Source organism: Puccinia triticina, chromosome 11A, assembly GCF_026914185.1.
Source record: "Puccinia triticina chromosome 11A, complete sequence".
NCBI lineage: Eukaryota > Fungi > Basidiomycota > Pucciniomycetes > Pucciniales > Pucciniaceae > Puccinia > Puccinia triticina.
In genome coordinates, this window is record NC_070568.1 from 6,657,423 (window position 1) to 6,729,196 (window position 71,774).

The following is a 71,774-nucleotide window of genomic DNA, read 5'->3' on the forward strand; positions in this document are numbered from 1 at the left end:
ATGGACTCAGACTGGCCCCTTTGATAATTCCAGGCCCCAATGCCACCTTTGCTGGACGAAGACTGACGCTCAGGACTGATGCTTCCCGTCTTTCCAAAGTAACACTGTTAACAGCCGCGCGTTTTCCGTGCACATGTACCTTGATACACCCTTCTTTGTATCTAGTAGCTCAAAGGGAGTGGACCTTTGGTTTCTTCCAAGTATTTCGTTTGTTGTGGACTACGCTGGTTTCTCTCTTTGGTAGATTGAAGTAATAGCAGTACAACTGCTTCCTCTCTTGGTGCAGAGACTGATAGAATGCATACTGCAACTGACATAACTGTTTCTCTCAACTCGAGTTAGTCCTCAATACATCTCAATTCGAGAATACTTTTGTTTGTCAAAGAAAATTACCAACCACTGATCGGAATTCACAGGTCATGAGAGGACCCAGGAAAGCCCCTATGGAACACAGTAACCTAAATTCCCATATTCTTGAAAAATTCATACATTTTTGGAGCTCATTCATACACGTTTTGTGTGTAGGTTCAGAGCTTAGTCTAAAAATTCATACAAATTGTGTGCCTACATTTATTTTTGCCAGCATTGATGCTGCTGTTGAGGGGGGGGGGGGGGGGGGGGTGGGAATGGGGTCACTTGGGAAGGGAAAACATAAAGGAAAGAAAGTGGGATGCAACCTGTGGATGGATTATTTAGGGTGTTCAAAGTTGACTTTCATAAAATCATTAAAAATCAATAATTACGTCAGCATCTCATTTTTCCGCGCAGCATTTCCCCATGTAAGGGTTGCGGAATAATAATGAGGTGCCATTGTAACTAATGATTTTTGATAAAGTAAAAATCAATAATTACGTCAGCATCTCATTTTTCCGCGCAGCATTCCCCATGTAAGGGTTGCGGAATAATAATGAGGTGCCGTTGTAACTACTGATTTTTGATAAAGGATGCTTCTGGGAGGACAAAAATAACGGCAAAGCCAATCAATACCTCCCAAGCTCCGTGGTCCAACAACCCGGGTGTGGTCCTGCCCCATATTTATATCGAACACGTCTTTGGTTCCCACCTCCCGTCACCAAACTGCAATTCTTAACCAACAACAATACTATCCAATTCCAAACCCGGTCTGTTTTTCCGATAGCTCATGGGTGCATTTCCACTTGCAAACTTGCAATTGCTCAAGACAAAGTAAATTGCACATCGGAAGCATAGTCAAATACCCAATTCCCAATAGCACATAGGTGCATTTCCACATGACATTGCCCAAGACAAAGTAAATTCCACATTGGGATATACGAACACTCAAGATGTAAATTCCACATCAGGAATATAGTCCGTCCTTAACATGCCTCAGACATAACTAACAATGCATATGCCCTATTTTAATTGCCAATAACGGATGTCGCTTGCTCCATTCCCTTCAGCGGGCAACCGTATTGGAGTTCCCGTTCAACTTGGACATCCTATCAGAAGGAAGGTATATCCTTTTCTGCATATTTGCCGTACACCGGGCGCCAATCTGATGTACCATGACGTCTCCTATTCCATAAACAACCACAACATAATCCCGGTACGTCATATTACCTGTAACTTCCGTTTCCGGCTCAGCCATCCGGTCTGCTGGCTCTCAGTTTACATTTGCGTAGTCACTGCACACCCGGACTTGAAGACAGTCAATCATCTCCGATTCGCGACACTGGTTCTGGCTCCGCGCACCTTGAATCCTTTGCTATTTAAGTACACCGTTGCCAAGCCACAAAACCCGTTTGTCAATTCCTCTTCATCTCTATGCTCCCCATTCAAAAAAAATTGTCTCACTCCCCTTTCATGGCACCAGTTGCATTGTCCTTACGTCGCCAAAGCCATCCCTTCTTTGCCGTGCCCCATTTGACATCTCCAAAGCCGTGAGTTTCACACAGTTAATTATTGTCTAATGTTACATTCATTTTATTAACTTATTTCAATGCTCTCACCTCCAAAAACTATACATTCAGCTTCCGCCCTCCATCACTCCTGGTTCTGCTTATGAGGAGCTCTTGTTTGAATCCACATTAGCATTTGTCGACTCTAATACCGGTGACAATGTTAACATGAAAATAAACCTTCAACTCCAAGGCTATGGCTCAGTTGCCACCTCCCTCATTCAAGATAAAATATATTTCCTTTCAGGAAGATTAATAGCGCTCAACGCGAAAATTCCTCCTGTGTTTTACTTTGAACAGGACTTGACGTTCCCAATTGCCGACTCCGAAGGTTTCCCGGTATCATTAGCCAACAAGGCTGGATGCTACGGATTTTCTCTCAAGTAGAGGAGAAAGATGACTCTTCAGCTACATCAAAATTCAATAACCTGCTGGTTAAGATTCATCACACGGACTACGATGTCCAAGTATGTCGCGTCATTGCGTACACATTTCTCCCATGTGCTCATTTTTTCACCTTTGTCCTCATCCTCCGGCCCACGTAGACCCAGAATTCTGTCAGCTTTACTGTAAAATATAAAGTCGCTGGAAACCGCAACCTCGGAAAAACATTTGGTCGGTTCCAAGTTGGGCGTGAAGTCCTCATTTCCGGTTATATCGCCAGGTACAGTGTCGAAGAACGCATGTTACAAGTCAATGTATGTACTGTCTGTTCGTCAACCCAACACATCTCCTCCTGACTCTTGGCCTGCAGGCGTGATCTATGTCCATTTCCACCGGGACTGTCGCCTCTTCCGGTATTAACACCGCCAACACTGCGACATTGCCACACAAGAGTCGTCGGCCCGTGCAGTAAGTCTCCACACTTAACTTGGACTTACCGCACAACTGTGGACACTTTTTTTCAAAAGAAACCCTTGATAACTTCACACAGGATTGATTTTGAGAGCGACACAGAGCCTGATCCACCTCTCAAGTCACCACCCCCCAAAGCAATCCTCAAAAATCAACAAGCTAAATCCTCAGAAGATTGGGTACCACGGAAATCACTGCTTCCTGCCAACTCCAATCTCCTGGAGACACCCCGCAAGAAGCGCAAATATACAAAACGCGCCCAACATGCAACCCAAGACAAAGAATCCGATGTTTTAGAAGACATGGTTGTAGAGCATTAGAATTTGGCCATGATGCAGTTGTAGGGTGTAGATCTGCACCGAGTGCCACATCGCCATTTTCTCATTGTATTTCACAGCTTCCTTTATTTTTTTTCTATGTAAACACTTCTTGTTTTATACATATCCGTTCACACAATAGATTCCGCCTCAGTACCTAAAATAAATCATTCGGAGCACCCGGCCACTTCACGTAACCATGTTCCTGTTAGTGTGGCAAGTACCATAATAAGTCCAGAGTGCATTGATGTTCACGGGGCTTAAATTAAGCCCTCAGTTCCGCTGCTTCACTGTGCGCCCGATCCACCAGCCAGCCGCCTCTAGATCATTTAAGCAGCCAACCCCTGGGGTTGCGGTCCCGCGGCGCAGCCGCCATTTCCCTAGTAACACCATAAACTCATAAAATTCTAAGCTGAAAAAAATATGTACACCCAAACACTCAAATTAGAGCAACATTTCTAAAATGGTATGCATAAAATCATCATTTGAAAGTTTTATGATTTTATGATTTTATTACAAGAAAATTTTATGATTTCAACTTTGAGAGGTGGATTGATGTACCTTGTATATCCTTGCGCCAGTGGTACTGGAGCCACAACCGGAGGGTAGGTGGGTGAGGCACTGCTCCAGCCTAGAATTGTAGACTTGATTCAGACTGAAAAATCATTACAGACAAGGCTTTCAAACTTACCTTGAGCCCCTGATTCTCATACATCTTTGGTTACTACCCCCCTTGCCCTCAGAAAAAATTCATACAATTGAGGTGAGTACCTTTACCCGCCAAAATGACCATTCATACATCTGGGGTGCGTAGGTTTTTTGGTTTTTGACAAAAAATTCATACATTTTGGTTACTGTGTTTCATAGGGGCTTTCCTGGGTCCTGTCATGAGCTGAAGTTGTGTAAAGAAACAAAGTTTTGGTGGAAGTTCACACAACGGTGGGCCGCTACGCTACACTACGCTACAGGGCCACTTAGCGTTAGCGTAGCGGCAAAAAGCGCCCGCCCATTTTGAGTAGCGTTAGCGCGCTGTTAGCGCCGCTACGCTGCGCTACGTTTCAGCGGCGCTAACAGCGCGCCAATTGTTTGTTAGTGTTAGCGCGCCGCTACAGTCACTACGCTACGCTACGCTACGCTGCGCTACAGCGCTTTTAGCGGAAAAAGAGGCCTTTTTTTCAGCTAAAAGCACTGTGGCGCACCGTAGCGCGCGCTCTTTTGCGCCCTGCGTGTGTAGCGTTAGCGCAATTGCGCGCATCTGCGCTAACGCTACGCTAACAGCTAAATTAGCTGCGCACCCTTTGCGCGTAGCGTTAGCGCAGAAAGGCGCAATTCCGCTAACGCTACGCAAAAATTGAGCGGAATTCCGCTACGCTACGCCACGCTAACGCTACGGTTAGCGTAGCTGGCCCACCGTTGGTTCACAAGATTGAGACGCCTCTTGACAAGTGTTGATTCAAACGAGCCGGCATGCAGTAATGTGCAACCCTGGCCAGGATGCCGGTTTGAAAGTTTGAGCAAGCACCGAGCACAGAAGGGGTTGCCTGCACACTAATCAACCAGGAAATGATTTAAACCTGGCACTTGCTCGACGAACGTCATGCACAATTTGTAATCGTGAAGCAATTGGAGGTGCTTCGTTAACCCAAGTTTGAAGCAATAAGCGAGGTAAAGGGAGAAGTGCTGTAGCAGGTGAGCTTGAGCTCGATGCACACAAACAGATGAGACATCATCTGGGTAAAGTGAGAAATATGGGGTTAAGTAGCATTCAAGGCATACGTGGCGTAAGTGCAAGTATTGATTGGTCAAAATCAGACAGATAACTACAACGTTTCATAGTTGAAGAATAACAGTACACTAGGGGGTTACTAATTTCAAGAGTGTGTACAGATCAGATAAGTTAGGGGTGCAAATGCTACCGGTAGCTGGGGGCGAAGCTGCAAGGAAAAATAGGCAAATCGGTAAGCGAAGATGTTAGGCAAGGGATGGGAGACAGCCAACATACCCAAGAAGGCTCAAAACAGACCACCGAGGCTGCTCATGCCGGGAAGACCGCCCATGCCGGGGAGGGAAGGCATCGAAGGGAGGCTGGGGATGCTCGAGGACGCCATCTTCGGAAGGGAGGTCAGGCTGCTCATGCCGGGGATCGAGGGCATGCTACCCATGCCGGGGATTGAGGGCAAGCTGGGGATGCTGGGGATTGAAGACGAACTTCCCATACCGGGAAGTGAGGGCAAGCTTGCCATGCCGGGAATGGACGGCAGGCTTCCCATCGCGGGGATGGAAGGCAAGCTTCCCATGCCGGGGATGGAAGGCAAACTTCCCATGCCGGGGATCGATGGGATCGAGGGCAGGCTGCTCAAGCCGGGGAGGGAAGGAAGGCTGCTGGCTCCGGGAAGACTACCGATCAAAGGAAGCGACCCGAGCTCGGTGTCTCGCTTGAAGATGTTGGGGATCGGTAAGCCGGAAGTGATAGATTTAACGCCACTGACGCCCGGGATGCCATTTTGGAACGGGATGGCGTTCAGGCCAGGGATACTGTCGAATGTTGGAAGGGCGCCAAGGCCCGGGATGGATCCGATGCCGGGGACGCTGGAGAGACCAGGCATGGAGGAGAGAACGGGGATGGAGCCGAGGCCGGGGATACCTCCGGCGCGCTTGGTGAAACCTGACTCAGGTACAGCGTCCGCGATAGACTCAAGGGTGGCGAAACCAGGAATGGCGTTGAGGGCTTCGAGGCCAGTGTACCCTGGGACTGCGTCGAGAGAGGGAAGTTTGGCGAGAACGGGGACGGCGCCAAGCTCCTTAACACCAGGAATACTACCAACCAATGGAAGGTTGCCAACGACAGGGACGGCGTTCGCACGCTTGATGATGGAAGGGAATTTGCCCTTGAAAGGTGAGGCTGGCAGCATGTTGCCGGTCTGGCTGGCGACCTTCTTGACATCGGGGAGAGCATTCTTCAAACTTCCGACTTTGGAAGTGAGGCCTTGAGGGACAGGGAGCATGGAGCCGACACTACCGAGCACAGGAAGGTGCTGAACGCCGTTGGTGAGCGAGCCCAGGAGGGGCAACCCTTGGCGGCGCTCGAGCGAGCGGGTGATCTCACCCACGGTACCTTCAGAATCAATTGAAACATCCTCAGCTCGGTGTCCTGCAGGAGTCGGCGCTCAAGGGAGCGAGTAATCTCAGCCAACGTACCCTCAAGATCGATCAATCCACCCTCGCCGATGAGTGTGGTGTCCGAGAGGACTCGGCGTTGGAGAGAGCGGGTAAGGTCACCCAAGACACCGTCATCGTGAATCAAGCCCTCCTCGCCAGCCAGCTTGGTGCTGGAAAGCAAGTCGCCGGAGCTCTGGTCTTGGAGAACATTGTGGGTAAGGTCTCCAACAAGCGGGACCGGCTCCAAAGTGTTGGCAACACTGCTGACAAGGCGTCCTTCGTTACCGAGGACAGGGAGCTTGGGAAGACCCCCGATCGGGACAGCACTGGTTTGCTCAGCAGCTATTTACCGGCAAGAAAATTTGCACTGGTTAGCTTGGCATGCTTCGAACTGCAAGACTTCAATGGGATCATCTCACCGAGCATGATAGCAACAGACACGAAAAAGCAGGTGACACGCATCTTGGTGATGATAGCAGCTGGTGGCTGTGAAGAAATTCGAAGGTGGTGTGATTAATTAAAAGGAGTGAGTGAATATCGATGTCCAAAGGAATGGATTTGTCGGGTTTGGAAGTTGGAAGAGGTGAGGGGGTGGATGGTGGTGGGATGGGGGATGTGCTCGATTGCTCGAGAATGGCTATTTTAATAGAACCAGCTTCCGATGGCACCTTCGCTGAGCGAGTAGCTGGCCGAATCCCTCGACCAGGATCGCTTGCTGATTCGTGAACCCGGCGGTTCTGGTCTTTCATCAGACGGGCTATCCAAGCGGAGTTACTTCCTCCTAGCATCTTCTCGATGGCATGGGGGAAGCTATGCCGGCAGCAGAGAAGGCTGGCCTGCTCCACTTTCTGATTAATCCTCATCTGGCCAGCTCTTGCCGGCCAAACCAGACGAGGAGACACAGCTCACCATGGTAGCCCACATGACCCTTTCACGGAAGCTCGCCCCGAGCAAGCACTTTTACAGTTAGCCATCCACGTATCCCCTTGGCTTTCACTGGAAAACGCGGCTGGCTGGGTTGTCTGGGCTCAATCTGTCGCTTCGATTTGATGATCATCGACAGTTGTCCCGTCTGCTTTTTTTTGCAAAGCATCACAGCTGTCATCTTCTTCATCGGGGAAAACATCCCTGATAGGCTGGCTAACTCTTATCATCGGCTGGACTTGGAATACTCAAGCACCAGCGATGAGATGCGTTCGCCACTATCAATACAGCTGCTGGTTTTGCACCTTTCTTCGAGGAAAACCCACGCCAACAAATGGGGGTATTACGCAGCATTTGTGGAACAGTCATAGTCAAACTCAAACGCAGCTGTGTGGGTGGAGCTCTCAAGGCTTTGAGGCGTTGGTGTTCCACATCACCATAGAATCGCGTAGTTACTGCTCACAGATGAAGTCCGAGTGTGCAAACCTGAAGTAGGCAATTTCACTTTTGTGACAGCCCCGGATGTCATATTTCAACAAAACTCAACTTGCCGTTTGAAGCTCGCGAAGTCGTCGTATCAACGGAAATAGGCATGCCTTCTACAAAACCTATTGGTATTCCGTGCAGAATGGGCTGTTGAAGCCGCGAAGAGCTCAAAAAGATTGTGAGACTGTTCCACATTTCCCGCTTTGATGAGCTTCAAAGCTAAGATGATTTGCTTCGCACAATTCTCCTGGGTGCCAACAGCAATCCCATGTGGTATCCATCAAATATTTAACTTTGAGCCTGCTCGTTGTAATACTAACAGTTGGATACTAAACTGTAGCCAAGCCACCGCTACTTTCATGGTTGACAATGTTGTTGCTGCTCAAGGCCAATAAATTATTGTGTGAGTTAAAAAAATGTTGACATTACAAGATCTTACACAAGCTGTTTGATAATATGAAGAGAAATGCTACCAATAAGTGATGTGGGTCGTAAGGGAACCTGACGGAGGTGAAGCTTCTCAGCAAGTGCATCTTGTGCGGGGATATTATTAGCTAGACATACTGATAAATCAATCCTCAGAGAAGGCCACCGAGGCTGCTCATGCTGGGGAGCCCGCCAGAGGCCAAACTTCCAATACCCGGGACGGACGAGAGGCCAGGGACGGATGGCATGGATGGAAGACTGGGGAGGCTCGAGACGAGTGGCAAGCTTCCCATTTGCGGGAGGGAAACCAAGTTGCTCATGCCAGGGAGGGAAGGCATTGATGGCAGGCTTCCCATGCCAGGAAGGGAAGGCATCGATGATAAACTACCCAGGCCGGGGAGGGACGGAATACTACTGGCTCCGGGAAGAGAGTCGATCAGTGGAAGAGATCCGAGGTTGTTGTCCCGTTTGATCATCTTGGGGATCGATAAGCCAGAGGTGAAGGGCTTGAGTCCAGAAATAACATTACGGAGAGGAATCGGATCGAAGTTCGACATCAAGCCGGTATCTGAAGAAGAATCAATCACCGGATTCCCGCCGCGCCGCTTGAGGATAGAAAGAAGTCCACGGCCATCGTCACTAGCCAAGTCGTTGCTCGAAAGCAAAGCACCGTTGTTCGAATCTGCAAGTAGCCTATCGGTCAGACCTCCGACAACCGGAAGCGGGTGGAGGGTGGTTGCAAGGCTGTGAGCGAATTTGAGCTCGCTCCCAAGTGTAGGTAGGTCGCCCATTGGAAGGGCAATGATTTGCTCAGCTAGAATATCGAAATTACAATTACGAATGATAAGTCTGATATCCATGTACAAACTCAACACCAAAGTACGCTGGAGGACTCACCAAGCATGATGACAACAGACACGAAAAAACAGGAGACACGCATGTTGATTGAAGTGGATTTTTGTTGTGGAGTTGTTGGATTTGAAGAAAAACGAAAGTTGCCTAATAAAACGAATGGATTTGGGCTGTTGTGCAAAGAGAGTTTCTTGTGGTCGATAACAAAAAGCTGAGCAATGAGATATGGAGTGGACTATGAACGAAGTCCTTTTATTACTTCCTCCCCTTGCAACAGCACATCCGCTTGGCAAACAGGTTAGGATCGTTGGACATCCACTGAACGAGTGAATCTACCAGGGGCCCCGGCAAGCAGCTCCACGCAAGCACGGGAATCCAGTGCTTTTGGTCAGCTATAATGACTAACTGCGTATCAACGCGAGCTCACTTCTGTTTTCATCTCCGCTACGAAGCATGCTTCATAGCTTGGTGGGAGCCACACATACCCATCGCGTCGTTTTTCTCTCCAGCTCAGGCTGGTCAGACGAAATGGTTAGCCATGCCATGATTTGGCCAATGTCACCGCCGAAACCCAATCAGTCCAGGTAACACCCAAGCCGGGGTTCAAGGCGACTGGAATAAGCATTAATTTCACGCAAAATATGAGTGCACCTTGATGGTGGCCAGCCAGGGGTGGTGAGCGCAATGAACATCAACGATACAGAAATTCCGGAAAGCAGGTCGCCAGGAGAAAAATAAAATGAAGCAACATCTCATCCCGCACAATTATTCAATTTATTTATAAGCAAGTCGATAAAAAAGCTAGTTTTCAGGTTATTATAGATTTGTTTTGAGATCGTACCAGACTTTCTATTTTTTACATTCTTCCTGACTTTGTGTCAAATCGCTTAGATGGAGCTGTACATCAAGGTGACCTGAATACCCCGCCTCTCCGGAAGTACGTCGCTGAGCGCCGCTTGGGCGATAGGTCTTTCCTAGTGCCGAGGAATATCTGCTGGAGCCTTCATCGGCTGCGCCAGTTTGATCGACGTGTAGCCTCCACTGTTTCGCGGACAGAATCAGCAGCTGGTCAAGGACCAGAGCAGGCTGGAGACGTTTTTGCGAATAGTAAAACTGGAACGCACGCATTGCCATGCTGTTGGGATCCCAGAAAGTATGCTCCCTAGCGTTGGGAGAAGTGTTGCGACTGATCGCCAGTACGGCCTAAAGAAAATGCAACACATAATGCTGTTCTTAGCCAATCGCATACCTAAAAGTAATACATAATTACCTGGATCATGCTTACCTTGTCAGGACATCAGTTGTCCTGGAGATATTCATGATGTGCAAAACAATATTAAGTAGCATTGAGATGAATGTGCCCAACGCCCTGATATTCAAATGTACTAACAGCCATCAAGAAAGACAATCTATAACATCAGTCAATTTATTTAACTCGAGCTGGAGTCCCATGAAAGGTACCACCAAGCCGACCCACAGAATTGACGATCTGTCTTGATTGTATCAAGATAACTCCGTCTTGCTACTGGGGTGCTGATCTGCGTACCGTTGTCTCTATCAATGTTTAAACGTGACATTGAGCCTCTACTAGTGCACGACTTCATCGATGAACCGCGCGATTGGCTGAGGTAGTTGTTGAGGAGGAGCCAAAATGAACCGACGAAGATCTGAAGAAAGGGTTACATAACAGTTTCTCCCGGGGTCAGTTTTTAATTGGGCGAGTGATGCCCGCAAGGGGCGATCTTCCGGAAGAACGTAATCCTGATGAAAATAAACCTACTTACTGGACAGCTCACGGAGTCGAACAACAAGAAAAAACATTCACCAACTCGAAAACGATGAAAAGCAGCTTCCAGAAGAGGCACTGCCTTATGAAACAGCTTCGCCAACCGCAAATTTGTTTCACGAAGTCCGGTCTGGGCCTCAAGAGATTGCGGTGCGACTTGAAGTTGGTTCCACAATGAAGACCCTTGATCCAATGCAATCATCCCCAGGTCGGTGTAAATTTGGACCTTGTTGGTGATTAAACACACCCACACAATGACAACGATGGTCATGACTGTCGCAGCGATTGGGAACATTATGAAAATGATGTTCATCAACAGCGAAGGAATGTGCTTGATAGCAGCTATTGATTTCTGTTGCTGGTGTGCGTTGCCATAGCAGCTTTATCAGGCGAAAAGTTGGCTTCAACCTAATTGAAGGGGTTGAATCGAAAAGCGGAACAATCGGACTCACATCGTAATGACCATAAAACAATGCGACAGACTCCAGTAGGCGAGAATTTCGGCCAGATTCATTAGACCAACACTGCCAATTTAATTCCAGAAGGCGTCAGTGACGCGCCTTTGTACTTTAGCAGAATAACGCAATCAACGGAAGAACTCCGCCAAGTACGCACGTTGGTATGGCGCGACCGCGGAAGAGGTGTTGGCCTGGCGAAGCGATCCCGATGTCAAAATAAATGAAAGCTGACGTACTAACAGAGCTCAACATTTGGGAAAAGGTTAATAGGACTCCAGCATTGGCGAAGTACAATGGCACTTTCTGAGCTGGAGCGGAAAAGACAAAACAATCACATCAGCACACCGCCCCATCAGCACCCAGAACAAACTTCCACGAACCCCTTCCACTGGAATTAGGCATGGCTATTGGGCGGGCCGGCCGACAGGCCGCCCGAACCCGCCCGGGTTTGGGCCGGGCGCGGGCCGGCATTTGGGGGATTTTTTTAAAGTCGGCCCGGCCCGCCAGACCCGCGAGAGATTTCGGGCGGGTCCGGGCAGCCCGTCGGGCGCCCGTCGGGCTTCCCCCGGTGGGACCCAATCGTGACCATATCGTGGATATCATATGGGCCGGTTGGTAGTTAGTTGCAGTCTTGTTCAACTACCGACCGGCCCACCAGACCACGACTCCACCAGCGTTCAACCCGATCCTCCACCAACATCCTATCCAATTATCGATCACTCCGATACGGTTGTCATGCCAGGTTCGAACGGCGAGGAACCCGATATCGTTGTTTCCGACACTCCTGGTAGTCAGACTCCAGCAGTCACCACCGATGGCGTCGGCGATTCAGCAGATGAATCACAATTGAAGAAGAGAAAATTAACGAGTGGGGTTTGGGACCACTTCGCAAAGATCATTGGTTAGCTTATCCCTACTTCAGCCATTCATTCACTCACGGCTATCAGCTAACTTTTCGTCTTATTAACATATTTATTATTCATGAATCTTACCAGAAACGGATGGTAAGGAGAAGGCGCAGTGCAATTATTGCAATGCAAAACTCACAGGAGGCTTGTCCGCTGGAACTAACCACCTCCGAAGACACTCAACGAAATGCATCTCCGAGAAAGTCGGCGTTGTAGGGACCCGACAAGGCCTGCTCAATTTCAACTCGTCAACTGGAGCTGCTAGCGGGGGTGGCGTATGGATTTTCAATCAAGGAAAGATCCGTGAACGTTTGGCCGAAATGATAATCGAACACGAGTATCCTTTCGCAATGGCTGAACACCAGGGGTTCATCAGATTGATGAAGGAAGCTCAGCCCCAGTTTGTGATGCCGGGACGAAAGACACTCCGAAGTGACTGTATCAAAATTTTCCATGAGCGCAAGGCAGCTCTTATTCGCCAGATCGACCAGCAAGCCAATCATATCGCCTTGACAACCAACATGTGGACAGCGTCTGATCTTACTGGCTACATGGTGGTCACGGGCCACTATGTTGACAAGAACTGGCACCTTGTTAAGGTGATACTCAGTTTCCGACCACTTCCACCTCCACACTCCGGCCCAGCAATCTCCGACCGCCTCAGCCAGATCATCCGAGATTGGAATGTAGTGGGCAAGCTGGAATTTATCACTGTCGACAATGCAACACAAAACACAGCGGCGATGGTTCGACTTAAGCGATTTGTGGACGATCGCAGAGCAACTGCAGGCTCTGCTACCTCGGCTTTCTTTCATTTGCACTGCTTAGCGCACATAATCAACTTGGTCGTCAAGGACGGGATCAAGTTTGCTGGGACGGCCGTCGAACAACTTCGTTCTAGCGTCCACTGGATCCGTGCATCTCCTTCTTGCATGGACGCCTTTGAAAAGGCCCTAACGGCAGTTGAAATTGACCTCAAGATGAAACGTCCAGCAAAAGATGTTCCCACCCGGTGGAACTCGACTTATATTATGATCGAGTCCTCCTTGCCTTGTAAGTTGGCCTTTCAGGAGCTTGCGATTCAAGACGACAAGTTCGAAGAATGCCCATCGGAGCTTCAGTGGGAGGAACTCCGTGTCATGGAGAAATTCCTTGAACCTTTTTCCCAAGGTCAGTTGATGTTTCTGCTTATCCATGGCTTATTTTTCATTACACTGACTTTCTGAGTGTTTCTTGTAGCCACTGTTCTATTGAGTGGTACTCAATACCCAACTATCAACCAAGCTTACCGTTCGATGGTGGCGATTCAAAAGCAAATCAACGAGAGTGCAGAGGTGCCCCTCCTAGCCGACATGATTAAACCCATGAAGAGCAAATTCGAAAAATACTGGGAGCCTGCGAAAGAACTCCTTGCCATTGCCCTTGTCCTTGACCCCCGTTACAAGATGCGGTTCCTCCGCTACAGCCTTGAGCAGAACTCTGCAGCTGGTGAAGATCTCAGCGAGTTCTTAGGAAAGGTTCGCGTGACATTGTTGGATCTGTGGAACCAGTATGTTCCAGCGCCGGTGGCCAATCCAAATACCACCAGCAGCCAACCCGAGCTCATCTCTAAGAAGAAGTCGGTCAATCGCGACCTTTCGGCCTTCCATGAGTACATGGCTGGGAGTATGGACTCCTCACAACCCAACGCGCCGGCAGCTGAATTGGATCTTTACCTTGAGGAGCGCAACCTCATCCTCCCTGAAGATTCCGACTTCGATCTACTCGGCTGGTGGAAACTCAACGCTTCCCAATTTCCTTCGTTATCCAAGCTCGCCAGGACACTACTAATGATTCCCATCACCTCAGTGGCATCTGAGTCTGCCTTCTCTACCGGTGGTCGGGTTCTTGACGATTATCGGATGCGCCTCAGCGAAGAAGCGGTTGAGGCCTTGATTTGCACCCAAGACTGGATGAAAGCCGGCAACCTAGCCGCCAAGTGAATATTTTTTCTTATCATTTCCTTTTATTTTGTCTATCATGCAGGGGCTACTCCCCTGAAAAAAATTCAAAGATGTTTGATAGGCTCACAAGAGCCTGCCGCAGGCTGAATTTTTGAAAATACAAAGTTTGCTTTTTTTTGGGGGGGAGCCCGCGGGCCGCCCGTGGCCCGCCCCGAGCTAAACGGGTTTGGGCCGGGCGGCATTTTGAGTCAAACTGGCCCGGCCCGACCCGCAAGCTAAACGGGTTTGGGCCGGGCGGCATTTTGAGGCAAATTGGCCCGGCCCGACCCGCCCGATTATTTTCCGGCCCGACGCGGGCTGGCCCGCGGGCGGCCCGAGCCCGCCCGATAGCCATCCCTAACTGGAATCATCTTCAATGTAAACCTTCTTCAAGTACCATTGAGAACGTTTCCGTGGACGACAGTAGGGCAGTACCAAGGTGATCAAGCAAATTGTGGCAATCAATGCGTGTAGAATCAAAATAATCACCAAAGATACTACAGTGGCTCGGCCTAGCGGCACAGAACCCCACCTTAGGAGGAATTCCTTGATATAGTGAAAAGGATTAACGCCGGCTGGAATAGAGCTTAATAGGCTCTTGACACGCCACATAGTTGAACTTCGTCTTGCGGATAATCAATGATCTCAATCGGAATGAGGACAGGAGCGGGCGGCGACGAGGGTTGGGTCAGGGCAAATTAGCTATAGGCAAAACACAATCTCGAGCCTCGAATTTGCAGCACGGATGGGAAAATACATGTTTATGTTAGAATTGCATACTTAGACTTAAACTCATTGAAATCCCTGTCAGATCGGGAGCGGAGGAGTTGACAACTCCGGGAGGAGTTGATAACTTCGGACCAACCCTGTGAAACCAAAAAGAGATTGCAGAATAAATACAAAGTTTATTAAAGCACCTACACGGCCGTTGCCTGCCGTTGCACGATTTGAGGTTTTGCCCGTGATCAAATTGGAAGCTGTAAAAACCCCGGGGAAGGAAGAAAAGGTACCACCCGACTACATGATCGTAGTGGGCATCAACTCTCCCCCGGAGAGGTATACACCAGGCCATAACACTCCCCCGCAAGCCAATATCACTGATAACAGAGGTGATATTGGATTGGACACCAAATGGGCTGGTGTGAAACTACATACAAATCTAAGTGTTACTCCCTGACAGACTTGTTAACTGTCAACTTTCACGCATACTGGCTACTATACTAATGCTATTTTTAAAGACTATACTATGATTTATCCTAAAATGGGACTTTTGGCACCCATGAACCGTGGAACTATTTTAAGGCAACCACACTCCTAAATCAATAATCAATAATATGCTTGTATGTAAGACTAGGAGTAGCTAACACAGTTATGTCATGTAATGTGAGGGTTACAAGCTGTGGAGATGTGACATGTGCGAGATGCAGGCAATGGGAATTGAACATGCAACAGAGGCAACGCTGGGCTCATAACCTGTAAAAACCCCGGGGAAGGAAGAAAAGGTACCACCCGACTACACGATTGTAGCGGGCATCAACTCTCCCCCGGAGAGGTATACACCAGGCCATAACAGAAGCCATCCGATGGCTCATTGGCAAATTGACCCCCCCGCTGTCAAATTTCCGCGGCACTCGAGCTCGAGTCAATCTCACTCAACTTGGGGCAAGTTATGTTAACTTGCCGGGTCGATTTGCCGGCAAACACGACACCAACCATCCGCCGTCGGACATAATTGCGATTTGCCGTCAAGAAGCTTGGTCAGCCAGCACACCGGCATAAAATTTCAGATGTCACGGGTGATTGATCATAGGCCAAATCCTGAGGGGCCCAGCCGCCCAATGGCAACAGCCAACAACAGGAAGTTGGATTTCAAAGATTTCACAAAGTCCACTCATCGCAGGGTGAATACATAGATATTTGGGCGCAGGAACCCGCGGGGTACCCAAATATTTTAATCACATCCAGGCTGCCTGTAGTAGTACCATGAATGCCGGGATACATACCCGGTTTACTTGCCGGGCCACGTATAGCCATGTATATTTGATGTGCGGGAGCCTAGAATGGAATATCGACATGGATTCCTCTGATCATTGGTGGGCTCCAGAGGAGGCTGATATACACCACAGAGCGCGGTCGCAACCGCTGTACTACAGAAAGCGCAGCCCAGCGGTTTTGGCGGTCGGTGCACTGCGCTGAAAGTAGCGACCCCACCCCTTGCGCTACCAATTTCTGGGTTGGATGAAAAGCGGGAACCCGCTGATTTCAGCGGTAGCGCAGCGGGACCATCGCTGCGCTACCACTATTTGGGTTGGCCGCGTACATAATGGTCCCCGCTGCGCTGCGCTAAAAGGCCGCTTTTTTTAGCGCAGCGCAGTGGTTGCACTCTTGCATGGATGTATAGTGTTTTGAATAAAGCTTGGATCATTTGTCAATTTTTCTGGTTTCATTGACCAAGGTCAACTCCATATTTTTGATATCCTTTCCACATGGTGCATCTTGACAGATGTCAGATGAGGCCCAAGGCTAAATCCACCCCCGGAGCCAATTTTTTACAGTAGGGGGTGAAGAAGTCAAGTTAGAGAAATACTGAGTTCATTTTCAGAACCGGAGCGTCTTCTTTGCCCTACCATCCACAGGCCATGATTGTCGGCTGTTGCCCTCTGCCAGTATGGGCCGGGCAGGGTGGGGCCGACCGAGCGCTGGGTTGTGACACAAAGACATCCCAGGCGGAAGTCAATTTCAAGGTTTTGTTTAAAGTTGGGTAAGGTTTTTACAGTTTGGTGTGAAGTTTAAAATAAAGTTACTACATAACAAAACCAGAAAATTTGAGGAAACATCCAAGCATTATTCAAAACACTATGGCCCCGTTTGGAGCCAATATAAATATAGGTGATATAATCACTTGTAAATTCAATAAAAAATACAAAACTCAACATAAAGAATCTTTTTTTTTTTGTAGGAAACCTACAGTACTGGTCTCATCAACTATGAAGTCAGATTTAACTGATTCAGCCATCTTCAGCACCATAATACCATTATATTGCTTTGTTTTGGTCAAAAGCAATATAATGGTACTACAGTACTGAATATGGCTGAATCAGTTGAATCTGACTTCATAATTGAAGAGACCAGTATTGTAGGTTGCCTAGAAAAAATATTTGGAGGCTTTATGTTGAATTTTGTAGTTTTCATTGAATTAACCAATGATTATATCACCTATATTTATATTGGCTCCAAACAAAGCCTATAATATTAATGTATTGGTTTTTTTGCTGGCGCATCTTGTGACAGCGGGCCCACAAGATGCCAGCTGTTGGTTGATCTTCCTGCCGCGGGCCCTAATTTAACACAAGTCCCATTGTTCCAGAGGGCAAGCGGATAGGCCTAATAGGGGGGTTCACAATTGAAATTTACAAAACTTTGGGACACATTTTAAGGTGTTTATGAACATTTTTAAAAAAAAATTATAAATTGCACTGATTGATCAGTATCACCTGCTGCTGTCCATTTTCCCAAAATTTCAAAACTTTGTTCATAAAGGCCTTAAATTTGGCTCCAAAGTTTAGTAAAATTCAATTGTGAACCCCCCTAATATAAAGCACCTGGGCAGCGCGCTGCAGGGTCCCTTTGGGATCCTCTGTTCAAGAGGTTAAGCTAGCCGGGGCCAATCAGCACCTCTGTCTGCCTCAACAAAGGATTATCACACTGGGCTACAAGCCGATATCACCTTGCCCTGGGTGTGCTGGAACATCTGGGCCTGCCACTGCTCCATCTTTCATTGTGGAACAGCCCCGGTTGTTGTGTATTTTCACCAGCTCCATGCATCTCACCTTATCCTTGCCGAGTCTTCCATTTTGTTTTTGACATGCCATTTCTTTTCTAATTTTTTTTTGGTAAAAATTTGGACCTGTGTCGCCTCAATCTTCCAGTAAAAGAGGCACATTACCTGCAACACATTCCTTATTGTCAGCTTTGCACTACCCTTGAGTTCTTATACATTTCTCCTGGGAGCTGCTGTTTGATATTTGATTCAGCTTCCCATTTTACTCACCCCTACTGAAGGCTAGTTTATGCAATTAGACCCGCTGGGTCTGGGCCAGCTAGCAGGTATAGACGTTGGGGCCGGGATCCAGCACTACATACTCAAAATTGAAGGGAATATTTATAGTCACTTCTTTGAATTGTCATCAGACAATTTGATGCCAATCCAAAGCACCATTTGGCACTGGGCAGAGTCATGAGTACAGATATATATGGAATGTTGCATAATTATAAAAAAATCATTCAAAATGAAGTCTGCTTTCAAATTCATTATGGGCAAGGTGCACTACTGATCTATTTAATATTTTTATTGGATTCACTTGATGTTGAGACGACAATTCTGATCACAATCCTAATGAAGGCAGCAGTTCCTCTTTCCTGTTTAAAAATTGGCATAATTAATTTTGAATGTTTCATTTTTATTTGCTTGACTAGAAAACTTGGGGCTGCGCTGCAGAACACATCCAGCTAAAACTGGACCCTTGCCGATCAATTTGTAGAAACCCAGTGCCCCTGGTGGAATGTTTTCTGCGTCTTTGTGCTGCGGGCCTTTATACATAAACTGTCATGTCCTCCGATTACCAGGAGGGTGAGGGAACCTCACAGGGGCGTGTACGCCCGTTTCCTCCAGGTACAGCCCTTCCAGAAAAGGATGGCACTTGCGAGGAATTACCGCACCTCGCTTGTGCAAATCCTTGCACTTCGTGATACAAGTAAGTTTGCAGTGGAGCTTAAGCTTAACCATGTAGCCACATGCTATGTCCGACCGAACCAATTCGCCCCCCCAGCAGCGGCTGGATCCCGCTCCCCCCCCCCCCCCCCCCCCCCCCCCCATCAATTCCACCGCCCAGAAACCGAATTGCTGAATCCCTTCCCCACGCCCTGGAAATCGGCGAAAGGCCACCAATAACTGCAAGACAGCGAATCGGACCGCGAATCCATTCTGAATGCCTGTGGCACAACGAACCACCTAGTCCGACTGCTTTTCAACATTGGCGTTAGCGCCGCAGTTGTGTACGCGTAATGCTGCTTTAAAGCTTGAGGTGAAGATTTCCTTGCGACCCGATCGGCCTTTTTTTGCATAGAACTGACATTCAAAAAAATTCACGATTGACTCAGCCCCAGCAATTTCCATTGGTTACAATCTACTGCCGTCCAGCGGGCTTGAAGGTATACCTAATCTCTTATCCTTGCGACCGCATTAAGAGCCTTACGTTTTGCAATTTTTTTGGCTGCTTACCTTTTACATTGATGGGAAAAAATTGAATCAATTTATGTTATGATTCATGCCACTGTCTTGTTTTTTAATCTCAATTCTTTGTGGCGTTACAGACCAGAGTGTAGACGACTGCGGCAAAGTCATTGAGTGCGCGGACCCGTGTACAACCTTACTCATCATCTGATTAGGGTTCACTTGTATTTAGTCAGCTAGTTGTTGTACCGCTCCGCTTCTTTTCTTTTCCTCACTCATCTCTTTGTCCTCAACTTCCTCACGCACCTCAATAGGTGCATAAGTCGTTTTCCTCCTCTTTGTCCCTCGTCTCGGCCTCCCAACATCGTCCTCTTAGCTCACCGCTGTCACTCGGGTATTTCTCAGGTATCTTGTTGTTTCTGTCTATTTCTCAGATTCTCTGGTCTTTCCTTTTTCTTGCTCACCATGCAATTCAATGACTCATCTCTTTGTCCTCAACTTCCTCACGCACCTCAATAGGTGCATAAGTCGTTTTCCTCCTCTTTGTCCCTCGTCTCGGCCTCCCAACATCGTCCTCTTAGCTCACCGCTGTCACTCGGGTATTTCTCAGGTGCATAAGTCGTTTTCCTCCTCTTTGTCCCTCGTCTCGGCCTCCCAACATCGTCCTCTTAGCTCACCGCTGTCACTCGGGTATTTCTCAGGTTATGAGCCCAGCCTAAAGAGCTAACAGGTTGTAGGAGCTCCAAACAATTCCTCCACTGAACTTCCTAGACGCAGCACCGTGGCCGATCCCAGTAGCGACGATCCTCTCGCCGCTGAATCGGATCCAGCCAACACCCGCCAAGCGGATTCTTCCTTCAAGCCGGAAGAAACCACTCCTCAACCCTCAAGTGGTATCTCTTTTCAATCCGCCGACTCTGATCCTGACTCCAAAATCAGTGATCTCCTCATCCCGCCTTCTTCTCCTCCCAAACCTTCAACCAACCTACCTCTCATCATGAGTAATCTCAATACCTCCAATATCAAGCTCGTCACCAAAAAGCTGGACAAGGACAATTTTACCAGCTGGCGATGGGCTATTGTCACCACTCTTGGTTACAAAGGTCTGGACGACTACATCCTCATCGACCAGACCGATGAAATGAAGAAGAAATCAGACTATCAGCAGCATAATAAGATGACTACCAACTTTATCCGGATGCATCTTACTACCGCAAATCTTGAACGGTTCGTACCTAGTCTTACCGATTATGACGCCAAGAAGTTATGGGATGCGATTGAAAGCCACTTTATGGCTAAGACCATGGAAAACGCCGCTAGCGCCATGGACAAATACTTCGACATTCACTTTGACGAGAACGATATGGACAAATCGATCTCAGAAATTCGTCACGCCTACAGGAATCTCTGCGAAGTAGGCGCCAAGAAATTCGGCAAAGAAGGACTGACTGCCATGGCCGTCGTCTTTGCCTTGAGGAAGTTGCCCGACTATCTCAGCACGTTCCGAACCCTTCAGTTTAAGGAGTTCAAGCAGTTCAAGGACGATGAACCTATTGAGATGAAAACCTTTCTCAGCGCTCTCGAGATGGAAGTTCGTCGACACAACGAAGCTCAACAAGGAAAGTTGTCCGCCTCTTCCGCTTTGGCCGTCTCCCATTTCCAGAACAACGTCGACCCCTCTAAGAAGAAAGGGAAGAAGATTCAGTGTACCGGTGGTAAACACAACCCGGAATCAAATCACCCTGAGTCTGAGTGTTTTCATATACACAAGGACAAGGCCATAGCCTACCATCAAGCAGCTATCGACAGGATGATGAAGTCCCAGCCCAAGGCAAATCTCGGGGCCAAGTCATCTTTCCAGGATGTCATTGTTCTGGACAGCGGAGCGTCCGGTCACTACCTCAAGGACAGATCTTATTTCACCAATCTTTCGAGCACCTCTGCCTCTGTTTTCGGGGCTAATGGGGCTGCAATACCCATCCTTGGCTTTGGTCCGGCGATCATCCAAACCGCCATCGGTCCTCTCGAACTCTCCCTTGCTTATTTTGCACCTAAACTCTCCAATTCGCTTATCTCTCTCACCCATTACATCCGACTCGGCTACTCATTGGTGCCGGTCTTGGGTGGAACTCGGTTTGAATGCAGGCGTGGTTCCGATGTAGTGTTTGTCGGCACCACCGATGAAAATGTCTTACTCGTTGACATGAATCCCCTCAAAGCCTTATCCGTCTCCAATCCGTCACCCCTCGATCTTCATCGGGCGCTCGGACATCCAAGCCTTCCCTATCTGAACAAGGCTTACCCCGATCTCAACCTCAAGTCTCTGGAGTGTGAAGTGTGCGACCGTGCCAAGATGCACCGACAACCCTTCTCCGGCTCCTTTCCGGTCTTCTCCAAGCCTCTGGACTGTGTTCACATGGACTTATGCGGCCCTATTACGCCCACTTCTTGGGGAGGAAATCACTATTTCCTCAAGATTATCGATGGTTACACCAAGTATTGATTTATCTACCCGATGAAGTGTAAGTCGGACACCTTTCACTTCTTTCAGCTGTTCCTCAATCAGGCCGAAACTTATATCGGTCACAAATTAAAATCAGTAGTTTCCGACAACGGGGGTGAATTCTGTAACCACAAGTTCAGCCATCTGTTCGCCGAACGTGGTATCCAACATCTCACATCTGCCCCGTACACCCCTCAACAGAATCCTCTGGCTGAAAGAGGGAATCGGACGACTGTCGAAAAGACCTGGGCTCTCATCATGACCTGCGGTCTGCCTCTGGCCTGGTGGGGAGAGGCTGTCACCCTGTCAGTATTCTTGGAAAATAGATCACCTGATAGCTCCATCGATTTTGAGTCGCCTTACGAGAGGTGGCACGGCAGGAAACCCGACCTAACTTCTCTTATTCCGTTCGGTTGTAGAGCCGTTCTCTTTGAGGAGCGGAAGTGGCGCAACTCTAAATTCTCTGCCTCCGGAGTCGAAGCCATCTTTATAGGCTACGACGGGCATCACCACTTGTACAAGGTGTGGGTGCCGGAGACCGACAAGCTGGTCACATCGCATCATGTGAGGTTCTTTCCAAAGTCGTTCCCCTTCCTGGACCCTTCCGTGGATCCCGTAGACGCTGGCTCCCTTTTCGAGTTCGAGGATCCCATCGAGGATATTCGGGTGGGATCAACCGTTGATCCTGGAGATGGGCTCGTTGGTTCTGAGTCCGACCCCCAGTCATCTGGCCGCTCCACTCCGGTACCCCATCCGGCCCCGGCTCCTCCTCCTCCGTCCCCCCCTCAAGACTCTCAGCCGGCCGTCCCGGCTGACCAGTTCAATCCTCCAGCTCCGGGATCGGTGCCAAACGTAAAAGGCTATGCTTATGTGCCTCACTACGATGTGGCTCCGAAGGACATCTCTTCCGACATCGATGAACGGAACATTGTTGAGGGCCCCCGGAGACATCGGGCCCTGGTCATAGTCCCCCGGAGACATCGGGCCCTGGTCATAGTCGGCGAGCCGTCTTCTCACTCCTATCCGAAAACCTATGGCGACATTCTCGGCAGAATCGACGAGAATGAATGGTTAATGGCCGTAGAGGTGGAGCTAAACAATATTAAGCGCCACGAGGTCTGGGTGGTGGCCCCGAAGAATCCTGGGGCTAGAGAACTGGACACCACCTGGGTGTTTAAAAGGAAGTTCGACGCGGATGGTCAGCTTCTCAAATACAAAGCGAGACTTTGTGTGCGCGGTTTTCGTCAGGTTGAGGGAGTAAACTACAACCGGACATTCGCGCCGACTGGTCGAACTGCCACCCTTTGGATCATGCTCGGTATCGCTGCTGCCCAGAATTGGGACATCCAGCAGATGGACGTTAAATGCGCTTTCCTCAACGGGGTCCCGGAAGAGGAGATTTTCATCAAGGTGCCGGAGGGATTGGGAGTCGAGCTTCCGCCGGGACATGGTCTCAAGCTTCAAAAGTCTCTATACGGTCTCAAGCAAAGTCCACGCTGCTGGTATAAAGCGCTGAAGGACTTCTTCGAGTCAGTTAATTTCTTCCCGGCGGCCGTGGATCCCTGCCTTTTCTGCCATAAGGATGCCTCCAACCCCTGCTTCGTGTTTGTACACGTCGATGATCTCGTCATCATGGGACCGAACGTGTCCTTCCTCAAGGATAAAATCAAGCAGCGTTTTGAAATGGAGGATTTGGGCGACTGCAAGTATGTTCTAGGGATGCGGGTGGTTCGTGACCGGACCAACAAGACGATCACTCTTAGCCAAGACCGCTACGCCCGAGAGATACTGGAAGAGTTTGGGATGCTCGACTGTAAGCCTGCCTCCGTCCCCCTCCCGGGTAACGCCCTCACCTGCCCGGTGAAAGATGAGCCGGTAGATCAAAAGTTTAATTATCGGCGGGGTGTTGGGTTATTGCAATACCTGGTGCAGTGTACCCGTCCGGATTTGGCCTTCGCCGTCAGCTATCTGTCGCAGTTTCTCAATAATCCAAAGGAAACTCATCAAGAGCAACTCGTTTGTACCATGAGATATATTCAACATTCCAAGGATTACGGTCTCACTCTAGGCAATGTGGGTGGGCCCGTTCATCAGCTGATTGGTTACGCCGATGCCAGCTATGCCTCCGGAAAGGATTCGGCCTCTTTCGCTGGAAGCTTACTTCAACACAACGGTGTATTCGGCTGGCGTTGCCAGAAGCAGGACGACGATGCCCCTTCTCTCTCGACGACTGAGGCCGAGTACCGCGCCTGCTCCTCAACTGGTCAAGATCTCCGATGGGCGGAGCAATTGCTGGATCAAGTCTACCCCTTGATAAAAGTCAAGCCGTCCAAAGTGCGGCTTTTCTGCGACAATCAGGGGGCCCTGGCGTTGTTAAAGGACTCCATCTACCAACACAGGACCCGGCACATAAATGTGAGGCATCACTGGCTTCGCTATCACATTGAGAAGGCCAAGAACTTCGTTGTGCTTTACGTTCAAACAAACTTCAATTTCGCCGATTTTCTCACGAAGACACTCAATCCGAAGAAAACTCGAGCAGCAATTTCTCAGATCACGCTGGGGAACATCAAGTCCAATGAAGCTTCGTCTGCCTAGTGAGCAGGGGGGGCTGTGGCGTTACAGACCAGAGTGTAGACGACTGCGGCAAAGTCATTGAGTGCGCGGACCCGTGTACAACCTTACTCATCATCTGATTAGGGTTCACTTGTATTTAGTCAGCTAGTTGTTGTACCGCTCCGCTTCTTTTCTTTTCCTCACTCATCTCTTTGTCCTCAACTTCCTCACGCACCTCAATAGGTGCATAAGTCGTTTTCCTCCTCTTTGTCCCTCGTCTCGGCCTCCCAACATCGTCCTCTTAGCTCACCGCTGTCACTTGGGTATTTCTCAGGTATCTTGTTGTTTCTGTCTATTTCTCAGATTCTCTGGTCTTTCCTTTTTCTTGCTCACCATGCAATTCAATGACTCATCTCTTTGTCCTCAACTTCCTCACGCACCTCAATAGGTGCATAAGTCGTTTTCCTCCTCTTTGTCCCTCGTCTCGGCCTCCCAACATCGTCCTCTTAGCTCACCGCTGTCACTCGGGTATTTCTCAGGTGCATAAGTCGTTTTCCTCCTCTTTGTCCCTCGTCTCGGCCTCCCAACATCGTCCTCTTAGCTCACCGCTGTCACTCGGGTATTTCTCATTCTTTTGCGTTCTTGTTCTTTGCATTTAGTGGAATGGAGATCTAGATCTAGTGCTAGTTTTACATTCAAGCATCTTCCTGAGCCAACCAAGATTCCATGGATCTAATGACCAAAAAGTGGTATTAATTTATGTTCAACCAAAGTGGAGTTCTCAAGAAAGAGTACATTGAGAACTTCACATCAATCCATGCAGAAAACATGTGGAATTCATCATACAGGGGACAGCTCTCTCTGCCTTTGTCACAGTTGACACATTTTGTGAAGTCTCTCTCGTGGTTTGACAGAAGATCGGAGTATATAAATTACTTTGTGTTTTGAATGAGTACCCAATTATATTTTTGGGACTTTCATAAGCAGTTTGATTCTTCTACCAAGTGTTTCTTTTTGGGTAGCTTTTTTGGAGGTGGATTGGCGTGGTTCAACAATCTAAAAAAATTGTGCGCATTCTCAACCGCACAAATACATAACAATTAACCAACTCTCTGGCTCAACGCTTTGAATTGCCAGAAATTTACCCAACTACATACAAATGCATACAGTGGCTAAGCTTATTCAATTTTTCATTTTGAATCCACCCAAAAAAGTATTAAAACATCAAGAAATAGTCTCGTTGGTTATACCAGATGAACAACCATAATAGCTACTTAAATATTTCATAATCTGGATGTATCCGTACCAATTTATGAATATCTTTAATTCAATTTGATGTTTTGATGGGGTTATGTTCAAAAGTGGGTGGCTGACCGAAGGAAACGCGCCTGCAATGTCTAAGCTACACTTTTCTGGATCACTGCGACGATTCAATGGGGAGCCTGGAATTTTCTGAATGTCAGTTCCATGCAAAAAGAGGCTGATCGGTTTGCAAAGAAATGCTCAACTAGCTTCAAAGCAGCATTACACGTACATGACGGCGACGCCAACACCAATTGTGAAAAGCAGTTGGACTCCGGAGGTGGTTCGTGGTGCTGCAGGCATTCGGAATGGATTCACGGTCCGATTCGTCGTCTTGCAGTCATTGGTGGCCTTTCGCCGAGTTCCAGGGCGCGGAGAAGGTATTCAGCTATTCTGGATGGCGGTGGAATTGATGGGGGGAGTGGGGGAGCGGGATCCAGCCGCTGTTGGGTGGGCGAATTGGTCCGGTCGGACGTAACATGTGGCTACATGGTTAAGCTTAAGCTCCACTGCAAACTCACCTGGATCACGAAGTGCAAGGATTTGCACAAGCGAAGGGCGGTAATTCCTCTCGAGCGCCATCCTTTTTTGGAAGGGCTGTACCTGAAGTAGAGGAGTTGAACTTGAGAGTGCCGCAGAGTGCCGCTTGAAGTTGAGGGATGGCGTTTTTGGTGATTACGTAATCGGACCTGATCACTCACGCCGTAGGCGTGCAGCCTCCGGCCGCTGAGGATCGATCCGATAAATGATGACGATGTCCAACAAACCTTTCAAGCTCTCGGCAACTCTCACCGGACATTCTCAAGATGTCAAATCGGTCAAGTTCGTCCAGAAAGATTCGATTTTCTCCTGTGCGCGAGACACGACGGCCCGAGTTTGGAAGAGAACAGATGGTCAATGGACCGAGCAGATGGTATACCAGAACTCTAACCCTGGATTTTTGAATGCAATCGCAGCAATCACTATCAAGGACAAAGGTTCCACACATTTCCCTTTCATTACCAGCTCTTCAGATCTAGTAACGCTGTCTGACTGATTATTTGTTGTCTCTCTGGTTTCATAGAGTATATCATTAGTGCTGGGCAAGATGCCTTGGTTCAACTCTGGCCACTTCAGCCCACATCTGATCAAACTTACGGACCCGAATTTATTCTCGCTGGACACACCTCGAACGTATGCTGTCTGGACGTATACAAAGCTGGCCCGGGGGATGAACCTACGATATGTAGCGGAAGCTGGGACTGCTCAGCGATCATCTGGCGTAATAACGTCGCGGTTTATAACCTACAGGGACACTCTGCAGCCGTCTGGGCTGTTCTCGGTTTGAGCGATTCGGATGACGGCGTCCTCACTGCTGGGGCGGATAACTTAGTAATGTTATGGAAAAAAGGCAAACAGACGCTCACATTCAAAGGCCACACTCAAGCCGTTCGCGCACTGGCCAAACTACCCCAAAGCCCTCAGCTGTTTGCATCCGCTGGAAATGATGCCACGATTCGCGTGTGGAATCTGGACGGCCAAGCAGTCCGGGTGATGGACGGACACGACTCATTTATCTACTCATTGAGTTCGATGCCCTCTGGAGAAATCATATCATCAGGCGAAGACCGAACGGTAAGGATATGGGATCCAAGCTCAGGTCAACTCACCCAAACCGTGACCGTCCCGGCCATCAGCGTTTGGACAGTCTCGGCCTGTCCAGAAAACGGAGATATTGTTTGCGGCTCTTCGGACAACCTGATCAGGGTTTTTACCCGTGCCGACGAACGCCTAGCTTCATCCTCCGAGCTTTCGCTATTTGAAGAATCCGTCAAAGCTAGTTCAGTTCCGAGCGCCACTGTTGGTGACGTCAAAAAGTCAGACCTACCGAGTGTAGCAGTTCTGCTATCTCGTCAGGGAAAGAAAGAAGGCGAAGTGGCAATGGCAAAGAACGAAACCAACGGCGCCGTGGAGGCCTATCAATGGGATGGAATGAAGGGTGATTGGACAATGGTCGGCACGGTTGTCGATGGTATCGGCTCAGCAAGAAAACAACTCTTTGAAGGAAAGGAATATGATTACGTCTTTGATGTCGATATCAAGGACGGCGCGCCCCCTCTCAAACTCCCTTACAACGCATCCGGTAAGCTTGATTTCTTGGTTGATCCTGATTCTCAAAGACTGCAAGCTGTTGAATCTGACTGCTACATGGTCCTCACAGATAATCCGTATACTGTCGCTCAAAAATGGCTGGCAAAGCACGAGCTACCCGACACCTATGTTGACCAAGTCGTTGATTTTATCGATAAGAACACATCTGGTGTAGCCCTAGGGGGGCCAACTGCGGGCGCGGATCCTTTCACTGGTGCAGCCAGCTACCGCCCTACTAAATCAGAAAATCAAAGTCAGGCAAATGTTGGAGCCGATCCCTTCACCGGTGCTGGCAGTTATCGCCCCAATGGTGCCGCAGCCACATCTGCTGGTAAGGGAATTGATCTTGCGCTTGAGGTTGTTTTGCTATCTTATTAACCATTAATCTGACAGGAGCTCAGCCGAATGAAATCAAGTCACCAGCTTCTTTACTCCCCCATGTACGTGCAACATATTTCACAACCAACTGATCGGCTACTGTGAAAGCTGATTTCGTAATGATACCATTCACCAGAAATCATTTCTCAGCTTTCCCCCGACCAATTCCAACTTTTCAGTGGTAACAGGAAAAATTAAAGAATTCAATTCGCAGCTAGTGAGTCTTGAGTGCGGATCAGAATCATTCTTGCCCCTACTGACCCTAATTTACCCACCTTTTTAGGATGGGAAAGAACTTACTCCAGCCGATCTTGAGGCTCTGGATAGCTTGACCTCATACCTCTCCAAAGCCTCGGGTGCGCCTCCTGAGTCGGGAATCAAAGTCTTGGAAAAGATGATGGTGGATTGGCCTCCTGCGAAACAATTCCCAGGTTTGTGCTGATATCCTACACTTCCAACCAATTTGTTTTGCTCAAGCCAATTTCGATCGTTTTGATTTGATGCATCGTTAGCCATCGATATCGTCAGGGCGATGTCGATTTCTGTCCTACCATCCCAGCTTCTTCCTTGCCTTCTTTCCAAACTTCGGGGACTCCGCGATCAACCGGGAGCCGAACTCAATTTCACTTTAGCCGTCCGCGCATTAAACAATGGCTTGACATCTTGCCCAATCACAACCAGTCACTCAGCGTCGTTGGTGAATAAACCAGATCTGGCCAAGCAGATATGTGATCTCCTGTGCGCTGAAAGTTCACCGAAGCTCAACATGACGAGCAAGAATGCAAAAGTGGCCTTTGCCACCTTGCTTTTGAAGTACGTCTGCCCCTGTGAATGGTTGAAGGGGATACTTTACTGAGATAAATCATATTATCAGCCTGTCGATTTTGTGTGTTGATGGTGTTATTGGCGCTGGTGCTGTTGCCCACCTGCTGGCTTTAAGTAGAAAAGTGAGTTGTGGTAATGTAGATAAATCGAATCAAAATACTTTATTGAGGAAATCTGATCTTACTTCTACTTCTTGACCTTCAGTTTGTGAGTACAGAATCAGAGGAAGAAGCAGTCTATCGAAGTCTGATTGGGTTGGGCAATATGGTTTGTACCCGGCACTTGACATTCTGATTGCGATCCTTTTATTTACATTTGACCCCTTACTTTCACTTCCGATCAATCAACACGACAGATCTTTTCTCAGAGGGCCTCGGGGCTATTGACGGACGAAGATAAGACCAAGGTTGCTGCTGCTCTCCTGTCTTCCGTTGAAGGCGGCCAAACCGGCCCCAATCGTTTATCTGATGCAATCAAAGAAATCGACACGCTCATCAAATAGCAACTCGAGAAGCAAACACGAACCATTTAAGCTCAATTTTTCTCATTGATTGATGCGTCCTTTGTTCCATCATACCTATAAAGCATAGAGTTTTAATTAGAATTAGGAAGCTCGTATGTGTAAAAATATCTATAGAGGTCGTCCGAGTGAACCGCGCGAAGCGCAAAATGATACATATTACAATCGCTGTGCTGTCGAGCAACCACGAGAGCTCTCACAAGCCGTTTGGTATCATCACAACACCAAAACTTGGTGAATTCAACTCGTTACTAGAAACATTCTACTCTACTGGGGACAAATTGACTACCGGCCCGTCCTGTAGAGTCTAGACTAGATTTTTGCCATCTTGATTTCATCGTTGTACCATTTTCCCTATCTTCTTCCAGCGCCTCTGTTCGTCATAATGTTGACTGCCTTGACTAAGTAAAAGACCATCCAACTCATTCCATTCCATTACCCCACCCCAATTGATAACTAGAGCCCCCTTGACCTGACCTCAGTGATGTGAAAAGTTATAATCAACTAGGAGACCCCACTTATGAGCTGTTTAAAATGCAAAAAGTTATCAGGCACTGTTTTGCACTGTTGTAATCAATTAGGGTGTTCAAAGTTGACTTGCATAAAAGCATAACACGATAAAATCATAAACTTCCAGTCTGAAAAAAAATGGGGCAGGCTAAATCCACACCAAAAAATTACTTCATCCACTCCAAAAATGGAGTGAACAGTAGTCCACTCCAACTTTCATTGGAGTGAACCATAGTCTACTCCAAATTTTGTTGGAGTGAACAAAATTACACTCCAAAAAAGCCTGTTTTTTGGAGTGTACCCATGATGCACTCCAAAAATTTTGGAGTGAACCCAATTCCACTCCAAAAATATTTTTTCAAGGGAGATTTTTTTTTTTTTTCTTTTTTTTTTGGAGTGCACAGATGTCTACTCCAAATTTATTGGAGTGGATTAAGGCTTCTCAAATTTAAAAAAAAATGCAATTTTGAATCTGTATAATCAAAACTTGTAACTTTGAAAAATGTATATTCCAAGTTCTTGGGATGGAGTACCAGGAAAAATTTATAGCAGTAGTATGCAGGTTACATGAATCAACCTAATTGAATCTCCCCAAATTTATTTCTGGTGAAGGTTTTAGTCATTGTAGAAACTGAAAGAATTGTACATACATCATTTTTGATGTATTTTAAATACACATATGATGCTGACATAAGGTTTTGTTCCTCTTTGAGAACCCTGAATTCTTTCACTAGAATATTGTGTAAAACCACTCCAATAAATTTGGAGCAAACGTCTGTGCACTCCAAAAAAATAAATCATTTTACTTTGGAAAAAATATTTTTGGAGTGGAATTGGGTTTACTCCAAAATTTTTGGAGTGCATCATGGGTACACTCCAAAAAACAGGCTTTTTTGGAGTGTAATTTTGTTCACTCCAACAAAATTTGGAGTAGACTATGGTTCACTCCAATGAAAGTTGGAGTGGACTACTGTTCACTCCATTTTTGGAGTGGCTGAAGTAATTTTTTGGTGTGGATTTAGCCTGCCCCAAAAAAATATGTGTACCACCCAAACACTCAAAGCCAAGCAAACAATCTAAAATGGTACATAAAAAATCTTCACTTAAAAGTTTTTTTGATTTTATGATTTCATGTATTAGGGGGGTTCACAATTGGATTTATGGCTCCTGGTTGGACCATAAAAAAATCATTGCTGATCACATTTTCAGCCTTTCATTGGCAGAAACAGCCACCAGCATCCATAAATGTTTCTGGTCATCTTTCACCTTTGAACATTTTTCACTACTACCACCAAAAGCTAAAACTACTCGGTATGTACAGTACCTTACACTGCAAGAAAAACTCTAGAGACTGCTTGCAGTTGAGATGCAAGAGCTCAAGGCAAGCTGTGCCTCATGCAAGAATCAAGTACTGGTTGATTCCATGCACATTGTATAATTTATGCAACAGTGAGTCTTAGGTACAAAAAACTGAGTACATACAGGCTCCAAAATACTGAGTTGATACCTGTGCAAATTCCCCTTTCATGTGCACATACCCCTTTCATGTGCACATGTCCCTTTTTTATGGATTCACCCCTTTCATAATGTGTACATACCCCTTTATGTGCACATACCCCTTTCATGTGTGTGTATCCCTTTCACGTGCATGTATCCCTTTCACAATGTGTACATACCCTTTTCATCATGCATTCATGAATCTTTGATGTTTACATGTCCCCTTTGAGTTTTTTACATCCCTTTCAATACCCCTTTCATCATTCAGGTGATGTTTACATATCCCTTTCATGTGCAAAGACCCCTTACTGCACATACCCCTTTCATGCATATATACCCTTTAATCATTTGTGTCTTTTATGTGTTAATACACCTTATCACATTCACCTTTCATGCATACATATTCCTTTTGTATGTAGATATCCCTTTAATGTGTAAATAACCCTGTTATGCTATTCTGGCTGGTTTTGGAGCTCCAAATATTTTCTAGAGAGTGTATTCATATGGCAGAAAAAATATGGGGGTGTTTGGAGCACCATAGCTAAGGATTTGGTGGATTGCCTTTGTAGGAAATCCGCCAAATCAGCCCCCGGCTACACAAGGTGTCCCTGAGGTGTGCTAATGCTGTGAAGCTCAAAATGTGTTTTAAAGAGTGTATTTTTATGGCAGAAAAAAATGGGGGCTGTTTGGAGCACTGTAGATAGGGTTTGCCTTAGTAGGAAATCCGCCAAATCAGCCCCCGGCTACACAATGTGTCCGTGAGGTGTGTTAGGTCAGTGAAGCTCAACATATGTTTTAAGGAGTGTATAATTATGGCAGAAAAAATCTGGGGGTGTTTGGAGCACCGTAGCTAAGGATTTGGCCGATTGCCTTTGTAGGAAATCCGCCAAATCAACCCCTGGCTACATAAGGTGTGATAATGCCGTGAAGCTCAACATACGTTTCAAAGAGTTTATTTTTATGGCAGAAAAAAATTGGCACCGTTTGGAGCACCATAGATGAGGTTTTGGGGTTTGCCTCACTGCAAGAAAAACTCTAGAAACTGCTTGCAGTTGAGATGCAGCAAGCTTCAATCAAGCTTCAGCTCAAGCTGGAGTCAAGCACCCAAATTCTGTGCTGGTGCACCTTGAGTGTGACTGTGTACCTTGTTCAGCATATCAATGTTGAACATGCTGTAGTGCTCATGCAGTAGGCTGAGGCAAATGAGCATCCCCCTGAGCACCCTTTCATTTTCTTTTATTAAACACTCCATGCACCATTGAATCCAGCCAGAATAACATAAAAAGGGTATGTACACATGAAAGGGATATGTACAGATGAAAGAGATATGTACGCATGAGAGGGGAATGTGAGGAGGTGTATTAACACATAAAAGGGATATGTACACATGATGAAAGGGGTATGTATGCATGAAAGGGGTATTTATGCATGAAAGGGGTTTGTGCAGAAGGGGTATTTGCACATGAAAGGGATATGTAAACATCAAAGGGGTATGTAAACCTGAATGATAAAAGGGGTATTAAAAGGGATCTAAAAAACTCAAAGGGGACATGTAAACATGAAAGGGTCATGAACTCATGATGAAAGGGGTATGTAAAAATTGTGAAAGGGATACATGCACATGAAAGGGCTATACACACATGAAAGGGCTATGTGCACATTATGAAAGGGGTGAATGCATACAAAAGGGATATATGCACATGAAAGGGGTATGTGCACATGAAAGGGGAATTTGCACAGGTATCAACTCCTGTACAGTCAAACCCTTGAAACCACATACCCCTTGGTGGACAGAATTTGCTATGTGGTTTGGCAGGTTATGTGGTTACACGGGTTAGCTACAGGCCAAAATTAAATTTTGGTGGAGCCAAATCGTTTGGGAGGTTATGCCCTTATACAAGTATGCGGTTTCACAGGTTTGACTGTACTTAGTTTTTTGTACCTTCGACTCACTCTTGCATAAATTAGAAAATGTGCATGGAATCAACCAGTGCTTGATTCTTGCATGAGGCAGCCTTGAGCTCTTGCATCTCAACTGCAAGCAGTTTCTAGAGTTTTTCTTGCAGTGCCTTAGTAGGAAATCCACCAAATTAACCTCCCTGTTCCACAAGGCCTTCCTGATGGTTTCTAATGCTGTAAATCTCAACATATTTTCTAGACAGTGAATCTATAAGGCTGTAAATTTCTGGGTGCATTTGGGTGCTTCAGTGAGGAGATATGATTTTTTATTTATTTTGTGAGACTTTTTGTACAATTAAAATCCCAACTCCCGTTTGGGATCACAGAATTACAATTCCGACTCCCAAAACGCCCCCAGGTCAAAATATGGTCATGAGGACCCAGGGGAGACGTCTCAAAGCGGTCCACGCAACGTAAACTCCATTTGGGAGTTGATTTTGTAATTTATGGGAGTCAATTTCTCAACCCCCTTTATGTACTTAAGTGTTATATTATGCATATAAACTGCAGTCAACCACATGATTATGTAACTTGCCACCACACAATGATTGGTTTGTTTGTCAAGAGGAGTTTTTTTTCTTTGGAAGCTTTGCCAGCAGGTGCCATTGCAATTTGTTGTTTCCAAATTCTCTTCTGCCCAAGCCAGGAAGCCAGGAAGCCTCACAAAGTGTAACATAAATAAACATTCAAGTAAATATTCATTTGTTGAAATTCCAGTGTTACCGGTCTCTCCCTCTTCTGCTTTCCCTTCCCTGTCACACTTGTCCTCTCCCTGTCACTCCCTCACTCCCTCCAGATCGCATATGCATAGTTCACCTTCTGTCCCACATTCTGGCCCCTCCACTTGTAATAGCTCATATATCAATGGCTTAGACAGAAATAACACCCATCTGCTTCTGCGCGCATTTCCCTGAGGTCTCTACAGGATACAACCTCTTGTAGTGTGTGCGCTTTTCCGCCACGCAAGCTAGCAGCTTTTTGCCCTCCTAGAGGGCTCCCTTGGCCCCTTTTTGTTGTCTCACTCAGAGCTTCTCTGAGCTTGTTGTTCCTCGGGCCCTTCCTCCCTTTGTCTCAGCCTTGACCATCAGTCATAGCTTCAACATCATTTCCCAGGCTGTGTAAAAAGGCTTCAAGGATTTTCTACAACCATTGCAACAGCTGTAGGATGATTGTTCCCTTAGAAACATGAAAAAACATCAGAAAAAAGCCCCCTTCCCAAAAAAATTCTTACTTCCAAAATTTTGAATGCCCCTGTGGGGGTAGTTGAGAAAAGCCTGAGGTGTGGGGCACTGTAGCTAAGTTAGGGGCCCACCACCATGGTCCTCCAGTTTTTGATTTGTACTTAACATTCTTACTTAATATTTTAGGTTATGTTATAAACTATGGGATGTTCTGTCCACTATTAGGGGGGTTCAAAATTGGATAAAAACTTTCTGGTGGAGCCTTAGGCCCCGTTTGGCGCTGATATAATTGGTGAAATAATCCGTGACATTTTGATTATTTCACCCAAAATAAAATGTAATTCAACATATCACTGGCGTTTGTCAGTACATCAAAATAAAACCAGACAGCCAACCACCCACCTCTCAATCAACCAAGAAAGCAAATGGACAAACCCGTCCTCCACTCAATGACCACCCACCCGGTCATCAAGTGTCTATAGCCTATGGCCCACCTCACCCACTCAATGGCCAACTGGGCCATTGAGTGGATGAATTGTAGTCCACCCAATGGCCCGGTTGGTCATTGAGTGGAGTATGTTCCACTTGGCAACCAACCGGGTCACTGAGTGGATACCTACTCCACTTGATGACCAACCGGGTCATCGAGTGGAGTATTTATCCACTTGATGACCAACTGGGCTATCAAGTGGATAAGTCCATTCAATGACCCGGTTGGTCATCAAGGGTCATCAAGCAAGTGGAGTGTTGTATCCACTTGATGACCAACCGGGCCATCGAGTGGATATAGAAGTCCACTCAATGACCAACTGTTGGTCATCAAGTGGATACATCGAGCTAGTGGAGTGTTGTATCCACTTGATGAGGTCAATAATTGAGGTTGGGAGTTGCAAGGGGTGGGTCTGATTTAGCTGCCAATATATTGGCATGTAGGAACTGTAATTACAAATTATTTCATATTTTGAATATATTGGTTTGCCAAACGCCATTGGCATTTTACCAATATAATCATGAAATATTTGTGAAATATATCGCTTATTGGTGCCAAACGGTGCCTTAAAAAATTTCTTGCTGGTCCTCTTTTAGGCAATTAAATCACCGCCAGAAATCACCAGAAATGGTAAACCAATTCTGGTCATCAAACATGGACCATAAATTTAGACAATCCAGTTGATAAACTCCACACACCGGCGGTGCACCCCTTCCGATGACCAGTCAAGCATCCATTGGAATACACCACTCAATGACCGACCCGGTCATCAAGGGGATAATTACACACAACACTTGGTGACTTGGATTTAATTAACATCTTGGGTTTTATTATTTTTTGTTTGTTTTGTTGTTGTTGTCTGATCACTTGGTTATGTTCTCCATTGTCTAGTTCTCTTTCTCGCTCTTTTCTTTTCTCTCATCCCAATATCTTTGTTCATTATCATCATCTATCCGAAGTCTTTATAAAGCTAACTCTTATTTACAATCCCTTTCAAGAGTTTATTGGAGGACTTCCCGTCGAGTCTGGGAGCCTCCCAGATCTCAATTTACACACCCAAATCCTTAATTTTTGACAAAAAGGGAAATGTTTTCCTAGCCCTACAGTTCATTACTTTCATGTGCACTGGTTGAGTTTTTGATGGGTGTCTTAATTTAGGATTTAGAGAGGCATCTGGAGCTCTCTAAATGATGACGGGAAGTCATCCATTCTTCGTTCAAAGATAAACTACCTTTACTACATCTGAACATTGGTGATATTCTCTCTTGAGAATATTCCTAACCGTTTAAGAAGTAGAAGTAGTAGAGGGACCCTCACAATTGCCCTCACACTCCAGTATCGATGTGTTCTTCCACCCCCTAGTTGTTGAGACACGTTTAAGAGATTGCTTCTTTGGTGGCGGTAAAACTTGGCACTGTTTCATCTGAGGCATGCCGCGCAAAATGTATAGCTCCGCTGCAGCTTGTGGGGTCGGGTATCGGTCCCCGGTCGGGACTGAAGGCACATTCATGTTCCATGTGGAGCCCACCACCCTCAAGTTTCTGGTCAGGTCAAAGAATCGGCACTTATCCCACAACTTATTTCTATCTTCGAACTTCTCGGCTCAAAGTCTCCCTCAGCAGGTCAAGGCCGTGAAAGGCAAGGTCTCATTCTTATCTGCGAGACCTTCACAGCGGAAACTCCCGTCATGAGCCACACAATCTCGCAAAAATCCCTGCCGACTTATCAAAACCTTCAATAATAGTCTGGGGAACGCCAGATATTGATTTGACTAGTTCATGCCACATCAATTGTTCCAGCTCTTGCTTTGTGCCGCGATGGTCAGGTTAGAAAAGGCTGCTAAATCTAGGCCACAGTTTCCCTCAATCAAGCTTTTGATCATCGTTTCAACAGCGTTATTTGGCCCTTCCTTACCTCTGTCAAGTGCGCCTACACCAAATATATCGGATTTTAACACCTTAACAGAAATACCAGTAGATGTGAGTAGCTGACCAAGAAGCGTGGCTCCTTCCCTTTTTTGCTCAGTGATGGAAAAGATGATGTGCGTAAACTAACTCCAGTATAGGTCTCGTCGAGTAGGTCAAATATTGCAAATGACCAGCCCTCCCCTATTCTATCAGGACAACATCAGGTGAGCATTTAGACCAATAAATGTATTTTTTCCCCTTCACAGATAGCAATTAAAGGCTTACATGGGAGCTATCATTTTCCCATCTAGAACTTGATCAACAAGTCAAATAACTCGCCCCCCAAAAAACGTGTCCAAGCTATGGATCAATTCAGCTCGAATCCCGGAAAGAAATACTCAACGCCCCATAAAACGTACGCAGTGCATGACTGGAAAACACCACATCCTTCCCTACTATTGTTTGCCCACTTTAATAACATTTGTTTCGTCTTGGCATTGGTAGTCCTAAACCTCAATTGTTTACAAAGCCTGATGGAGTGAAGCCCCGAGGATCGACACCCCATCGATATTTTGCCAAGCCCAGTGGCGGAAAGAGGGACAAAGTGAAGGCCGCAATACGCAACAACTGGTTATACTATTTGCAAAAGCTCTCAAGAAAAATCCTGTCCATGATTACGACGAACGCTGCAGCAGGAAACAAGTGGAAAATAGTCAATTTTGATCGAATAGCCAACATTACTTCGATTGACATTCCTAATAATATCTCGTCACCTGGAGCATTCTTTCAGAGTATTCTAAATAGCCCCGGGGATGGCGGGGATATGGAGTCACTTCTCGATCAGATTGTATCTTTGGCGCCAATAGGCCCTCTAGTTCACCGGGCCGAAATGGACCTCGACTTCAACCTTGAACAAGTCGTGGATCTTTTTTTTGTCTCACCTCGCCAGAGTACGATCCGGCTGTCTTCTACAGGCCCTGGGGAGGTTCGACATATCCTTGCAAGCTCAAACATAAATGCAAATTTAAACACTTACCAGGCCGCGACAGATCCACTAGGACAATTTCTTGTTGACCGCCCTCCAACAAAAGTCCGATCTGTAGGTGTATTTTTCTTTCTCTTCAAGACGCACTATGGACCTCGATACTGGTCCAACGTACGACATTACTAACGCTAAACATTCAACAGTATATTCAAGAAGACTTGACCGGAAAATCTACGGAACTTCAAACCCAGATTTTCAGGGAAGCTTTCAGCTTTTGGCTTTCCGCTACTCTACGTCGAATTCACCCCTTTGAGAGTCAATCTTGGCTATCATTATGTCCATTCCAGGCGGCGAAACCACACCTAATCAGAACTTTGACTCCTTGTGTAGTAATTTTCACAAATAACAAAAAAGGTATCCACCTATATGTTCTCTATCTTGAAATTACTTAAACTCCTACTACGCGAATTAATCATTTGACTGACTGATTGATTTTTTCCTATTTTCAATTGGACATGGATGATCAGAACACATTCAGTCTATTATCACTTACAACCTTCCCTTACAGTAAATGAGGGATCCTCCTGACAAAAAATCACAGCACAAATTCTACTTGGACTTTAGTTTACCAAACTTATTTTTGAATTTCAATTCCTAATCCAGTCGCAGCTTTTGGGTTTTTTTGATATAATTGTTGTTTTTTTATTTATTATTCTCTCTATTACTAATTGCAGGTTTCCATAGTGACTTCCTTGAAATTATGGTATCAAAATTTTCTGGGGATACTTGATGGACAACTTCCCTTCAATTTAGAACACAGTCTAAAAGCTAAATTCACATGATTTCTATCTTTCAAAACTGGGTTAAAAACCCCCAGATTTAGAACAGGAATTATACAAATAGAGAATTTGGTCTCCAATGGGATGAGAACTTTGCATTGCCTCAATGTCTTGGTTTAGAAAAAGGCTTTAAACCCCATCAAATTTGCTGGTGAAAACTCAAACTCAACTAATTTTCACAAGCAAGTTGTAAACCTTCATTCCAAATTTGGGGGGCTTTAAAGTTAGGCAGGTGAGACTTGCATGCACTTTTGCAAGTTGGTGCTCAAAGCATTTATATTAGAACTATTTGTCAGATGTAAATTTGTCAGTTTTGAATTGTTTTGAATATCCAAATGTTCTATTCCTAGAGCACCTTTTGGAAAACAACTTGCAATTTATACCTCTTTCAAGAATATGATTATGTGATCCTTGCCCGTTTCACATAAAGTCTTCAACTCCCTCCTATATGGGTGCTTTCCAGGATTCTGACACTACAAGAAAACTCTAGAAACTGCTAGCAGTTGAGATATAACAGCTCAAAGGAAGCTTGAGGTGATACTCAAGCCTTTCTCAAAGGTTATTTAAACCAAGGTTGAACACACAGTCACTGTACACATTGCACAGTGACTTTGCATGAAAGGGGAGTATGCCACATGTCAACTGCTGGCAGTTTCTAGAGTTTTTCTTGTTGTGCATGTGGTACACTGATCTGGGTAGGGTGTTCAAAATTGATTTTTGAACATCATTATGCATCAAATAATAAGATTTACCAAAGTTTTGAGGGTGTTTGAAATGAAGAGAACTCTCAACTCAAATCCCACTACAACATCATTTTGGACATGTAGCAACGGTGGGCCAATACACTAATGTTATTTGTTAGTGTAGTGTATTTTAGCCAAAACCAGCTAACAATAACAACATTTTCTGTTATCTTGTTTTTTGTGTTGCTAACAATACAGGAACTTGCCCAGGAAATAGTGATGGATAACAGCAATAACTGTTATTGTATCCTGTTAGTAGCAATAAAACACCTGTTATTGTTGTTATTGCTGTTATTTCCTGTTATTGTTAGTATGGATACTTGTATCTGAGGTAACAAATAACATGAATTTGGGAGTCAATAAAATGGCTACACTAACAGTTATTGTCCAATAACGTTAGTGTAGTGCAGTGGCCCATTGCTGCATGTAGGCCTTATGATTTTATGTAGAAAATGGTTTGAAAATCAATTTTGAGCACCCTTGCAAGTCCAGGGAGTTTTCCGGGATCTACCCGGAGGAATCCCGATCTTTAGGAGGATTTCTGCCGCACAATTATCCAGAGAAACTCCCGGTCTCTGGTGGCCTCGAATATGAGGGCGGATTCCGGCTTACATCAGTTCTGTGAAGAGAGCCCAGATCCGGTGCGCGGATTGGCCGGACTGCGCAGGATCTCCGTGGTCCGGATTGGAGCCTTATCTGCGGGCACACGGCAGCGTGTGCAAATGCGAGGCCGGCTTTTTATTAAGGTTTGTCCACTTTGCTTCGGTTGGGCTCGAGATTTGAATTTTGAAATGACCGAGGTCCGAGACCAGAGACGGTTCACACTGCCACACAGCTTGATATCGGCATACATTCATGAATGCACTTGCATCAGCCTGCATCCGGCAATAAAATGCTGGAATTTGCGCCAGTCATGTACAATTGTGTGAGACTCCGTGGCTAGAGTCGATCGATTCTCATCACCGGCCTGGGGGTCCTTGTCACTTGCTGAACCCCGGTTCAATGCGGAATACTCGGAAAATGATCATTTTATCCTGCCGGCTACGATAACACTCAAGGTATCCGCAAGGGAAAGTAGTATGGGAAGCAAGCAAGCCGGGCTCAGTTATGAGGGCCTTTTGAGTATTGTTCCAGTCGGTGTTGACCCTTATGCTTACATCAAGGAATTTATCTCGACCTGGACTTCAGTGCCGCTATCACGAATCGCCGTGGCCTTCATGATAATCTTCTTCTGCCTTCATGTGCTTATTGCCGGACTTTGCTTGATCATCTTGATATTACCTTACGCTCGTCGTACTGGAGCCGACCGATCTCAATGGGTCTTCAGGAAGGTGTACATTCAAGACCAATCCGGAGGAGAAGGTTGGCCATGAAACCGCTGTACTGCTCTATTAATGGTGGTCTGCAGCCTGTCTGATTGTTTTGCCTTTACAACTCAAGTTCACAAAGATCCTCTGTATTTCGCCAATGCTAGGGTCCTGTTGACAATCGCCCAGCTGTTGAGCTCTGCCAGCACCCCCGCTTTTATCTGGTTCGACATCGGCGTCACGACACCAAATGAACATTCCTTGCGTCCTCAAGTCATGCCTGCGTAAGTCCTGTTCGCCCCTATGTGTTTTTGTTGGTTTATCGCCGTGAGATTGTCTCAGCTAAATGTAATACGCATCTTGGCTGTGAACAGTTTCGGTTTGATGAATTTGGCTGAAATTCTCGCCTACTGGAGTTTGTCGCATTGTTTTTTGGTCACAGTGTGAGTCCAGATACGCCACCCGAACCAAGGCCTGCACCAGTCCAGCTAATTTTTCCAACATACCGAAGCTGCTATGGCCAAAAAACCCCAGGAGCCAAATCCAAAGGTTTAATCACGCATATCTCGCCGCGACTGATCAACACCATTTTCATTTGCTTACCAATCGCTGCGGCCGCTATGACCATTGTTGTTGTAACACGGGTGATCTTGGTCACCAATAATGTTCAAGCCGGCATGGTCCAGTTGTTTGCTGGATTGGATCGAGGGTCCTTAATTTGGAAGCAAATTGCAGTCAACCCTCAATCTTCTGTGGGACTTTATAGCCAGCTCAATGTAATCAATTTGGATTTGAAGAGGTTGGCCATCGAGACATCGGATCTCATGGAAACTTCTTTCGAACGTTTTCGGTTTGGTGAATTTGTGTTCTTGAGCTTCTCATCCATAAGCTGCCCGGTGAGTAAATTTGATGATGCGACCAGAACTCTGGGCCCTCCTCACGTGTAGAGAAACATGTAACTAATCATCTGTGGCGTGTCGAAATGAGTCCAGATTTTCGTCACCCTATTCTACGTGCTCCTTCAAAATTACCAACACCAAAGGCGAAGCTCATCGAGGAGATCGGTCCGCCCTGGAGATTCGCTGAAGCACGAAAACACTCACAGTGACAATGATCCGCATTGTCACAGTGCAGCGACGAGTATGGGGTATTTCGATGCTATAAAAACAGATCGGCAATTTTGTGAGCACTCCTGGAACCAACTCGTCCAGCGAGGAAGACTCACTGACAACTTCGACTCTCTTTCCTGGCGGCTACTAGTTCATCTGAACATGAGGGCACTGGGCACGTTTCTCGCGATGCTTATCAACATTAGCGTGCATCTTATTGCCATTATCAGGACGGTCGATACCTTGGCAGTGTACGCAGATTCACAGAAGCATTGTCAATATCTAATTGATCACTGAGAAGGAAATTACCACATCTTTCTAGGCCCCACTGGCGAGGAATTGTATCGTGTCTAGCCACTGCGGGAAGTACATTTTCGGGGATTCCGATTGCATGGCAATGCGTGAGTTACATTCTGCGTGATCTATATGCGACCCTGCTCTCCTCTGCCCAAGGCTGACAACGTGTTGGGATTAATACGCCCAAAAAGTGGAGGCTCTACGCCGATCAAGTCCAATCTTCAGCTCAAGCTTCAAAAAACCATTCTTCGCAACTAGAGGAGATCCATCACAGCCACGTCTTCCCCGGACCTCCCGGGGAAATGCAATCTGAATTTCACATTTTTCCAAAAGATGCCGTAGTTGGCCCAACAAATGGATCATATACTCCAGAGAAATTTACCACTAGTTTGTAACTTATTAGTTCCTCCTTTAGGCTCTAGAGTAACCATGTTTTATTTTACGGGCGGGATATAATTTTATTTTTGTGACCCTCTTGCAGATTTTAATGAGCTAGTCATCAACATGAGATCAAGAACACTACATAATGAGCACTCCATACTCTTTTAAAAATCCATGTTCCAAAGCACTCCTTTGCGTAGTTGTTACCTCTAGGAATGTGTTATATCCCTTTTTTTTATTGTTTTTGATGATGACTGTGGCTTCTAATACATGTAAAGGCATTTTCGAGTTAACACAGTTTTTGCCACTAACTAAATGGAGCTCCCCAAAACCCTGGATACTGACTACTAGATAGCTGCGTAGACTCGTGCATATACCTGATCTAGTAGTCAAATTTCGATTCCCTCCAATTCCACGCGCTTCCGTTACACCCCCACCCAATTTACATGTTGTCCTAGTTCGACTCAAACCCGGCAGCTGTGCACGCAGCGGGCCTGCTGCAGCCGCATCCAGGACAAGGTTGCGACCAATAACATTAACCTCCAACGCTGCAAGTTACCCAGTTTAACCAAGCGTGCTCCAGATTAAGGGAGCGGCCTGCGACAGAGCACACCTGGCAGCTCAGCCGGATGTGGGTCAAAACCTGCTGGCACATAGTATCATTGCAACACCTCTTCACAGGCCTTCAAGACAGTTGATTCAACATATACGATGCCTCCAAAACGAAATATCTGGAGTACTGATGCAACCTATCACGTTACCACACGAAACACTCGAGCCCGGACATCTATTCGCAGGCAGACAGTCATCAATGAACGCGTGGAGATTGCCACTGCTGTTCGGACAGGACGAGATTACGGAATGCTACCACCCTCCAGGACAAGTCGGCCAAGGCAAATCATCAATATGCCCACAGGCCCGAGCCGCCATAGCCTTGCTGAACATACCCGTTATAGCATGGATCAGGAACAGAATCATAACCTGGACGACCCCCGAGAAGATTACCAGCCAGCCATGGCTCATGCAAGATACCATCGGCTCCTTTCGTACGCTGAAGCACGGGAGCGGCGGACTAGAGAGTGGGCTTGCTTGGAAAACCAAGCAGCTTCCACATATATGTGGTGTCAACATCATACGCGCAACTGGACAACACTTGATTTTCCAATCAATCATGTTCCATACGACTGCACTTGCCCTTTGGAAGATGTATCTCCGCGCCCGGTGGACTTGATTGATATCTGCAGTACGTACCTATGCTGGCTATCTTTCCATCTCACCTCATCTGATCCAATGAATTCCAACCCAGAACGCCATGCAGGCTTTCTAATACCGTTCTGCAAGTGTACTCCCGACGTCATCCGCTGTACGACTCAAAAGTGTTCCTGAGAACCTTTTGCTGAATGGAGAAGGGGATGATGGAGGTGCAAACTCTGCCCTTCTATACTATCAGATAACAAGACCCACCAAGGTAAGCTTGGCAAGTTTTAATGAAGTGATAGGGTTGGTTGGTTCAAGATGAGCTTGTTGATGACACTGAATAATTTGTTGTTTATTGTTAATGTAAGGGTTGTTATGTATGTAGGTTGTTAAGTATATATAAGGCTGTAACTGTAAATGTTGGGGTGACTGTGATTGGTGAGTAATGAACTAAGGAAAAGACCACTGAGGGGGGGAAGAGAGCTCCTTATATAGACAAATGTGAGGGAATTTAGCTACAAGGAGGCCATGTATGAGGGATTTTAGCTGCAGGGAAACTGAATGAGTGACTATGATTGGTCAGAACATGAGGGATTTAATGTGGTACTTCTATGATGTCACCTGCAGCTGTCAGTTGTGAAGATCCACTAATTTAGAATGCATGTACATACTATGCAGTGTAGATGAGTATGTGTAGCTGTCCAGCAGCTAGGTTGTGTATGTAAACGTGAGGTTGTAATAGGAGGTGAGGTGTATATGTAGCTTGGAATGTAACTTCTAGTCCTGTCAAGTCCCGTTGTGGAGTTCAGGCGCGTACTCAGGATCAAGGTCTCAAGATCATCAAGACCTTCAATACCGGCAGGCGGCGCGAGCAACATCCTCGAGATCTTTCCAGGCTCCTGTTCTCATTTCTCTCTCTCTCTCATTTCCTTCATTTCTTTTCCTTTTCTTTCCTTTTCTTTGTGTTGGTTGTTTTGTCTTTTATTCCTCTTTCTTTTATTATTTCTTTACATATGTTTTTCTTGTTTTTTTTATGTTTCTTCCTTGCGCGCGTTGGATGGTTGAGTTGGTGGTGGGTTGGTTTTGGTTTTGCTTATTTCTTCTACTTTTGTTTCTGTTTCGTCTTTTTGGTTGTTCTTTTCCTTTTCCTCTGCTCATCTTAGTTGTATGGGCGCGGCGGGCACGAGGGCTCGTCGCGCGGCATGTCGCGGCTCTGAATCCAAGTTCAGCCGAACTTGGAGGACGGATCCGCATGGTACTCTCTCCCCCCCAGAAAAATATCATCACAGTTTTGAGAGTTTATTGATCCCGGATCGTGTCGATCCATCTCCGTATCCTTTTTTCTTTTGAGTTTTGAGTACCCGAGCTTCCTGAGTTTATTTCTTTTGAGCACTATCCGAGTTTCCGACGACCGCGCCGGCTTCCCTCTGAGTTTCTTTTCTGAGTTTTTCCATCCAACCAAACCGCCGAGGGTATTCCATCCCCTCGTTCCCTCTCAAACAAATCCCCCCCCCCAACCGCTATCACCTTGTTCGATTCTTTCCCGATACCTTTCGCAGGACCACCGACGAGGGCAGCACTCAAGCACCATCCCCTCAACCAACTGCCACGGCTCAGACCCGACAGGAGTCCATATTTGGTCCCCCGAGCCGGGATCGAACCAGCGACCTCAAGATTTACAGTCTCGACTCAGGATTTCGAGACGGACTGGTGGTCTGAGGCTGGATTCTTGCTTCTTTTCTTTTCTTTTGGTTCTCTTTTGTCGATTCTTGCCTCATCTGAAGACGTTTCAGGATCCTCGTTTCAGGATCAAGACCGGGAAGAATCTTTGTTTAGACTTTTAGGCGTCTGCCGCGGGGCATAGGAGGGATAAAATCTGAAGATCCACCGAAGCATCATGGCCGAACCCAACGTCGTCGAATCCGTCAAGATCAAGCCACCGCATGGCAAGAGCCTGAAGTTCGATGGAACAAATGTCGAGAGGTTTCTGAGCCAGTATCAGGTGGCGGCTCGTTTGGACAAGGCCTCAGGAAGAGACATGGCCAAACAGCTCTTTTTCTTTGTCGACGATAGCCTATTGGACGTTCTGGAGACTCTGGAAGGTTACGAACCCCCAGATTGGCCCAAGTTGAAGGCTTCTATGCTGTCGTATTGGGAGGACATTGATTCAGCCAAATTCACGACTAGCGACATCAAAGCGCTCAAAGATGAGTGGGTAGCCCGAGGAGGAGTGTCGTCAGTCTCCGATTATCAGACACTTCGCAAGGAATGGGAGCCTGTACAATCTTACCTCGTCGCGAAAGGACATATCGAGTCTGTCGAGGAGATCCGTAACGATTTCTATCAGTCCTTTTCGGCCGGCGTACAGGAGCGAATCAGGGACCAACTGTTTAAGGACGACACGATGATCATGACGGCGGATAAGCGCTTCAAGTTGCCTAAATTCGACGTGCTCAAGACGACTATCAATGGAGTCATGAAAAGACAGACCGCTTTGATTTTTGAGGATTCGAAAAGCAGTAAGCCAGTAGCATCGTCATCGATTAAGGAGTCCAACGAAGTGATGAAGAAGATGGGCTCCGAGCGGCGCGCTAAGGACGTCCCTCAGAAGGACAAGCCGGTTCCCTCTATGGAAGACTTGACAAAAATGTTCGAGTCCTTCGAGCAGAAGTTAGAACAGAAGTTCGCATCTGTTCGTCCTCAGCAATCACAAGGGACGAGACCCCCGATGGTTTGCTTTTATTGCCACCGAGAAGGGCACGGTACGGCTCGCTGCTTCGAGCTTATGAAGGATAAAGAAGCTAATCTAGTCGAGCAGAAGGGAACCAACTTTTTCCTTCCGAACGGTGCTTTAATTCCATGGGACTCGAGCCGCCCTATCAGGCACGTGGTGGCTTCTTTCGATCCTCCAAGGACTGCAGCGAATCAGGTTTCAGTCGAACCCTCATCCGGTTTCAAGGTGGGGTGTGGTTCGTTGGAACAGTGGTATCCGCCCGCGGTATCGTCGCAATCTTTCTCTAGAGCCTACGAGGCCGACCCAGCAGGACGCAAGAGACACGAGGACCCGAAGCCGTACAAGGCCCCCGCGGTTCCTAGTAGTGCGGCCAAAAGGCCTGTCAGGCGGTTCCCTGTTCAGCAAGATACTCAGGACAAGCAGACAATGGAAGAAGACACGGAGCTTTTCGAGCGCGGGCCTGTTGCGGACGGCCCTTCGGAAGGACCGGGAAGTCGGCCACCCACACCTCCATCTGCAAGCAAACCTATTGGACCCAAGGTGCGGTTCGAGAGGGAGGTTTCTCGCGAGCATCCCAACGCTGTCGACGGTGCACTTAGGAAGATTTTCGACCTACCGGTTCCGCACCTCACAGTCGCAGAGCTTTTGGCGATCGCGCCTTCCGTGGCGGAGGGTGTCAAGAAATGGGTCTCTCGTAAGCGGGTTGAGGTTGGAACTGAAGAATTGAAGGTTCATTCTGGCACGTTGGCCGAAGGGGAGGAAGTGAGGCAAATCGACGCCGACCCCAATCTGTACTCATGCCCTCTGGGGTACCTGAGCTGTTTCGTAGGCGAAGGGGAGACTCCAGCGAACCCACTCATCGACTCAGGGTCGCAGCTCAATCTGATTTCAGACTCGCTGGCCAATAAATTCAATCTCACTCCTAGGGTAAACTTCTTGTCGGCCGTCTACGGCATCAACAATCAAGCTTGCGAATTAATAGGAGTAGCCGAGGATGTTCCAATTCGTGTTGGCAAGACAATCGACCGAACATGTCATTTTTGGATAACGCGAAAAGATGGACCGTTAATTCTGGGGCGCCCTTTCCTGATGGATGTCGCCGCTACTCTCTCCTTTGATCCACAATCGGGCGAGAAAATGATCATTCCCGACGCAAATGGTCGGAACATCGAGGTTTCCCTGTGCTCCACTGGATCCGGTCGATGGGAGCGTGAGTTTCCAGGGCAAGGCCGGAAGGCGGTCCTGAGTCATGCAGCTCAACTGCCCGAAGATCCTTCCGAGGAGCGCCCTTTTTTATGAGATCAGTCGATTCGATATACAGCAGTTTTAATATAGGTACTCGCATTCTTGCTGTCGAATTGGCTCCACATCCAGAGTATCACCGGCCTTCAAGTTTCTTTGATTCGATTTCAACTCAACATAAACAGAAAACCCAAAAACATCTAGAGATAATCAAAAACATCAAAAAGAAGATTTCCTTGCGCTTTCATTTCAGTTTTCGATCTCAGCCAGATGTTAGAAGAGGTGCGGGTGAGGAGGAAAAAGGGATTTCGCGGGACATGGAGGAAGTAAAAGTAAGTCCCATCCATTGTGCACCTCCAGGGCCCTCTACAAGCGTCGAAAACATTACATGCCACGCCGTGAGCCGCCCTTGTTCGCCCCGCTCTCTTTTCAGAATCAGCGATAATTCAAGCTCTAGTCTTAGTCTCCGAGATGAGAATAAACTATCCTCGTTTCATCTCAAGGAGGCCTCAGCCCCACTTCGGGAACCTTTCGCAAGCTCTCAATACTCGTCTCAGGAGAAGCCTCAAGATTCAACTTACGATCGTCTCCGCGAAGAGAATAAACTACTCCCCCTCCGCGAAGAGGCTAAACTATTTCCGTCTTGTGACGTCCTCCGCGAAGAGGGAAAACTAATTTCGTCGTATGACAACCTCCGTGAAGAGGTTAAACTAACCCACTGGGAAAGAGATGCTCGTGCGCGCATACAGGATTTTGTGATGCCGCGGAGGATTGGGGGTAACAAAGTAAGTTCCTCCCAATATGCACCTCCGAGGCGTGATGCCGCATTAGTTTCGAAAGCTCTATCTCGTGCCACTCTGGTGAGCCACTCCTTGGATTCTAGTGTCTTTCCCGTAGGATATGGCAATACGGACAACTCAAGGCTCCGCAACGAGCTTAAACTATGCAATCATCGAGTGGAATGCGAGGGTGGAAGGGTGGAATTTGGGCCGTCGTGGAGGGCATTTGGTGTCAAAGTAAGTTCCGACCAATATGCACCTCCGAGGCGTGATGCTCCTGCCTTGTCGAAAACTCTATCTCGTGCCACAATCGTTAGCAACTGGCAACCTTTCCGATTTTCCTTCTCAGACAAGGTGGCGTTCGAGGATCGGGAGGAGCATCGGACAAGCCTTCTTTTGGAGGCCGGACTCGGATCTTGTGCGCGGACCCATCTCCTAGAAGCTTGGAAGGCTGGCGAGCACTTGGCTTTTGCGGCTAAGTACAAACCCGTCGCCAAGAAGGTCAAACCCGTGAACCAAGCCATGCCCCAGGGTTTGAATCCCCCTCTTCGTCGGCCTCCGCTTTCTCGCGACCCTTACTGTGGGCTTTCGCGGACGTTAGCTGGACCTTTTGTGCCCAAGGGGCGAGTTACTCATGAGCGGCTTTCTGTGGTAAATTTCGGGCCGGAGGGCTGGCTCTACCCGGATGAGCTAAACCTGATCAAGAACGTCCTAGCCGAAAGGAATTTGTCGATAGCCTTCACTGAGGAGGAGCGCGGACGACTGAAGGATTCTTACGGCCTCCCGTATATCATCCCGGTAGTCGAACACGAGCCTTGGCAGAAAAGGAAGATCCCCATTCCAGCCGCCAAACTTGAAGAATATACTCGGCTTATTCGGGAGCGTGTCCGTACAGGACTTTATGAGCCGTCAACCTCGTCCTACTCGAGCCCGGTGTTTTGCGTCTTGAAAGGAAACGGCAAGCTCCGCGTGGTCCACGATCTGCAGCCTCTCAATAAAGTCACGGTGCGTGATGCAGGGGTTCCACCGGCAACCGAGGAGTTTGTAGAGTCCTTTTCTGGGCGCGCGTGTTATGGCCTTGGCGACATTATGGGCGGGTATGACGAGCGCGCCTTGGATCCCATCTCCAGACCTCTCACGACTTTTGATACGCCGTTGGGCCGGTTCCAGCTCACTCGATTGCCCCAGGGAGCCACAAACTCTGTAGCCGTGTACCAGGCACAGATGATGTGGATCCTTCAAGCCAAAATTCCTGAACACGCCGGGATCTTCATCGACGATGGGGGTATCAAGGGCCCAAAATCCAATTATAACAATGAGCTAGTCCCCTGGCACTCCGGGATCCGGAGATTCATCTGGGAATACGCCGAAGTCTTGGAGCGGATTCTGTTCAGGATTGAGGAGTCTGGATTGACGGTCTCTGCGTCGAAACTCGCGGCGTGCGTGCCGGCGTTGGAGATCGTGGGTCACGTGGTTTGCAAAGAGGGCCGCAAAATGGCCGCCAGTAAGGTCAACAAAATCCTTTCGTGGCCGACTCCAATCGGCGCTACGGAAGTGCGAGGATTCTTAGGCGTCGTGGTCTATGTGCGCATTTTCATTCCGGCCCTGTCACAGATTTGCCTCCCTCTCCGCCGATTAACCCGCAAGGATTCTGAATGGAGCTGGACCGAGGACTGCGAGCGAGCTTTTCGAGAACTCAAGAATTTGGTTGGGAAGGACATAGTCCTGGTTAAGATTGACTATGGTCCGGACGCCGGGAAGCTTAAGCTGGCAGTGGATTCTAGTTTTCACGCCGCTGGTGCCGTGCTTACTCAGGAGGACTCAAACGGCTTGGATCGCCCGGCTCTCTATGAATCCCTGCTCTTTTCGGACGTGGAGTCAAGATACTCGCAGGCCAAGCTTGAATTGTGTGGTGTTGCACGGATTTTGAAGAAGCTACAGACTGTCCTGTGGGGCCAGCATTTTGAACTGCAGGTGGATGCGCAGTCCCTGATCCAGATGATCAACGCGCCGAGCTTACCCAATGCGCCGATGACGCGGTGGGTATCATTCATACAGCTGTTCTCGTTCGACATCGTCCATCGCCCCGGAAAATCGTTCACTATGCCCGACGGTCTGTCACGCCGCCCTCGAGGCGACGAGGAATCCGACCCTCCCTCCGATTTTGATGAGGAAGCCCCCTTGATCCGACCTGTGTGCTCTTTTTCGGCTCAGATGGGCGAGTACCTGGGATACCAGGAAGGCTACTGGCGCCAAATGGAGCAGTTTCTAGCCGACCTGATCAAACCCGAGGGAATGAGCACAGAGGAGTTCCGCGCTCTGAAGAGGAAGTCGTCGGATTTCTTCGTCCAGAGCGGTAGACTCATGAAGAGAGGAAGTCCCCTGCCGCGCATAGTCATCACACTCCCGTCGAAGCAAGAGGAAGTTCTTCGGCAGCTACACGAGGACTTGGGTCATCGCGGGGTAACAGAGACCTATCGAAGGGTTTCCGAGCGCTTTTGGTGGCCCTCTTTGAAGCAATCCGTGGCGCGCTGGTGTCAGAGTTGCGACGCCTGTCAGCGGCGTAGCCTTCGAAGGCCTTTGGAGCAGCGTTACCCGACTGGAGAATCGACGGTTTTTGGGCGAGTGGCCATGGATGCGGTGCATTTGAAGGCCAGCGGAGCTAAGTATCTTATCGTGGCACGCGATGATTTCTCGGGCTGGGTAGAAGCCAAGATTCTGAACAACTTGACCTCTGAGGCGGTGGCCTCTTTCCTTCAGGAGCATTGGACCATGCGTTACGGCCCAGCCCAAGCCTATTCGACGGACGGCGGCTCAGAATTCGGAGGTGCGCTGGCCGAGATGCTTCGGACGTTGCCGGGACAACATCGGGTTTCCACTCCTTATTATCCGGAAGGACAGGGTATGGTCGAGCGGGGACACGCACCTTTGAAGGCAGCGTTGGCCAAATTAGCCGGCGAGAGCGGCAAAAATTGTTGCAAGTTTCTTCCACTGGTCCTCTTTGCGGACCGGGTCTCAACAAAGCGCACGACAGGCTACACGCCGTACGAGTTGGTCTTTGGGCAGCGGGCGGTCTTGCCCATTGACTTGGAAATGGAGTCGTACCTTGGTGTCGAGTGGGAATCAGTGCGCACTACGGCGGACCTTCTGGCGGCTAGATCTCTTCAACTCGAGCGCAGCGAAGAAACCCGTGGCATTGCCTATCGCAAGATGATGGAGGCACGAAACGATTCGGTCAGATACTGGACGGACAAGCGCTCTGACCGGCTTCGCGACGCACTCGAGCCGGGCGAGATGGTTATGGTCTATAATCGGTCATTGGAGGTACAGTGGGGCCAGTTGTTCGCTAATAGGTGGAACGGGCCTTATCGTGTCGTCCGCCGAGTTGAAGGAGGCTCCTACATTTTAGCCGAGTTGGATGGCACCGAACTCAAGAGGCGATTTGTGGCGGACCAAGTTAAGAAGTACTACTTCCGCGAGAAGGGGCAAGGACAAAAGTAAGTCCTCCCATGTGTGTGCATCTCGAGGGTTCTCTATGCGCGTCAATAGCATTACATGCCACTCTGTGAGCCACTCTGTCTTGGTTTTCCTTTCTTGGTTCAGCAGCAGGAAGTCGAGGAACAGCGCGCAGTCTAGGGACAGACTGCAATCTGGGAGGAGATGTGGAGTTCAGGCGCGTACTCAGGATCAAGGTCTCAAGATCATCAAGACCTTCAATACCGGCAGGCGGCGCGAGCAACATCCTCAAGATCTTTCCAGGCTCCTGTTCTCATTTCTCTCTCTCTCTCATTTCCTTCATTTCTTTTCCTTTTCTTTCCTTTTCTTTGTGTTGGTTGTTTTGTCTTTTATTCCTCTTTCTTTTATTATTTCTTTACATATGTTTTTCTTGTTTTTTTTATGTTTCTTCCTTGCGCGCGTTGGATGGTTGAGTTGGTGGTGGGTTGGTTTTGGTTTTGCTTATTTCTTCTACTTTTGTTTCTGTTTCGTCTTTTTGGTTGTTCTTTTCCTTTTCCTCTGCTCATCTTAGTTGTATGGGCGCGGCGGGCACGAGGGCTCGTCGCGCGGCATGTCGCGGCTCTGAATCCAAGTTCAGCCGAACTTGGAGGACGGATCCGCATGGTACTCTCTCCCCCCCAGAAAAATATCATCACAGTTTTGAGAGTTTATTGATCCCGGATCGTGTCGATCCATCTCCGTATCCTTTTTTCTTTTGAGTTTTGAGTACCCGAGCTTCCTGAGTTTATTTCTTTTGAGCACTATCCGAGTTTCCGACGACCGCGCCGGCTTCCCTCTGAGTTTCTTTTCTGAGTTTTTCCATCCAACCAAACCGCCGAGGGTATTCCATCCCCTCGTTCCCTCTCAAACAAATCCCCCCCCCAACCGCTATCACCTTGTTCGATTCTTTCCCGATACCTTTCGCAGGACCACCGACGAGGGCAGCACTCAAGCACCATCCCCTCAACCGACTGCCACGGCTCAGACCCGACAGGAGTCCATACCGTCCTTGCGCCATAGTCCATGATTCCTGATGAATACTATGTAAATAAAAGAAAACAGAGAATTTTTTTATTTTTGATGTAGTGGAACCTTTCCATCTACCACATCCTCCCCCAACTTATTGTCTGTCCCCAGACAATTTTGCTGTGAAAAGTGTGGTAACTTGCAAATTGAGAGGTTTGAAACTTGAAGAGTTGTCCTTGAGTCTCTGCGGCGCGTGTCCTGAGAGGCTGAGTGAGGGGTAAATTGAACTCAAACCAGTGGGTTTTGTTATTTTTGGTTTTATTGGAGGGGTTAAATTTATTTGATGTCTGGGAGTCGAGGTGCTGCGCGCAGCCCGCAGTTGCGCAGCAGTCAACGTCGTGTGTCCATGGCGTCCGCAGTGGTTGTGCTAGTATTCTAGAGCGCGCTGGTCCTGCGCTGCGATTTGCGCAGCTCTCTGCTTCCTAGTCGCACGCGCTGATCCGAACCGGACTCGACTCAATTGTTTCCCCGACCGGCCCCACTCCTACAATATACATATGCCGGTCAACACTACATCTCTTTCGCCGCCTAGGTCTCAGTCTTCCGAGTTCTTCGATCGGATTTGCAGATTGGTCACCATCGCACGTAAGTTCCTTCTTTCTTCTTTTTCTCTTTTTTTTTTTTTTTTTTTTTTATGTTTGACAGCTGACTCTCCATTTCTCTTCTCTTTCTAGTGTGATGACGAAATGGGGGAGCCAACAATCATTCCTCGTACGATTCTTGAGCCACCGTGGTCCACCACTTGCATGTAAACCTGGATCCTGCCACCGCATTGGTCAGGATCCTGGAGCTGATGAGTTAGCCTTGTTTGGTGTTCCGAAGATCGGTGAGTCAAGTCTTCTGGTTGGTCAGAACCGGACGCAACCTCTTTTCCTCGAGAATTCACGTCCTGACTCTCGTGCCGAAGTTACGAGCCCTTTTTATTCTTGTGTAGCTGCTTCCTTTACTTTAAAAGGTGGACCAATCGCCGCCTGTTTTCTCCTCATTCATTGTAGTCCCAAGTTTTATCCTACTCATAGCTTCATCATGACCCGTCGTACCCATTGAAATCGCCCAACCAATCGTCCCTCCGTCCGCTACGCTTTGCGTTCACGCCCTTCCAACGTTTCTTCCCCGTTTTTAGTGCGCCTTCCTAGTTATGTTATATATATGTACTTAGATTCAATACTTATTCTTTTTTCCTTCTCTAGACGACCAGCCCGAATGGAGGAGCCTCTCGAGAGAGCTCCTTTACCCCGATCCTGAATGCTTTGCCAGCCGTCCCATCTGAGGTTTCCGGGTTTAATTCCCCGACAACCCCGCTTCGTCCCCGTACTCCTCCCGGTTTGGGAGGCCCGCATCTTCAATCCCCAATGTATCAGGCTTACCCTGAGTCTGAACTCGATCGATCCCCGGCCTATCAAACTCAGCATTCCTCTCCTGTCCGTCCTCAGTTATCGCCTGGGTCCAGGCCCTTTGTGGTCAGTAGTCCTGCACTGAACCGTTTGAATGAGGTATGTTTTCCTTGTGGATCGTTCTCTTGTATGCTGCCACTGATGAAACCTTTGATGTTGCTTATTCCACAGATGCTCCAGTCCAACCGAGCTATCATCCCGGGATTCTGGTCGCCTCCGGCTGCTCCTCGGCCTCGTGACCTGGACACTCCAAGTACCGCAGCTAGTCTCCTTTCCATATCCAGCCCGGCTGCTCCAGCTTCCTCGCCTGTTACCAAGTCTTCAGCTTCCAACGCCACCAGTGTTGATGAGTCCCAATCTCGTTGTTCTTCTATCAGTGCACCTTTCTTGGCTAGCGGTCGAGCTCATATCTACCCGAACGCGAATCTTGAGCGTGTTGCTTCACCCAATCCACCCGGCCTTTATGACCCAGATGAATACCACCGTCTTGACGACCGTCAAATCGGAAATCTTCTTTCTGCCAATATTGACCCTCGCCAATTTGATGTCTACGCCACCGGCCCTGCTGAACTCGACCAGATGTACCAGTGCTTCATGAACGCCTTTGTTCATTACTGCAACCTTTGCCCGGCTTCCAATCCATTCCAACACATGGAACGCGTCCGCCTCTTCAAGTTCGTCACCCGTCAATACCTGCAACTCGACCACCGCCTTCGAGTCCGAACCCATCCTACTGATCGCTCCTCCTGGTAAGTGTTTCGTTCCTACTTCTTCTTTTTTTTCATTATTACTGATTGCCTTTCTTTCCTGTTCTTTGATGTTGTTTCAGAATCCGACCAAGTCTTTCTTTGCTTCTGCGAGCTCAATTTTTCTTCTTCATTTTCCTCTTTTACTGTTTGCTGATATATTTTCCTTAGTTTTTGTTTTCTTGTTCGTTCCCTCGGCTGTGCTGATGGTGTGATGGACTTGGCTGTCCTTGAGCAACGCCTATTCGGGGGTTTGAAATCATAAAACCACAAAAAAAAAAAATCGCTAGATAACTTCTAAATCCGAAAAAGAATCAAAAAAATCGCCTAAATCTAAAAAAAACTGATTTTTTTTTTGTTCTTTTATCTTGTTATACTTATGTTTTAGTTTGTTTTATTTATCTTTTTAGTCTTGATGCCAATCTATCCTCCTCCCCTCCCCCAACTTATTTGGTTGTCCTCAGCCGTCGCAAACTTGTGAGAAAAACCCGTCCATCGTGATGAGCGGTCTTGAAGAAAAATGTGACGTTCCCAGACTGAATGTTTTAAGTGAGTGTACCCTCCTGGGGTTTTGAAAAAATATGCATATCCCAAAATTAAGAATGGGGAAGGTAAGTAGTAGAGGAAAAGAAGTGACTAATAAAAAAATGAATGCAAGTCTTCCTCCCCCAACTTAAAAATTTTGCTGGCTAATCTGAATCAGAAGAGTGACCACTGGAGAACTCTTCTCCTTCCTCATCCTCTGACTCCTGCTCTTCTGATGAACCTGATTGATTGGGATCCTCGTTGATTTTGATTTCAGAAAGCTCCCTTCCCCTAGGATAAAACCGTTTGATATGGGAAGCTGCATAGGCCCTCTTGAGTTCCGTCCCGTCTAGTTCTTCCAATATGTAAGCTCCTTTTGGTAGTTGTTTCTTGATCCTAAAAGGTCCATTCCAGCGGTGCGCAAAAAGTTTCCCCCACTGGTCCTCCAGGCTTTTGTTGTAAACCAAAACCATTTCACCAGGATCCAAGGATCTCCTAAGCCTAGCCGCCATCCGCCGATCCCAATATCTGACTGATGATTCCCTGGCTCTTAGCAATTTTTCATAAGCTATTCCCAGAATCTCTTCCCGTCGCTCCAGTTGCTTGGTCTGGGCTTCCAGGAGTTCCTCCGTTGTATGAATTTCGGTCCAATCAATCCCAAGAAAAGTGTCCATCTCAATATCCACGGGTAGCACTGCTTTTTGGCCAAATACTAGCTCGTATGGTGAGTATCCAGTTGTTCGCTTGGTGGAGATTCTGTCTGCAAAAAGAACTAATGGTAGATATTCTCGCCATTTACCACCAGATTCTCCGCACATCTTGATCAGGGTGTCCTTAATGGGTCAATGGCCTCTTTCAATCATGCCGTTAGCCTCAGGGTAGTAGGGTGTAGGTGGTTTGAAATCCATTGTCTGCCGTGACTGTCTTGATTACGCCGTACCGATAGACCCATTCTTCAAGGAGAAATTTTCTAATGGTTGCGGCTGTCAGTTTCACCAGAGGAGCCGCTTCGACCCATCCGGATAAATCATCCCGCACCACTAGTAAGTACTTATATCGTCCAGCCTTGATATGACAGACATCCAAAGCTACGCGCCCAAATAAGCTGCTCTCTCCTGTCGGGTGCCGTATTTCTTGTGGAACTAGTGGGTCCCTCTTTTGACAAGGTTCGCAGCTCTGTACCCATAACTTGACTTTTTTCTTCAAACTAGGCCACCAGAATCTACACACTAATCGCTGATATGTCTCTTCAAGACCACGATGCCCAAGGTCTTCATGTACCATTCGTAAAATTTTGCATTGGTAGGATGTCTTGGAGATGACTAGTTGTGACATTGGTGAGTGCCTGCGCATGAGTCGTCCTTCTTGGATAAAATAGTTTGCTGATTTTTGCTTGAGTTTCTGGAATTCGTCTGGGTTCATAGAGTGAGGTTTACGAAGCGTCCTGAGATATTCCTTCAAGTCTGTCCAGAATCCCGGGGCTTCCCATTCAAAGACCTCTGTGGTGGTGGACGTCCCATTAAATTGTGAGCAGACTTTGATTACAGGTTCATCTTCATCAAAATCCTCTGTGTCGTTATAGAATTCTTCTTCTTTGTCACTTATCGGTCGTCTAGAAAGTGCATCCGGCATTGTGAAAGTTTTTCCTGGCTTGTGGGCCATCTCAAACGAAAAGAGTTGGATGAATGCTACCCATCGTGTCATGGGTGCATTTGGGAGCGAAGGTGAGTTGATCATCTGAATTAGGGACTGTGCGTCTACCTGGAGTTCAAAGTGTTGGCCCCATAGAAGTGTCTGTAATTTCTTCAAAATTTGCGCCACACCGCAGAGTTCCAATTTCGCCTGCGAATATCTCGACTCAACCGGCGAAAACACTATTGATTTGTATAATACTGGTCGGTTTAGTCCTGTTTCAAGCTCCTGTTGTGAAAGTACTGCTCCAGCCGCAATGAAACTGGAATCTACAGCCAGTACGATCAGCCCTGCGTCCGGAGAGTAGTTGAGATTCTTGAGGGTGATGTCTTCTCCAATTATCTTTTTCAACTGGTTGAAGGAATTGTCACAGCTTTCGTCCCAGAGCCATTCTATGTCTTTTTGAGTTAACTTTCAAAGGGGAGCCGCAATTTCAGACAAATTTTTTACAAAAATCCTGACGTAAGTTACTATTCCCATGAAGCCTCGGAGTTCCGTAATGTTGTTGGGAGTTGGCCATGTTGTTATTTTGTTCTTTTTCTGATCCGATACCCTCCGACCTTCTTTACAGACCACGTGACCCACAATATCCAAAGCAGGTACACAGCATGCAAACTTCTTTCCTGAAATAGTGAGTCCTGCTTCTTCTATTCGAAATAATATTTGCTCCAGTGTTTGAGCGTATTCCCAGATAAAATGGTGTATTCCTGAATTTTCTTCCAGAACTTCATCATTGTATGTGGTGCCTGGTCCTTTAATACCCCCATCGTCGATAAACACTCCTGCGTGTTTTGGTATTTCGTCCTGAAGGATCCACATCATTTGTGCTTGATATACTGCTACCGAGTTGGTGGCGCCTTGTGGAAGTCTTGTGAGTTGAAATCTGCCCAAAGGAGTATCAAAGGTGGTAAGGGGTCTGGATTCTGGAGCTAATTCTCTTTCGTCGTAACCACCCATAATATCCCCCAATCCATAACAGGCACGACCGGCGAACGATTCGACAAATTCTTCGGTTGCGGGTGGTAACCCTGCATCTTTAATGGTAACCTTATTCATTTCTTGCAGGTCGTGAACTATCCTTAACTTTCCGTCATGCTTGAGTACGCAAAACACCGGACTGGAATAACTTGATGTCGATTGTTCATAGAGTTTATTCCGTACCCGTTTGCGTACTTGCTCCACATATTTGTCTTTAATGGCGGCTGGGATCGGAATGGGTTTCTTCTGCCACGGCACGTGGTCGATTACTGGTATGACATGAGGTAAACCATACGAGTGCTTCAAGAGTCCTCTTTCTTCTGGCGTGAAGGCAACCGCTTTTTCCCGGATCACAATCAGGTGCTTAAAAAGTTTCAACTCTTCTTCCCAAAGCCACCCTTCTGGCCCAAAGTTAACTACCTTTAATCGTTCTTCAGTGATCCTGGAGGTAGGGGTGAAGTCTGGAGGGTTTGGCGTGAGTGGTGTTTTATATGGATCCCGTGAAAGTGGAGGTCGCTGAAGTGGAGGATTTAATGTTTGCGGAATTGGTTGGTCGATTGGTCGAACCTTCTTGGCAACTGGTTTATATTTTGTCATACACCATAGGTTTCTGTCTTTCCAGCTTTGGCACAGTCTGTCTTGAAATGTTGACCCTAATCCATTAGAGAGTAAAGATTCAATAGGCTGTTGCAAGTCGTTGTCTGTTTGCAATATTCTCGTGGTGTTGACGGAAGGAGATAATCCAAGACCCCTAGGTTTATTGAAAGGGCCCGAATCTGGTTTTGTAGGTGAGTCCTTCTTTATGTTACAGATTTTTAATAGCTTAAGGAAAATGATAAGAATGTTCTTTTTAAGCAAAAAAAATTTAAAGAGGTATATTTTTATTTGTTTTGATGTTTTCCCAAAGTGTTTTAAGAGGAATGATTTGAGCCAGTCGATGAAATCCGGCGTCCGAGATATAACCCACTTGACTAGCTGAAGCGAGTTACTCCCTAGCTGGATGCCAGTAGTTATAAAAAATGCTGACTAGGTGCCTTTTTGAACATTCGATATTCTTTGCTCTGGACATGTTCTGATGCAGGAACCGATTTCACGCTATTGGTGCTGAGGTCCTTCCGATTATCCGATCCTCGACCTTGCCCGGTTCGAGCCAATGGTACTGAAATTCGCCGGCCCTTGGTTCCTGCAAACGTGAGAGTCTCCCCCGTTTCGTGGTATTCCAAGGTGCAGTCGTAGTCGAAAAGGAAAGGCCGTCCTAAAATGCAATCTTGAGCTTTTGGTGATATAAAGAGGTGAGCGGGCCCAGAAAATCAGCCAATCTGTATTGGGCAATTTTCGACTACGCCGGTTATGTCGCATCTGGCCCCACCAACACCTTGCATGGGTATGTTTACTATCACAGATTCTAGCTCCAAATCTTCGGCTACTGATCGGGGTATGACATTGACCATAGAACCGGAATCCACCATAAAGTCGACTTTTTCCCCGCCAATTTGCGCTGTTATGTATCCTAGGGCGCAACTGTAGTAGCATGGGTCAGACGGACCTTCTTCCTCTGGTAGGGTGGTCATTGGCGCCGCTACTTTAGCTTCTTTAGTTGCAATGTAGGTGGTTGAGGTATTCTTCCCCAAAAGACGTCCCTGCAACTTTGCTATGATCTGTTCTGTGTAAGAAGGTGATATTGCAGTGAGTTGCGCAAAAGTTGTAGGAATCTTAACATTGTCCAAGTCATGTATTAGAGCTTCCTCTGGGGATTCCTTTGTGCTGATAGTCGGTATTCGTTCCCTACTCCAGACTTTCTCAGACGTCCTCCTAGGTAGTTCTTTTGGAGCAGGAGCTTCCTCCACGTCTTCTTGGTCAATATCCATAGTATCCTTCTCTGGTTCTTGAATCCTAACGCTTCGACGTCCCTTCTGTCCTTCAGATCTCGTAATAGCATGGTTCTTCATAAAGTTATCTGCTCCTAACGACGGTGGGTCCCAATCTATGGTTTGCGCCGAAGACTTCATAAGCGGAGTATTCCCGTTCCCATTTCTTCGAGATTCTGCCAAACTTCTGATGGCGTCCTGCATTTGAGGATTTGCTGATGAGGTGGCAACTACCGAGCAAATTGGCCTTGCAGGTATCCATGGTATGTGTTCCCCATTGGGTAAGAACCAATCTTTCCCCACTCGTTTCACCAATCCTTGTTCCTCGTCTTTCAGAAATTCTGGGCATCTTGCCGTAGCGTGCCCTTCTCTTTTGCAGTAATAACAGACCATGGTTTTGTATAATGGTGTTGATGGTCGTGGCGCTTCTTGAGAAAATTCTTGTCTATCTGTGGCACCTTGTCGGTTGTGTGTTGTTGGTAAGATACTCTGCATTTTCTGTTTCATTGCTGAAAATTCTTGCTGCATGTCTTGAATCCGTTGTTCCACTATCTTATTGTTTGGTGTTTCCTTTAACATCTGATCTTGTCGCTTCCCATCTCCTTTCTTTATGTCCAAGTCTTTCTGCATCGTACGGTTTGCTTCCGAGAAATTTGAGAGATTTGTGTATCCCTCGTCAACTCGCACTTCCGTTTCTGCCGCTATCAGTAAATCGTCCCATTTAGGAGCCTTGTTACTTCCATCCTTGGCTTTTGGTAGTTGATCCTTGGTGACTAGTGTACGTTTGATGCTTCGTTGACTCTCAATTGAAAAGGCGCTTAAGAATAATATTCCGGCGTCGTCGTTCTTGTTGATATGTTTGTTTTTTACCAGATAGGAGAGTACTAGCGTGAACTTTGATACATATAGCTTATAGTCCCGATAATTTGTGATACCCTCCTTTGCTTGTTGTTTTGCTACTTTCACAAGGTCGTCGATTGTATACATGATTGTATTATCCAGGTCGCCCCATGCTTTCACCATTTCTGCTCGGAGTTTTGTCCAATCGTAAGCGTCGTATCCGTCCATTTCCTCAAGTTGACATTTTAACTCCTCCTTTTGTATAAATCTCAGGATCTGAGCCGCCTTATCGTGATTGGTGGCCCCGTATGCATTCGCTGTTCTTTCAAATCTGTTAAGGAACTTCATGAACTGAGTTCCTTCATAGTAAAGTCCCGAGTCCTTGATAATGACCGGCCTTGGTGGGTAGGAAGCCTCGTAATATGCTGACCCAGTTTGTTGATCTGGTTTTCGTGGTTCTGGTTGTAAAGGTTGTTGTTGTCCAGCCTGAGCCTGATTTCTTTTTGGTTGAAACTGAGGCTGGAACATTGGTTCTTGTCTGTTTTCCGTGTTGTGTATTCCATACCCAGATGGTTGTTGTTGTCGAGGTGTGGATTGTCTCGGTGGTATATTTTGATGTTGTGGGGTTTCATCTGAATCTGATACGTCTTCTTCCATTTGGGTCCGGAACTTATTTTCTGGTCCTTTCCCTTTGTCCTTTCGAGGTGGTGGCGGTGGATTCTGGGTATCCTGGTTCCAAAGCGTTCCTGAAGTTCCGGCTAGTGGTCTGTTCCTGAACGGGGTCAAGGGTGCGAATCCATCTTCCAAATCTGGTATATTGAATGGTAAACTCATGTTGTTTTGTGTTGATTCCTAGTTTTTATAATATGTCGATCCTTGGCTAACTGTTACTGTGCTCTGAAAAAGAAACAATAATATCTCTGGTCTCTGGTCTCTTTACCAGGGCAATTTGGGGGTTCTCTTCTCAATACTTCAAAAAAAAAAATAACTTTTACCGTAATGGGAGTATTCTTCAAACAGTATCCTAATTATCCGAATCCTTAGGTACTACACACCGTCGTTCAGTATATAATTGGCTGTTTCCTTTGAGTTGGCTCCAGAGTTTTCTTCTAACAGTATCTGATTATCCGGATCCTTTGGTACGACACACCGTCTTCCAGTATATAATCAGCCGCTTCCTTCGAAAAACTCCTTTCAGATCCAGTGGTTACACTTTCTCTTCAGAGGTTTGTAATCGGTCCCGTAGATGGTTCCTAAAATTGAACTAGTCGTCCAACAGAATAACTGAATATGCCGTTGAGTATTCTAGATTTGTTGATAAATTCGATTCCTTTTTCCGTCCAAAGTTGAAATCCTTCGACAAATGCTTCTGGTTTCGATTGAAATTGGTTATGCGTTTGTCGATCCACAAGATTATCCTATCACGTTGGGGACTCCCTTGTACGACTCAAAAGTGTTCCTGAGAACCTTTTGCTGAATGGAGAAGGGGATGATGGAGGTGCAAACTCTGCCCTTCTATACTATCAGATAACAAGACCCACCAAGGTAAGCTTGGCAAGTTTTAATGAAGTGATAGGGTTGGTTGGTTCAAGATGAGCTTGTTGATGACACTGAATAATTTGTTGTTTATTGTTAATGTAAGGGTTGTTATGTATGTAGGTTGTTAAGTATATATAAGGCTGTAACTGTAAATGTTGGGGTGACTGTGATTGGTGAGTAATGAACTAAGGAAAAGACCACTGAGGGGGGGAAGAGAGCTCCTTATATAGACAAATGTGAGGGAATTTAGCTACAAGGAGGCCATGTATGAGGGATTTTAGCTGCAGGGAAACTGAATGAGTGACTATGATTGGTCAGAACATGAGGGATTTAATGTGGTACTTCTATGATGTCACCTGCAGCTGTCAGTTGTGAAGATCCACTAATTTAGAATGCATGTACATACTATGCAGTGTAGATGAGTATGTGTAGCTGTCCAGCAGCTAGGTTGTGTATGTAAACGTGAGGTTGTAATAGGAGGTGAGGTGTATATGTAGCTTGGAATGTAACTTCTAGTCCTGTCAAGTCCCGTCCTTGTGCCATAGTCCATGATTCCTGATGAATACTATGTAAATAAAAGAAAACAGAGAATTTTTTTATTTTTGATGTAGTGGAACCTTTCCATCTACCACACCGCCTTATGCATTTTGGATTTGTTGCAAGCTCTGCTAGTCGGCCACGGACTGGCTTCTCTATTCCACTCCTTCAGTTACATCATTCAATATGGCAAGCGGCCACGATTTCTATCTCAAGTTTTGTCAAGGCATTGTCTACCTTTCTCAAAAGCCGACACAGAGAACTTCTTGTTGCACGCGGATCAACTAAAACACGAAATCTACAAGTACCATTCACCTATAGCGCCGATCTTTACTCGCGAATACTCATGCTGAAAGACCAGCTATTTCAAGAAGGATTACAAATGTCGAACCAACAGAAATGGGCATCCAAATGCCCTCGATGCTTTGGTCCAAACAAGAATGAAGTAAAAGCAGATCCTGACGAACCCGATTTTATCATTGCAATGGACGGCAATTACCAACAACGTCATTATGCCCATGCAAGTAAGGACTCACCTACCAATGCACAGTACCCTCCAAGTTTCTTGCCACCTTCCGATGTCAATACTAGCGAGGCTCTCTGCGAAGCCACAGACACACATGTCACAGGGATCGAGGTGAATTGATCTGGCTGTTATACACATTGTTAATTTATGTTCTAATTTGCTTCTTATCCCCAACAGGATCCGTGTGCTCTAGCACATAAAGCAGCCAATGACACCCGTGGTGCCACTACTTGGCAGAAGTGTGATGACAGCGGACTATTTGGTGCAGCATGTCGACATGATGTCCCGTTGTTGTATGCTAATATATACCAATCAGGAGAAAAGTTGGCAATCACATATTTTCTTTCATCTTTTAATCTTGCTGATGATAATTAAACTATCATTTATCATTTTGCGTGTAGATTGTATTATCCAATCTCAATTTTGGGGAGGATCATGTCCCACTTCCCACAATTGAGGATTGGAGTTCTATATGACATTGGATGTCAGCTCGAAACACATATAAAGAAGGTAAGTTCATTTTTAATCATTCATTCTACACATGATCACACTAACTTACTCATATATTTGTCTTAGCGGGATTTCTTTTTGGACAGGCAAACTGACTTGATGTTTGGCACCTCAGTGTTTCACTCTTACGTACACGAGTGGTCATGCCAGGTGAAGTACAACCCCCGACTGAATAAGTCATGGGGGCTATCTGATGGGGAGGGGCTGGAAAGGTTATGGGCTTTCTTATCTCCACTAGTATCAATCTTGCGTGTTTCGTCTCGGTTCCATCGCCTTGTTGGAATTCACAGCCGCAGTCTTTATTATAATGTTGGACTCAATGAAACTGCCGGTAAATTAGATGAAATTTTTGTGCCACTTCTCAGTCCAACACAACTTGATAACTGATCTAAGAAACCACCTATGCAGGAGAGTGGCTGTTATCCAAGCTGCACTCAGCAGCCCAGACTACTCAGGAAGCACGGACTGCCCTTGATGAATTGAACCAGTTTTCCAACCCCTATTTACCAACAGAAGGAAAGTACACCAATGATTTCTTCCAGGAGCAATGGAACAATGAGCGCACCTACCATCTGGAAACCACACGATCATACCAAGAGAAACAAAAAAAAGAACTTGGATGGCTTCTGTGTTTAGAAGAGCAACTAGAACAAGAATGGTAAATGTTATTGATCCACTGTCATAATAATGTGGCAGTAACCAGCTGATCATACAATGCTTGCTTGAAACAGGAGTCGTGAAGGCTTGTCAGTGGCACAAGGGCTAGCACAAGCAAATGCGGTTTCTCGTATCACTGAGAATATATTGACACAGAGAGCAAAGGTTGGCGACCCAACCATGCTTCAAAATTTAACGGGTAAGTAATTCTACTTCTTGTACTTGAATTCTTTAATTGAGGCTGTGATTTCTTGATTTCAGTTCCTCAGCAGGATAAGCTTCTCCAGATCTGGTACCTAAAGACGGACCTCCGCCACAAGTTCCTGGCGTTGATCAAAGAAAAAAGACCTCTTGTACGTGTCTGTCGCCCGGGAGAGCAAACAACACTGGGTAAGTCCTTCAATGCTGATGATTATTCAGCCGTAGAATTGCAACCTAACAACTAAGGATGCCCCCCATCCCTAATTCAGGGACCAATGGGCAGCAAAAGTTGATTGAATCGGTTCGAAAACAAGCTCAGGCACTCCATAAGGTTTTAAACAAGTATAACAAACAAGTTCGCATGTTCATTAATCTCTACCCCGATCGTGCGCACCCAAGGATACTTGAATACGATCAACTCTTGAATATTGAACCGGAGGATGCTTTTTGGAATGATGGTCTCTTTACAAATCAAGACGAGCCTTGGGCTGTTGACAGTGTTACACAAAAAGGCATCCGCCACTTGGCAGCACTCAATCGTGGTGTTGAAGAACGACATCGCCTGGGATGGGAGGTCCGCCGAGCTATGCGATGGGCACTTGCTCAACATGTTGAGCTATCAGATTTGATTGACAGGATGGCTACTTCCTTGGGCACCAACCATGAATGGGATACAATTGCGGTTCACCCAATCCTTCACACCCAATCTTACGATCACTAACTTGCCCACGGAAAATCAGGGTAGCAAGATCTTTGTTGCAGTCCAAGCTTATTGAAGTATATTGTCTTCAAACTGCATGGAATAGAACATGCGTCACAGTTCTGAACAAAACTCCACAGCAATTTGGTGATGCTGAACTGTGGCAGGAATGGATGGAACAAGTGGAGAAAATCAAAACATCGCCCCTTTCAATTATTCCAGGCAATATCATTACCAACAATACTACTGCCGAAGAACCCAATTTGCGACCAGTTTTGGATAGAGATGAGGATAATCACCAGGCGGGTCATATTGATGGGGATGAAAGAGATGAGGATGATATTGACGATGAACGATACATACAAGACATATCTCAAATAGTCAATGAGACTATGATTGAGCAACTTGCTAATGATACTTTAGATCTAGATGGTACTGAGGATATGAATTTATGATTTTTTTTTCTTACCAATAATTCCTCCATTGATGACAAGGGAAATATGTTAAATTGTTTTGACAACAGGAAATTAATGCAGTGAGAGATCCAAAATTTCTAAAGTTTTGTGCATGACTTCAAATTTGTAAGTATTTCAACATGAATTTGTACTAGTAATTTATTTGAATTCAATCTGCTATTCTGCTTCACTTGAATTAAAAAATGACTCCAAATTTAAGTTACAATGTGAGGAAGATTGCTAGTGTAATAATCCTCTGTTGTATGTTGGTTTGGATTTATGCAGCATGGCAGAGTGATTAAAACATATGGATTGATTATTCTAATCATTTTTGAATAAATATTCACTGCTTTGTAATCACCCTGATATTTTGAAGCACTCTAAACTAACACAGGTTGATTCCAATAATGTTTAATATTTCTCACACTATGATAGATAGTTTGGAATGATAGATCATAGTAGATTCATTTAAAATAATGTATTATTTATCCATAACATATGGGAAAAATTAATCCGTGCTTTTGAATTACTCTGCCATGTTGCATAACTCCAAACTAACATAGAGTCATTCTAATCATTGTTTCTCTTTCTTGCAATGGCCCTATGTTGGTTTGGAGTGATGCACAATAGCAGAGACATTCCAAATCTATTATTATTTATTCATAAACAGATTTGGAATGATGCTGCATGACAGAGTGATTGAAAACTATGGATTAATTATTATAAGATTTTGGGAATAAATATTCACTTCTTAGGACTATTTTGAAGCACTCCAAACTAACACAGGTTCATTCCAATAATGATTACTATTTTACATACTGTGATAGTTTGGAGTGATACAACATAGCCATGTCATTTCAAATAACAGATTATTCATCCATAACACATACAAACAATTAATCCATGCTTTTGAATTGCTCTGCCATGTTGAACTTTCTTGCAATGGTCCAATTGGTTTGGAGTGATGCAACATAGCAGAGACGTCACAAAGCTATTATTATTCATTCATAACCAATTTGAATAATTAATCCATGCTTTGGAATCATCCAGCCATGTTGCATCAGTCCAAAATAACATAGGACCATGGCAAGAAAGAGTGACAATTATTAGAATGTGCCTATATTAGTATGGAGTGATGCAACATAGCATGACCATTCCAAATTTTATTAATTACTCAAGTTGATTATGAATATAAATAAACCCTATTGCTCTGCTATGTTACATTATTGCAAACTAATAAAGAGTCATCCTAATAATTGTCACTATTTTTTGCAATGGTCCTATGTTAGTTTGGAGTGATGCAACATGGCAGGATGATTCCGAGTCATGGATTAATTATTCAAATTTTTTATGAATAAATAATACCTGCTTTGGAATGGCTCTACTATGCTATGTCACTCCAAATTGACTCAGAGTTTAATAATTGTTACTCTTCCTTGCATTTTTAGAACCTTCCTTGAATTTTCCAAGAATCTTGAGAAATTGAGCTGCTTTGTAAAGCCAAAGGCTCAAAAAACAGTTTAAGAAAACTAGTATTCAGTTAAAATATATACAATTCCTTCAAGAGGTAAAAAATTGGAGTCCTTCAAGAAGTAACTGGTCCCTGAAGATTTTAAAGCCTGTCTCAAGTAATTATGAGCATTCCATTCAGAAGATTGATAAAAACACAGGGGTAAGAAAAAATGTCTTGGATGGGAATTGAACACTTGACCTAGGGAATCGCTATATGTATTGGCAAAAGCTGATCAACTCCAACAGTGGTAGCATGGGTGGTTGGTTAGGTGACTCATGCTTCCTTGCTATACACAATACACAATCTTGTCTAGACTCTGCCTGGTGCATGGGAATCTGGAGATGTGAGATAGTTCTCCTGAGCTCATCAGGTGGATAGTGCTCGCTTTTTACCCTCCTACCCAATTTTTCGCTATGTGACATGTCAAGTTAAACATTCGGATAGGTTAAGCAGTGTGAAGATGCCACTTTGATTCCAGTAGTTCCAATGGACTGTTAAATTCTCACTTTCACTTTTGAGCCGAACTGCTTATACATTCCATCAACAGAAAAGTATTTGATTATTGGAATGGTAGATCATATGATAGGCATGATTCAGATACTATATAGAGACAGAGGAGCATAAAAATGGAAGTTTGAGATATCTAGATAGAGTTGCAGAATCTGGTTTCGAACAGAGGATTTAAAAAAGAAAATTGTGTTAGAAGGTGATCAAAGAAATGAAAAGTTGTGTATGCACAGGAGACAGCAGTTGCTATTCAACCCATTGCTGCCTGTTCTAATTAGAATCATAACTCCTCTTGATCGATCGATTGATATCTTAAATTTAGTTGTTGTTATCATCGTCATCCTCCTCCTCCTCATCCTCATCATCATCATCATCATCATCATCATAATCATGCTCTTCAACATCCTGATCCCCACCGCTTTGGCCTGTGCCCCCGGAGCCATTGCGGGCTGCATTTTGATCTCCGGCCGAGGTCCTTGGAGCGATCGATGAAATCTGGGAGATTGGGTTTGTGATTGGTCGAAGGTTGATCAGTCCGTTCTGGATATCGAGCAGAACCATGGATGCATGTTTTTTCTTCAGTTTCTTGCTGCTTTGGCGTAACCATTGGATTTCTGATAAAGCGCCAGGAGAGAGTTCCAATCGGAACTTTGCATCACGAAGCTGCTTGTCATTATCAGCCCAAGGCCAAGCTGTCAACACATTTGAGGTCTGGCGAGCTACAACAAAATGATCTTAGTCGTATCACTTTATTAATGGTCTCGTTTAGTACAGCGGCCGAACATACCAATCAGAGAACTGAGCTCTTCGATCACCTGTTTACGCAGGAATACTAAATTCTTCTCTGTAAATAAAAGGCAGGTTAACATTGGATGTGAATCAAAAGCAATGGCACTCAACTCACTAAATTTCCCTGGAAGTTTATCAGCTACAGCGATCTCTCCAATAGAGTTCCCTGTCACCAATCCCTGAAGTCGCGCGGAGTACTCGTTCCCATCCACACGGCTCATAAGTTGATTCGACTCAAATGCACCCGGAGTGCAGCGTGACATTCGAAAGCAGTGTTCCGAGAGGTGCTTTGAGACGGCAAAGAAGACAATCTCACAGCAGCAGGTCTTTGCTATGTTTCGGGCCTGTCAAAGGTGATCCCATGGGTTAGGGTGTGATGTACAGAAGACATTTGTAGTGCCATCAGGAAGGATTGACTTACTTCTTTGGCCCAGCGGTTCATGACCGTATCAACTTGATTTTTGCGCACTAAGTTGGAGACAGTGCCCCTGGTTCCTAAAGGGTTGGGGCCAGTCGCAGCATCATCTTCTGCATCACTCATGTCATCAAGTGCAAGCTCCTCCTCGGTGAGATCTTCAGGGCCACGCGGTTGACGTCCTATTATCCCATCACCTGATTCATCGTCTTCATCCAAGTCATCGTCATCTGGTTTCTGCACAAGAGCCGCCATCTCCTCGGGAGACAAGTTGTGATAGGCCTCAGACAAGCGTTTCATTACTTCTTTGTTCCTAACACCTTGTCCGCCTACCATCGAAGAGAGGTGTTAGCAGGATAAAAGAAAAAGTACATGATCAAGCCAGTTAGGACTTACATGTCTGAAAAATCTTCCGAGCTTTATCTGTTTTCAGGAATCGGTTCCACCGATTAATTTCTCGTATGGCCATCCGGCGTCCCCTGTCAAAGAAAAGATGAAGTAAGCAAGTGGATTGAGTGGTTCAAGGCATAGGTTGCAACTGACAACAAAGAGTTAACCATTGAAATCGACACCTGGCGCTCAATAGCCTTGATGATCATCGCCTGCTCCTGCTCTAGAAAAAACTGCATGAAAAATTGTTCGTCGGCTGAAGACATGGAGCCCTTGGAGTTGTCTTGTGCCACTTTGCGCAGCTCGACCGTCTTCATCTTCATGAGTTCTTCATAAGGTACAGGGTAGGAAGGCTCGCCTGTGTCATCGGGTTCCCTTCGTCGTTTCTTACTAGACCTTTTGGGGACCGGCTTGACAACCCCGGCAAGTGGTGGGTCAGGTCTTGGGGCTGGGTTGGAAGAGACTTGATTGGAAACTTCGATTTCAGGGGCTGGATTGGAAACTGTGGCTTGCTTTGAGGAAGGCCTTTTCGGCTTGGTGGCAGTTTTTTGTTTGGTACGACTAGGGGCCATGGTGTGAAAGCAACTGGCATTGGATGTTGGAGAGAAGTCCGAAGATAGAAGAAATGCAGTCCGGCCAGGGTTGAAGTTAGCAAGATTAAGACCAAATGAAAAGCATTGAAAGAAAATAAGACTGACCTGGTAAGGAACACTGGTTTTCTAAGTGAGTCACGGTTAGATGGATGTTGAAGGCGAAGAGCTGAGGTTCAAAGAGCAGTTATGAGGTATGAAGGGTGGCACTGGTGGGAATTTATGGAGGGTTGACAATGCGTAGCCGCAAACTGACACCTTGCATCTGTTTAGGTTTCAGCCCACATCCGGCTGAGCTGCCTGCCAAGAGCGCTCTGTGGCGGGCTGCATGAGCTGGAGCACGCTTGGTCAACTGCTAACTTGCGCAGGGTAATTTTATGTTAATAACAGATCTGCTGCGTGCACAGCTGCCAGGTTGAGTTCCGAGTGAGGTGAACTTGGACAACATGTAAATTGGGTGGGGATGTAATGGAAGCGCGTGGAATTGGAGGGAATCGAAATTTGACTACTAGATCAGGTATATGCACGAGTCTACGCAGCTATCTAGTAGTCAGTATCCAGGGTTTTGGGGAGAAATGGAGTCCCCACATCCCATGATGCCACCCCCTCCAACTTGAGGAGAGAAAGTGGGCTTTTCCATCATCCTCACTGATTTTTTTCTAGCATTAGAGGTCACTGCAATGTGATGAATATTGTTTTCTGCCAAGATTCAGACATCACACTGCCTCGTTGGCTATGATTGGAGAAGATGTGCGGCCACCCAGAGAGATGTTCTAGGTCCTTCTGGAGCCAATGATTTGCAGAGTTGATATTGATGTTCTTTTGTGTGAAAAGAATAAGGACAGAACTCACAAACTGGGAAAGAAAAAGAAACCTATTGAATGGAAAGATGAAGAAGGGGTGGTTTTTGATGTGATACCAAAGAGATCAGGAGAGGTGAATGCTTGTTTCACCATCAACAAAAAGAACAAACAGCAGAACTTCGATCATCTGCAAGTTTGGAGAGAGGTACAGTTTGAACGATAACATCACGTTTGTGGTGGACTGGTGGGCACGGTGTCCAAAGACTCTCTGGATCAGCATCTTGCTATCCATGAATTCATTTACTTTGGATTAGCAATCAAACGACACAATCAAATTAAATTCAATCACCAGAAATAATCAAAACCACACAAGTTAAAACTATAAACATGTCCTGCATGAAA

At 46.4% G+C, this 71,774-nt stretch overlaps 5 protein-coding genes across 5 annotated transcripts; 3 read left to right on the forward strand and 2 right to left on the reverse strand.

The window, feature by feature from the left end:
- Positions 1 to 2,682: 2,682 nt before the first annotated feature.
- Positions 2,683 to 3,094, forward strand: PtA15_11A682 (uncharacterized protein; the record flags this gene model as incomplete). The annotated part of the gene is made up of 2 exons (XM_053161616.1): positions 2,683 to 2,771; positions 2,854 to 3,094. The coding sequence occupies 2 exons, from the start codon at positions 2,683 to 2,685 to the stop codon at positions 3,092 to 3,094; spliced, it is 330 nt and encodes a 109-aa protein (XP_053025545.1).
- A 2,009-nt stretch (positions 3,095 to 5,103) lies between these two features.
- PtA15_11A683 (uncharacterized protein) lies at positions 5,104 to 6,712 on the reverse strand (the record flags this gene model as incomplete). The annotated part of the gene is made up of 3 exons (XM_053161617.1): positions 5,104 to 6,206; positions 6,290 to 6,592; positions 6,670 to 6,712. The coding sequence occupies 3 exons, from the start codon at positions 6,710 to 6,712 to the stop codon at positions 5,104 to 5,106; spliced, it is 1,449 nt and encodes a 482-aa protein (XP_053025546.1).
- Positions 6,713 to 8,238: 1,526 nt separating this feature from the next.
- PtA15_11A684 (uncharacterized protein) lies at positions 8,239 to 9,026 on the reverse strand (the record flags this gene model as incomplete). Its single annotated transcript, XM_053161618.1, has 2 exons — positions 8,239 to 8,900; positions 8,984 to 9,026. 2 exons carry the CDS (start codon positions 9,024 to 9,026, stop codon positions 8,239 to 8,241), a joined length of 705 nt encoding a protein of 234 aa, XP_053025547.1.
- A 17,385-nt stretch (positions 9,027 to 26,411) lies between these two features.
- On the forward strand, positions 26,412 to 29,501 carry PtA15_11A685 (uncharacterized protein; the record flags this gene model as incomplete). The annotated part of the gene is made up of 10 exons (XM_053161619.1): positions 26,412 to 26,643; positions 26,730 to 27,788; positions 27,867 to 28,127; positions 28,190 to 28,236; positions 28,311 to 28,391; positions 28,458 to 28,605; positions 28,687 to 28,987; positions 29,049 to 29,121; positions 29,204 to 29,266; positions 29,355 to 29,501. 10 exons carry the CDS (start codon positions 26,412 to 26,414, stop codon positions 29,499 to 29,501), a joined length of 2,412 nt encoding a protein of 803 aa, XP_053025548.1.
- An 8,451-nt stretch (positions 29,502 to 37,952) lies between these two features.
- Positions 37,953 to 42,738, forward strand: PtA15_11A686 (uncharacterized protein; the record flags this gene model as incomplete). Its single annotated transcript, XM_053161620.1, has 9 exons — positions 37,953 to 38,048; positions 40,794 to 40,992; positions 41,071 to 41,221; positions 41,312 to 41,380; positions 41,449 to 41,833; positions 41,930 to 42,119; positions 42,198 to 42,297; positions 42,369 to 42,447; positions 42,535 to 42,738. The coding sequence occupies 9 exons, from the start codon at positions 37,953 to 37,955 to the stop codon at positions 42,736 to 42,738; spliced, it is 1,473 nt and encodes a 490-aa protein (XP_053025549.1).
- Between the last annotated feature and the right edge of the window lie 29,036 nt (positions 42,739 to 71,774).